The 72,089-nt window shown below is 43.8% G+C and overlaps 2 protein-coding genes across 2 annotated transcripts; both read left to right on the top strand.

Annotated features, from left to right (window-relative positions):
• Nucleotides 1-6,117: 6,117 nt before the first annotated feature.
• sparc (secreted protein, acidic, cysteine-rich (osteonectin)) lies at nt 6,118-22,931 on the top strand. The gene is made up of 9 exons (XM_084331235.1): nt 6,118-6,178; nt 6,743-6,904; nt 10,236-10,332; nt 11,814-11,935; nt 12,381-12,501; nt 15,672-15,805; nt 17,777-17,925; nt 20,396-20,544; nt 22,055-22,931. The coding sequence occupies exons 1-9, from the start codon at nt 6,122-6,124 to the stop codon at nt 22,081-22,083; spliced, it is 1,020 nt and encodes a 339-aa protein (XP_084187361.1). The 5' UTR covers nt 6,118-6,121; the 3' UTR covers nt 22,084-22,931.
• A 15,884-nt stretch (nt 22,932-38,815) lies between these two features.
• On the top strand, nt 38,816-68,535 carry g3bp1 (GTPase activating protein (SH3 domain) binding protein 1). Its single transcript, XM_084331233.1, has 12 exons — nt 38,816-38,957; nt 48,360-48,475; nt 51,741-51,822; nt 52,671-52,844; nt 56,315-56,405; nt 57,739-57,832; nt 58,396-58,666; nt 60,771-60,875; nt 64,988-65,114; nt 65,344-65,469; nt 66,173-66,282; nt 66,595-68,535. The coding sequence occupies exons 2-12, from the start codon at nt 48,381-48,383 to the stop codon at nt 66,868-66,870; spliced, it is 1,551 nt and encodes a 516-aa protein (XP_084187359.1). The 5' UTR covers nt 38,816-38,957; nt 48,360-48,380; the 3' UTR covers nt 66,871-68,535.
• Nucleotides 68,536-72,089: the final 3,554 nt, after the last annotated feature.

Below are 72,089 nucleotides of genomic sequence, written 5' to 3'. Positions count from 1 at the left end.
TAAAAAGAAAATCACAGAAATGAGGGGAGATGATAATGATAGCAAAAGCTTTGATCTTGTTCAGTCTGGGATTCAGCAGACACGCACAGATAGGATCATGTTATAAACCCCTTTATACTTTACTGCTCCTTTGATCTCTGAGGGATAAGCACTGCTTCTACACGTCAGGGTAGAGTCTGTCTTGATAGGGAGAGAGAGAGAGAGAGAGAGAGAGAGAGAGAGAGAGAGAGAGAGAGAGAGAGAGAGAGGGGGGGGGGAGAGAGGGAGAGGGAGGGAGAGAGAGAGAAGGGAGAGAGAGAGAGAGAGAGGGGAGAGAGAGAGAGGGAGGGAGGGAGATGGAGAGAGATATGGAGGGAGAGAGAGAGGGAGGGAGAGCCAGAGAGGAAGGGAGAGAGAGAGATAGGGAGGGAGAGAGAGGGAGAGAGAGAGCAAGAGAGAGAGACAGAGAGGGAGGGAGAGAGAGAGAGAGCAAGAGGGAGGGAGGGAGGGTGGGAGGAGAGAGAGAGAGAGCAAGAGAGAGAGACAGAGAGGGAGGGAGGGAGAGAGAGCACAATGTGGGGGGGGGGGTCCAATGCTGTGAAACAAAAGGGCCCTTATTTTGTTTTTGAGATGAGACGGGATGAGGGGAGAGATGGGGGGAGAGAATAACGGATATCATATCATTGATTCAACCCAACAATGACCACAGTGAAGTGGGCAGAGGGGGAGAGAGTTATCAGTCTGTGATAGAGGAGTAGAGATACTCTCTAATCTAGGTCAGTCCTCTCTCTGTAGGAAATCCCAACTTTACTTTTGCCGTTTTACTCACATGCTGTCAGTCTATAGCCGCCACAGACTTAGAGGCTTAAAGCGGGAGAACAGATGAGGTTCATGAAGATGTTGAGTTGCCTTTGGGTTTGTTTGTTTTGATGGATTCATACCAAAGATTTGGATCAACGAACACTGTATGGCAACATAATAAGCTACAGGCTACTCTTTGTAAGCTTGATTATTCTTGTTTAATTTTACTTTGACAAAAGTAAAAAATAAACTGTTTAATACCTTGCATACTTGAATGAATGAATAAATGAATTAATGAATTATGTTTATTTCGAGCCATTTAGCATGTACAAAAAAACACACAAATCAAATCAAATTACAAGTTGGCCGAAAAAGGTTAGGGCTGAACTGAAGCTACAAGCTTGTAAAGGCCCTAACCCAGTGCATTATCTCAAATGTATCTGTGATCTTCGTTATCAACCAAAAAAAAACAAAAACATAATAATCATTAACACTTTGATTGCCAGCGTGGCGTGCACTATTTATCGTTGGATGCCACAAGCCACTTCAATGATAGCGCTCTAAACACATAATCTCTGTCTGAAATTATGGCTATGTGTCTAATCTGCCCGTCGTTTATCAATGACTTGTTTGCAGTCAACATTGTCGAGACGGATTGTTTTTTAATCGGTTAATTTCCGTTTTATAGCATTTTGAAAAGCCTTCGTTTTTCAGGAAATATATAGATTCCGTGATAATCACCCTTTACTGGAATATTCTGGCATACACAAAAAACTTGGTAATTTTTCGGCCTATTTATGAATCATTTTCAAATAAACGCTAGATTATCTATAGTATATGTGTACTTATGCACGCTATAGAAGCGGGCTGAAAAATATATTCTCTCATTTCCTGATCAGCGTGCACTGCACACACAGACACACCCATAGGGCACACGTTGATATATATAGGTCAAAATAGATCCGATTACCCCAAGACTGGTAAAATAAATTGCTTACCTCAGATCAGATGTTATCCAATTCCTGATCGCCATTCCAAATATCGATCGCGTTTATTGATTCAGCGTTGGGTACTGGAAATACATAATCCATGCTGTTCTGAGGGTCGGCGATCAACTTGGGTCTCTTCAGATGCCTCGCCGGAAAAGTAACATGAGGAGGCTGGACCGCCCCCCCCCCCCCCCCCCCCCCCCCCCCCCCCCCCCATCAGTCTAAACCAATGGGGTGCAGTTACACAGGGAGAGACGATAGGGGGCGGTATTTTCCCAATTGAGCTCAGAGAGAGTCTGCAACACTAGAGTGAGGCTCGATTGATGAAATATGAATTCAAATCGCTAATAAAAAAAAATACGACGAACAAACGCTATATGTCGTTGGTGGCACTCAACTGGCGGCATGAACTAATGACAGATCGCGTCCCTGGCACTCAAAGTGTTAACAACAATCAGCAATAAAAAATCTGAATAATTGATCTAATCAATTTGATTCAAAATCACATGGTTAACCGTACTTAGTTTGGATGTACGTGTTTGGATGCATTTATTTAAGTATTCATTCATTCACTCATACATTATTAATGGGACTTCTCAAGACAGTGAATTCTGTGCCATGGCAGGAAGTGTGATTGTTGTTGATTTGTGAAACAGGCCTAATGGCAGAATACATTACAGTACCTCGAGGCCCCTGGCCCTGGAAAACCACCCTGCTGTTTTGTTACGCTGCTGGGCGCCTGCACAACGGTAGCTGATTAGAGGCAGCATGTTCCTACAGCAGAGTGGAGGTAAAAAGCTGCACAGTACAGTCTTGGAGCAAAACCTCATTAGGTGTAATGGGCTGCTAGCACGCTGCCCGGGAGGCCTTTGATGTATCACTCAGAGACTGTAGCAAAGTAACTTTTAGAGAGTGAAACGGGTGTTCCTTTCCATGCAGTAGACGTATATGATAGTAATAAATCTTTTACTGTAGTTTCTAAGTAAACCTAGCTTAGCAACAACATGTGCTGTGCAAGAGAAGTAGAAGTCGAATTTTAATCTCTTTCTGGACCAAGTACATTTCTTTTTGGCAGGAGTATATGTACCACACAACATGCATGTCTTTTTATGGTATTGTGAGAACTATGGTGTGCGTTCAGAGTGACAAAAGCATATTATAGTGACTATGGTGTGCGTTCAGAGTGACAAAAGCATATTCTAGTAGTGAGTGAAATGACAGGCTGTTCAGCTGGGTTGGTTTTTCGACCAAAAAACCACAGGCGACCGGAACGAATCTCGACGTGTCCCCACTGTAAACGAGCCAGACAACGAGGGTTTTGTTCGGAGAACTGGAAGCCGTCCATTCTCCATTGTGAGTCTTGGAAAAAAATTCTGCACGCCGCGTCTGATGTCTCCATGACCGTCTAGCCAAAGTCTAGTGTCAAAACTCTCTGGCTCTCTTTTTCTGCGCTGTTTAGAAGAGCTTATTATTGGGTTCATTGCCCATAGAGTACTGTAGACAATGCTTGCTGGTTTCGATCGAGTAAATTCATTTTCAAGCTCCAACCATCAAGGGTGTGGCTGGTTAGTGTAGAGGTCTAAGCACTGGAGTGGCTGGGTAGTGTAGAGGTCTAACCACTGGAGCGGCTGGGTAGTGTAGAGGTCTAAGTAACCACTGGAGCGGCTGGGTAGTGTAGAGGTCTAAGTAACCACTGGAGCGGCTGGGTAGTGTAGAGGTCTAAGCACTGGAGCGGCTGGGTAGTGTAGAGGTCTAAGCACTGGAGCATCTGGGTAGTGTAGAGGTCTAAGCACTGGAGCGGCTGGGTAGTGTAGAGGTCTAAGCACTGGAGCGGCTGGGTAGTGTAGAGGTCTAAGCACTGGAGTGGCTGGGTAGTGTAGAGGTCTAAGTAACCACTGGAGCGGCTGGGTAGTGTAGAGGTCTAAGTAACCACTGGAGCGGCTGGGTAGTGTAGAGGTCTAAGCACTGGAGCGGCTGGGTAATGTAGAGGTCTAAGTAACCACTGGAGCGGCTGGGTAGTGTAGAGGTCTAAGCACTGGAGCAGCTGGGTAGTGTAGAGGTCTAAGTAACCACTGGAGCAGCTGGTTAGTGTAGAGGTCTAAACACTGGAGTGGCTGGGTAGTGTAGAGGTCTAAGCACTGGAGCGGCTGGGTAGTGTAGAGGTCTAAGCACTGGAGCGGCTGGGTAGTGTAGAGGTCTAAGCACTGGAGCGGCTGGGTAGTGTAGAGGTCTAAGCACTGGAGAGGCTGGGTAGTGTAGAGGTCTAAGCACTGGAGTGGCTGGGTAGTGTAGAGGTCTAAGCACTGGAGAGGCTGGGTAGTGTAGAGGTCTAAGCACTGGAGTGACTGGGTAGTGTAGAGGTCTAAGCACTGGAGCGGCTGGGTAGTGTAGAGGTCTAAGCACTGGAGAGGCTGGGTAGTGTAGAGGTCTAAGCACTGGAGCGGCTGGGTAGTGTAGAGGTCTAAGTAACCACTGGAGCAGCTGGTTAGTGTAGAGGTCTAAGTAACCACTGGAGCAGCTGGTTAGTGTAGAGGTCTAAGCACTGGAGCGGCTGGGTAGTGTAGAGGTCTAAGCACTGGAGAGGCTGGGTAGTGTAGAGGTCTAAGCACTGGAGCGGCTGGTTAGTGTAGAGGTCTAAGCACTGGAGCGGCTGGTTAGTGTAGAGGTCTAACCACTAGGAGCGGCTGGGTAGTGTAGAGGTCTAAGTACTGGAGCGGCTGGGTAGTGTAGAGGTCTAAGTACTGGAGCGGCTGGGTAGTGTAGAGGTCTAAGCACTGGAGCGGCTGGTTAGTGTAGAGGTCTAAGCACTGGAGCGGCTGGGTTGTGTAGAGGTCTAAGCACGGTACCACCGGCTTGGTCAGTCATCCCCACAAACTCAATTGGCAGTGTTCACGGGTGGGAAGAGGGTATCCTGGTCGGTCAGTTGAGCAGGGAGGGGATCTGGAGGAGATAGGGTGAACCTCTGAACTCTAGTTGTCAGGTGGAAAGAAGCGGAGCGGTGACTATCGGAGAAGGCATGTGGTAGTCTACACCCTCCCCAGACTGACAGAGGAGGCATGTGTGGTAGTCTACACCCTCCCCAGACTGACAGAGGAGGCATGTGGTAGTCTACACCCTCCCCAGACTGACAGAGGAGGCATGTGGTAGTCTACACCCTCCCCAGACTGACAGAGGAGGCATATGGTAGTCTACACCCTCCCCAGACTGACAGAGGAGGCATGTGGTAGTCTACACCCTCCCCAGACTGACAGAGGAGGCATGTGGTAGTCTACACCCTCCCCAGACTGACAGAGGAGGCATGTGGTAGTCTACACCCTCCCCAGACTGACAGAAGAGGCATATGGTAGTCTACACCCTCCCCAGACTGACAGAGGAGGCATATGGTAGTCTACACCCTCCCCAGACTGACAGAGGAGGCATGTGGTAGTTCTACACCCTCCCCAGACTGACAGAGGAGGCATGTGGTAGTCTACACCCTCCCCAGACTGACAGTATGGCAGCACAATGACCAGGAAGGGGATTGGCTTAACAACTAAATTGGGGTGATAGGTGCAAAATACTAATTAAATTAAAAAGAAAATGCTATCAACACACTGTTGATATCAACTCTAGGGATATTTCACTGTTATTATGTTTTTCCTGTAACAAAGTAATGAAAAGCATCACTGCTCCAATTCCTGTGATCACATTACAGTGAAGACGTTGCCTTGCATGGAATGTTTGTGTAGCTCTCTTTCTTCCAACATGGCTGCCTGTAACCATTAAAAAGTAAAAGAAAAAATTTCTCCGCAGCGTGAAACCTTCGAAAAGCACAATATTACTCTTCCACTGTAACCTGTTTATAAGATCCAGTAATACACACAGATATATGTATTACATCTTTGTGGATATATTTCTCATATATCAACACATAGCAAGTTAGCAACCGTTCTTTTGCACATAGCAACCGTAGTCTCTTCCGACATGGGGGGAAACATTCCAAACATTCTGCGAAAGGCCTCAATTATATTGATATATTATGTCAAGTGCTTTATCTTGGGCCTTCCTTGTCCTACAATGGGACAGAAGGATAGAAAGGGACATTCCTAGCGTCTAGGGTGTTGCTGGACTCAAAACCGTTGAAACATTCAACATCACAGCAACGGGAATGTTCATGATGAAATGATAAATGATAAAACATTCTATGATTCTATGAGCGTAGCAGCCACATTGCCTTCCAAGAATGTAAGATTTGAACGGGAATAGCCTTTCTATCAATTCTAGTTTCTACGATGCAAGACGGAGAATGTCTATTGTGTCGGTGTGCTGCTTGGGACTAACGTGTGTTTCCTCTGTTCCTCTGCAGACTGAAGATGAGGGTGTGGATTGTATTCATGCTCTGCCTGGCTGGCCACGCCATGGCTGCTCCTGTAAGTCGCTCTATACTGTGTGTGTGCATGTGTGTGTGCGTGTGTGTGAGTGCATGCATGTGTTTGTGTGTGCATGCGCGCATGTGTGTGTGTGTACTCATCTGCCTCTGTGGTATCAGTGATCTTAACCATAATAAAAGGGCAATAGATAGGACTGTCTGGCTTGCGTGTGTGTGTGTGTGTGTGTGTGTGTGTGTGTGTGTGTGTGTGTGTGTGTGTGTGTGTGTGTGTGTGTGTGTGTGTGTGTGTGTGTGTGTGTGTGTGTGTGTGTGTGTGTGTGTGTGTGTGTGTGTGTGTGTGTGTGTGTGTGTGTGTGTGTGTGTGTGTGTGTGTGTGTGTGTGTGTGTGTGTGTGTGTGTGTGTGGCCTCTCGTGTGTTCTGCTCCATATGTCTGTGTGTGTTCTTTCCTGTGTGCTTTCCTGTGGGGGTCTCCAAGTGGGTGGGGGCGGGGGTGTTCACGTGTGAGTGTGTTAAAGTCTTGACGTGTGTGTGTTTGTGTGTGTGTGTGTTTGTGTGTGTGTGTGTGTGTGTGTGTGTGTGTGTGTGTGTGTGTGTGGTGTCCAGACGACGGAGGAAGAGGCCTACGTAGAAGAGCCCATTGTGGAAGAGTCCATCGTGGAAGAGCCCATCATGGATGAGGCCATCGTGGAAGAGCCTATCATGGATGAGGCCATCATGGAAGAGCCCATGGATGAGGAGATGGTGACAGAGGAGCCTATTGAGGAGGTCAGTCCACGTGTTAGTATTAATGGTCTCATTCTCCAACGGACTTACGACAAAAAGGGCTTTCTCTTAGGGCCATTTGAGACCTTTTCGGGCAAGACATGAATATAGACAATATATTATAATATAATATTAATTATATATGTTTTATTGGGACGGTTGGTGAATCCCAAAATCGTCCCGAAAAGGTCTCAAATGGCCCTAAGAGAAAGCCCTTTTTGTCGTAAGTCCTTGGAGAATGAGACCCGACATACATGGATTGCAGCTCAAAGTGCTTCACAGCAAATAGCATAAAAAGAACATAGGCATAAAATTAGCATACAGTTGACAGAATAAAAGCAATGCATAAAGTGCAGACATAGGAATAGGTATAAAAAGACAATAAAAGTAGTGCAATGCATAAAGTGCAGACATAAGAATAGGTATAAAAATAGTGCAATGTATACTGTGATATCGGCATCATGGTTTAAATTAGATTATACCACGGTATTATTTAAAGGGTCGTTTTTTGGGGTGGAGAAACAAACCGCTGAACAGTCGGGGATTTGATTAGAAACTATATTATATTATAGTATGTAGATTATTATCTATATTCAAGCATTTGTAACTAGTTATTGTAGAGGTAATTTCTTCTTCTCAAAACTAGCCGGTGCAGCTTTAAGTACATATTTGGTACCATGGTGATACATTAATTACTGGTACCATGGTGATAATTATATTAAAACCTACTGGAAACATTTTAATAGCTTTTTGTTATTAAAATCTATGAAAATATATATATATATATATTTAAAGGATTGTAATAGATTTACGTCATTAAAATCTATTAAAAAAATATTGTAATATATTTCTTATTTCTGACATTAAGATATATAAAAGATAAAAGCCAATGTATAAAGTACAGACATAGAATGAGATAGACATAATAAGAGCAGTGCAAAAAGAGTAGACAGAATAAAAGGCAGTGCAATAAAATAGCTATAATTTACATAAAGTTGCATAACATTGACAGAGTAAAATAGTGCAGTGCAATAGAATAGTTCTCATCTACAGTACAACAATCACAGTCCGGATGCAATGAGTCTTCCTCTTTACCACCGGGAGACCATTAGGACCAAACGTAGCATCATCTCCCAGCGCTGGACCCCTTCCCTAAGAACATCTGGGCTGTGTCTCATCCTCATCACGTCATTCTAGCTTTAGCTTCCAAAACTCAATGCTCACTAGCCAACCCATGTCGACTGCCAAATGCAGGGGTGGAAGTTAATTGATTTGGCCTTCAGAAGGTACTGTTTGAGGCGCACAGCTGGTCAAAGAGACGATGGCCTGTGGGCTTTTACACTGTTTTCAAATGAAAACAATAACACTGTTTATCCGTTTTCTATCAAATCATCCAGTGTAGTTTTGGATGTATCGTTTGTCCTGGGAGCAAAGGGATTCAGTAGAAACTCGCAACATGGTCTCATCATTTACATTTAGTCATTTAGCTGACGCTTTTATCCAAAGAGACTTACAAGTTCTGTACGACAAGTCATCAGGAAGGGCACAATCAGAAAACATAAGTCAAGTACTAATCGACCACAGGAAAAAAGGTACATAATGTATGTTATCTTATAGCCATATAGTAATATATTATACGTATTGTATTGAAAAAAATCCAAAAGAAATGTCTTGTGTCGGCAAAAGTCCAAAACAAACGCTGCAACCAGGAACTGAACCAACAATCATTGCAGTTGCGGCCAAGAGCTCTCACCACTCAACTCAAATGTAAATTCAAAATAGGCTTTATTGGCATGAAATATTAAAGTACTTGCCAAAGCAAGTTCAACATACAAACAATAACATATAAAAGCATGATTATAGTTAGAGTTAAGGTTAGTTTTAACATTCACTTAACGGTTATGGTTAAGACATGAAGTTAGGGTTACGGTTCGATCCCCAATAAAGGATGTTTTCTGAAAACGTCAAAAGTTAAACATTTTTGAATATGTAATATATGTACTTATTTGTAATATTTTTACAAATATATACATATAGTTATGGCTATAACATAACATACATTATGTACCTTTTTTCCTGTGGTAGATTAGTACTTTATTTACATATTTTAAGTGAGATCGGGCTGAAACACACCAACAAAATAAGTGCCAAAGTTGTTTGGGTTTTGCTAACTATATTTGTCCAGCCCACAAAAGACTAAAAAAACTGCTTTTAACATACAGTAAAGTGTTAAAGGTAGCTTTCTGAGCTCGCCTACTCGCTTAATCAAACCAAACTAAATAATTTTACCTTGACACTCAACCGAATATTCACCATTTTAAGACCATCTATAAAATGAAGTTCAGGCATCAAAATAATTTTGAATATTCCCTCCTTTCACAGAAGTGTTAGAGTAAACTTCCATGTGAACGTTAAAGCGTTTCCTGTGCCTCCGAGGTCCAGTGGGACCAAAGATCCCACAGTCCTGAAATATAGCCAGCTGTTAGTCCAGCGAGCAGAGAGCCAGGAAGCCATTACCTTCTTCATGCTTCACCACATGTAGACTGTAGACCAGCTGCTTGTTGTTGTTAGATGTTATGTTCCATCCACTCCCCCTCTCTCTCTCCTCTCTCTCTCTCTCTCTCTCTCCTCGTCTCTCTCTTGTCTCTCTCTCCTCTGTCCCTTCTCTCTCTCTTCTCTCTCCTCTCTCCCTTCACTCTCTCTCCTCTCCTTTCTCTCTCCCCTCCCTCACCCTTCTCTTTTCTCTCTCTCTCTTTTCTCTCTTCCCCCCCTCTCAATCTATCTCTCTTCTCTTTCCCCTCTCTCTTCTCTCTCTCCCCTGTCTCTCCTCTCTCACCCCCCCCCCTCTCTCTCTCACCCCCCACCCCCCCCCCCCCCCCCCCCTCCATCCCCCCCCCCCCCCCCCCCCCCACCTCTCCTCTCTCACCCCAACCCCAACCCCCCCCCCCCCCCACCCCCCCTCTCTCCAGGCTGTATTTGCCATTGAGGGAGGAGCCCCTCCTTGGACCTCTTTAGTGGTGCCATTTTGTTTTTTTTAGGAAGCCATGGATGATTAAGTGGTCAGGTTTAAATGGGCTTGAATTTAGAAAGGGGGCAGAAAATAGTCTGGTGGACTGAAGCGTTTCTTTAGATCGGAGGTGCACTGTATAAAACACGCTTTCACACATTCCCAAAATGTCCTTTCTCGTGTTATTATGTGTTAAATCTTGCATTCAGTGACTCTTGCTAGCATCTTTTTTTCCCTAGCTCAGATAGCTTTGGCTTTGTCTAGACGTGTTGTGTCTGTGAAGAATAGACTGCATAGTTTGACCCCTGACCCCTGTCTTTGACCCAGGAGGTAGAGGTGGAGGTGGAGGTGGGAGCCAACCCAGTGCAGGTTGAGACTGGAGATTTTGACGAGGCCATCGACATTGAGGAGGATGTTACTGAGAGTAAGTTATAAACAATACTATTTCAACTCACTCACAGATACCTCATACCACCACACACACGCACACACACGCACACACACACACACATACACACACATCTTGATTGTACATCTTGATTACACTACTCTTGTCATAAGAATTGTTGTTCTGTTAGCCTACACATCACTTAGCTACATTGATGTATAAAGTACATCTTGATTACACTACTCTTGACACGTGTTATGCTGTTAGTGTCCATGTAAACACATTTTGACAGCATTCTAGTCATCTGTATCTCACCCCCTGTGTCCTGTAAGCGGGGGTGTTGCGGGCCACAGCTAGGCTCACAGTACAGATGTCCTTGACTCGCGAGGCGAACAGCCATAATGATAGGCTGCCTCTGTTTCCGTGGAGCAGGCTGTAATTAGGTGTTCCGCCCGGCTATAAGAGCCAGCTCAGCCCAGTCCTTAAGTGGCACATAGGCACAGCCACAGGCTCCCTCTGAGGAACGCCAGCTCCGGGAATATACAGACATGGTCAGGGCTGGTACACCACTTTGCACAAAACTGAGAGAAGTGGCACATTTTTGTTCTTATGGGATGGGGATGGGGAGGGGGGGGGGAGGAGAGGAGAGGAGATGAGAGGAGAGGAGAGGAGAGGAGAGGAGAGGAGAGGGGAGGAGAGGAGATGTGAGGAGAGGAGAGGAGAGGAGATGAGATGAGATGAGATGAGAGGAGAGGAGAAGAGAGGAGAGGAGAGGAGAGGGAGAGGAGAGGAGAGGAGAGCAGAGGAGAAGAGAGGAGAGCAGAGGAGAGGAGAGCAGAGGAGAGGAGAGGAGAGCAGAGGAGAAGATAGGAGAGCAGAGGAGAAGATAGGAGAGGAGAGGAGAGGAGAGCAGAGGAGAAGATAGGAGAGCAGAGGAGAAGATAGGAGAGGAGAGCAGAGGAGAGGAGAGGAGATGAGAGGAGAGCAGAGGAGAAGATAGGACAGCAGAGGAGAGCAGAGGAGAGCAGAGGAGAGCAGAGGAGAAGAGAGGAGAGCAGAGGAGAGCAGAGGAGAAGAGAGGAGAGCAGAGGAGAGCAGAGGAGAGGAGAGCAGAGGAGAAGAGAGGAGAGCAGAGGAGAAGAGAGGAGAGCAGAGGAGAGCAGAGGAGAGCAGAGGAGAGCAGAGGAGAAGAGAGGAGAGCAGAGGAGAGGAGAGCAGAGGAGAAGAGAGGAGAGCAGAGGAGAACAGAGGAGAGCAGAGGAGAGGAGAGAATAGAATAGAATAGAAGAGATAAATTATATCTGCTAGGTGTGTTCAGGTGCAACTAAGTAGGTGTACCTACCTACCCCCAAAATTGTATCTCTCTCTAGTAGTTCCCCCTGTGTTAAACTGTACATAAAGCAACACTTTTCAACACATCTTTGTGTTTGATTGTTGTCCTGTACTTTAGTGAAAACGCTTTAGTGCCAATAGAACTCATTTTGCTTTTCTGTTTATGTGTTTCTTCTGTTCTCCAGACCCCTGTCTGTACCACCACTGCAAGAAGGGCAAGGTGTGCGAGGTCGACGACAGCAACACCCCCATGTGCGTGTGCCAGGACCCCACCAGCTGCCCCGAGGCCACTGGAGAGTTCGAGCACGTGAGTTCAATACCCATGTAATTGTTCAATACCATCAGTAGGAAGGCTGCTAAATACATTCTATCTGGGTTCAATAAACCACAGTAATACCAGACATCTGACGACATTAGATGAGGAATATGGGTGAAATTGCCTATACCACTGTGAATACATGCATTTTAGGTATGGTTAGCTGGTGGGGTTAGTAGCATACTATAGGCCTGGGCGATAAACCGACACTATGAATTTCTTACTGACCAATCGGAATGTTAGGTAAATGCATTCATCCAATGTTGTGCTGTTTAATTGTGTGCTTGTTTAATCCAACTGCATGTACAACAACTGGTCACATGCTGACAGACAAACATGTTGACAGACAAACATTACAAACATTAGAACACGATGGAGAACGCAGTATTTGTTCCCTTCAGAACCTATAACTGACCCGCCTCCTCCGCTCTCCCAGGTTTGCGGCACCGACAACAAGACCTACGACTCCTCTTGCCACTTCTTCGCCACCAAGTGCGCGCTGGAGGGAACCAAGAAGGGACACAAGCTGCACCTGGACTACATCGGACCCTGCAAATGTGAGCTCATGTCCCACACCTCAGGACAGCGGTAGTCATTGTACCTAGAGACTCGTTAGTTCCCTCTAACGTCTTGTTTAGCTATTTTACTTTCCGTCACCATGTCGGTTCATCCCCAGCCGAGACCGAGAGGCGTGGGCTCGTAAAAAAGAACAAGGACACAGTGATGTAGACATGAAGCGCTCTCGCATAGATTGAACCGGTCGTACACAAAGTGCTGTGCGTGTGGGCCTCCACTAGGGGGCAGAGCGGCTAACTGTGAGTGAGTGAGTGAGTGAGTGAGTGAGTGAGTGAGTGAGTGAGTGAGTGAGTGAGTGAGTGAGTGAGTGAGTTACTGTAATGATGTATGAGGTGCTTTCCATCTAGAAATGCAGTGGTGTCCATTGACCATATTCACACGGTGGCCATTTTGGAAAGGAATCCCAACCTGAGTACGACATAAGAGCAAAATGGCCTCCGTGTGAATATGGTGTGAATATGGTCGATTGTAGTAGTACTCCTACTTACAGTCAGGGGTGTAAAAAGTACCCAGAAATTATACTTAAGTGAAAGTATGGGTACCGTCTCAAAATCATACTCAAGTAAAAGTCAGATAATCTGGCTAAAAACACACTTGAGTAAAAGTCAAAAGGTTTCTACTTTTAAATGTACTTAAGTACTAAAAAGTTAAAGTAAAAACCTTTTTTATGACTGTCTATTCTTCTGATAGCAGTTTTTAAATAAAGTGCGGCCGCAGGATTAATAACGTTAACGTTAGTTCGGCCAGAGAAACAAATATACTAATTAAAATAGTTGGACCTATATAGTATAGTATACAAACCGAATAATACTCGAGTAAAGTACAAATCCCCCAAAACAGTACTTAAGTATTGTAACTAAGTACAATTACTCAAGTACTTTACACCCCTGCTTACAGTACATCTGTCCTGCATAAGCGCTACACTGTAAGACTTTCCAAACGATCCGCTTGTGTCATGGCGGCCATGTTATGGCATGTTAAACTGACACAACAACCAACCTCCATCTTGGATGATGTGCATCTCTGGACATCTGTCTTCAATAAATAACATACTGCACTAGGAGCCGTTGCACAAGTCCTATTTTATATATGCTTGGCTGTACTGTTGCTCTACATCTGCTGAGGTAGGATAGAGGTAGGGTTGTCATATAGATTGTAGGATAGATTGTAGATTGTAGGATAGAGGTAGGGTTGTCATAGATTGTAGGATAGAGGTAGGGTTGGGGGTCATCTGTGATGGCTAATTTAATTTATTAGATAGTTATGTGGAAAGATATGGGAGGGAGAGAGAGAGAGAGATACAGGGGAACATGCAGAACTCAAGATCATGACCTGGATCATGACAAATGTAGTTCCTTGCACAACCTGCCTCAAGTTCTGGGTTGAAAATAATCCAATGCAAGAACAAACATAAACTGTGTCACACCGTGCTTCAAAACAACAACAGCAGAAACAAGATGAGACTTGCCTAGTTGGACACAAAAGATGCTCCACCGGCCAAATCTGTTCTGGGACTGTCAAAATGCTGACTCGGTCTGTCAGTCAGTCAGTCAGTCTGTCACTCAGTCACTCAGTCACTCACTCAGTCACTCACTCACTCACTCACTCACTCACTCACTCACTCACTCACTCACTCACTCACTCACTCACTCACTCACTCACTCACTCACTCACTCACTCACTCACTCACTCACTCACTCACTCACTCACTCACTCACTCACTCACTCACTCACTCACTCACTCAGTTCTTACCCTTTGGGTTGACTCGGTCGAGCAAGAACAGGGGCACCACAAGGCCCCCAGACCACAGTAGCTCTGAACAGGCTGTTAGCACACAGCCTTGAAAGACTTCCCCGACACTTGCCAGCCCAGTGACTGACGGCTGGGGGCCTCAGCCAGAACGCCCCGCCTGACAGGCCTCAGTTTCAGCCAGAACGCCCTGCCTGCCTGACAGGCCTCGACACAGAGACCAGAGGACAGGTCTCAGCATGCAGGTCACATTTCCCCCTCTGTTCACCGACTCCCGGGCTAAGCTCCGCGTTCGTCATAAAAGTCCCATCCATCTCTGAGTGGATAAGATGAGCCAGAGGACTGAAGGGCTCAAACGGAGACCAAGGTGGCGTTCTATAAATGCCGCGATGAAAAAGATTGAATTAGCGGCTTCTTCCGAGAGAGTGAAATTAAAGATAGTGTTTAAAGATAAGAATGATATTGGTGCTATTATTTTTCACTTAGACTGCTGAGTAGGCTGAGACGTGGCTGGAATGTTAGATGGAATTCATTGCAAATTCAGTGGATGGGATTTTAGATTAAATGGTGGCAAAAGTACAGAGTCCTGGATAGACCGCTTCATGGCCGTTGTTGTGTAGTTCAGTGTGTATTTCTTATTCTAACTTACTTCTCTTTGTTGTTATTGTCCTTGAACCTTCATACATCCTCCTGTCATACATGGATAGTTATACCATGAAATCTAGTGTGTACAGTAAATAGTAACGTACACATGTCTTGTCTAGGGATGAACAGATGCTGCTTTTTCACAATGCAATCTTTAGGTATTGGCCAATAAGGAGTAGCGATCTGATCCATTACTTTTACAGGACAGTAAAGACTTTGTTTGGGGTCATTGGGCCAATAATGATCGAGACGTAATTCATTTATTTCCGTTAGAGAGATCTAACGTGCTTACATGTGCCAGAAACGCAGAAGAGCCAGTCCCTTGGCTTTGATGTCTGGCATATTATTATGTTATTCTTGGTATCAGGTTTTAGTATTGGCGAGATTCTCCTGATACCAATAGCCTCTTTTAACCTGGTACCAGTGTCAGTCAGTATCGGTGCATCCCGTGGTATTTTCATACAAAGACATCTGTCCTGCTGGTTCAGGGAATGCACTCTAATCTTCAATCAATATCTGAAATGAAAAACAAAACAAAACTCGTCCTACTCTACTAATTACCGGTATGTCTTTGCTACTATGCACTCAACACTGCAGCGCCCACGTTTCAGCACTGTTTGATGAACATTGTTACTCAGAGTTGTACCCTTCCTGCTGACTTGCCGTACAGAACTTGGATAAAAGCGTCAGCTAAACTACTAAACTGTAATGTCTCCATCCGTCCTAACGGCTGTGTGTGTGTCTCTCTCTCTGCAGTCCTCGAGCCCTGCGAGGACAGCGAGCTGAGCGAGTTCCCCCTGCGCATGAGAGACTGGCTGAAGAACGTCATGGTCACCCTGTACGAGCGTGACGAGGAGAACAACCTGCTCACCGAGAAGCAGAAGCTCAGAGTGAGTGGACGCCGCACTAGACACTCTGAATGTTGTTCAATTAAATAGATTTTGTCACCTAAAAGGATACAAATGTGCTTCATGAGGTGATAACAAGTTCCAGATTGAAAGGCAGTTGTTGTGTGCTCCGGGGATAGACACGTACAGCCTGAAAGCTACAGCCAACTGCGGTGCTGTCTACACTCACTGTAAATAAAACAAGTTCCATATTGAAAGGCAGTTGTTGTCAAGTCAAAGTCAAGTCATCTTTATTGCTATAGCACATTTACAAATGACTAAAGCCAAACCAAAGTGCTTTACAGGTACATGATAAAAACACATACACTAGAGTAATAAGTAAAAGAATACACCAGAATTACAGAAAAGGTACTGTACAATTAAGAAAAAAAACAAGAACAAGGTGCAATATAAAAGAGACAGGACATTTTATGAAAAGTCCAGAGTATCAGCAAAAGTGTTGTGTGCTCCGGGGATATAAGCGTACAGCCTGAAAACTACAGCCAACTGCGGTGCTGTCTGCTTCACCTCTACACTGTAAATAAAATAAAAACTGTAAATGTCTGTTAGCAGTACTCTGTCTGGAGGAGGGATATACCAGACCTGGAAAATGACTTTGATTGGCAAGGAGCCTGGGCAAATGTCCGACTTACATCAAGGAACCCGGATCATCAACAAATCAATCTTAACTATATTCACAGGACATACTTGACTCCTATAAGACTGTGCCGAATGGGGCTCAAACAAGATTCCAAATGCACCCAATGTACAAATGGGGACGAAGGGACATTTATGCACATGTATTGGGACTGCTCACCAGTTAAGGCATTCTGGAAAGATGTGACCCAACAAATATCAAAACTCGTATCTTGGAATATACCTGTACACCCCTCGGTATTGCTGTTGAATGATGTTTTTGAGTTTGCAGTGAATCCACAGCTAAAGAGATTGGTTTTATCGGGTATCACAGTAGCCAAAAAGCTGATCGCATCACGCTGGTTTCAACCGGAAAAAATGTGCCGTAAAGTTTGGTTTCTTACATATCTCGATGTAATTTACCATGAAATATCTACAGCAAGAATTCTGGGTCTCAATGAATCCAAAATGTCAATGTGGTTAGAAGTGGTGGAGAGAATAAAAGCTAGCTTATAATGGTAGTGTCTGGTTAGGTGCGAGGGATAGTGGAGGTACTTCTCAAGGTGGGGTCCGGGAGGGGGGGGTTCGAGCTGAGCATATGTATGTAGGTTTTTTTTTTAGATAACAGGTATTATGGGTATATCTTATATAAAACAACTAACCAAAAGGTGATCACATTGGATGTGCCCTGACAATTAATGCTTGTATATCTTATCGTGTGTTTTCATGTTTGTTTATATGTTTGTTTAAAAAAGAATAAAAAAATAAAATACAAAAAATGTCTGTTAGCAACAGTTGCCAAATACTTACTGTGAAATTACAGTAAAATACCCCAATTAAAAAGTGGAAAAGCAATTCATTTACAGAAATATGTGTTTATTTGAGGTGTTTTTACATATAATTCAATGTAGTTTAACATTCAAGACAATGGAATAATCCTTAAAAAAATATATATAATTTCTTATTAAATCAATTTACAGATTACAACCTTTATTTACAGATAACAACCTTTATTTAATGGTTAAAACAAAAGTAATTTACTGTATTTTTATGGCATTTACACTTTTTTTTTACAGTGTATGTGTGTGTGTGATGTTGTTCAGCTGAAGCACAAGAGGAATCCATGAAACATGCAGGATATCAGATTGTAAAAGTCTAACCATCTGTCTATTAAAGGAACACGCCAACATTATGGGAAACACGTTTACCGTCTTTTCCAGAGTCAGACAAGGAGACAGATAGATACCAATTTCCAATGATGTTGGCTTGTTCCTCCAAGAGTCTAAACATGGGCTGCATGTTAATAACGCGTGGAACGTGTTCTCTTGACTCCTGCAGGTGAAGAAGATCTTCGAGAACGAGAAGAGGCTGACGGCCGGAGAGCACTCCCTGGACCTGCTGGCCCACGACTTCGCCAAGAACTACAACATGTACATCTTCCCCGTCCACTGGCAGTTCGGACAGCTGGACCAGCACCCCGCTGACGGGTATGTTGTTCCTCAAGGGTGGAGCGAACTTCCCACCACAGTCAGGACATGCAGCCGAATCCCCACCGGTCTTTCGCTGTCGACTAAAAACACACTTCTTCAATCAATATCTGAAATAAAAAAAATACATTTAAAAAACACTAACCTTCTTTTTACTGTCCTATACTACCATGCACTCCTCTTACTATACTAATAATGTCTTGTGTCTATGCACTCAATACGGCAGCACCCAAGTTTCAGCACTGTTTGATCATTGTAAGATAAGATAAGATAAGATAATCCTTTATTGATCCCCTTGGGGAAATTCGGGTGTCAAAGCAGCATGGGGGGGGGAGGGGGGGATACAGGGTGGGGGATGCATAGCTTCACAGTACAAATACAATATAGTAATATAAAAAGTACAAACTCAGCTGTTGTTACTCAGCTGTAAGAGTTGTACCCTTCCTGCTGACTTGTCGTACAGAACTTGTAAGTCACTTTGGATAAGCGTCAGCTACTGTAAATTACTAAATGTAAATGTAAATGTTGGTGGAAAGAACCGTTACAGAGTCATGCTGTGTGTGCAGACAGAGAGCAAATCTCTCGTCAATCGCTCACGAGGGTCTGTTGATCTGTTCCCTTTCGATCAAGCCGATTTCTTCGCTTCCTTGTTCCTCTACCGCTGTGCCAACAGTGTGTTAAAATGGCTCGGACGATGTGTCTCGTAGTTCTCACCAAAATGATTTAGTCTTGTTATCATTCTCACCAAAATGGAAGAGAAGTCGGCAACAGCCAATCATAGATCCCCCCACATACAAGGAATGTATTACATCCTGTCTCGTCTCGTTCTGTTTGTATGATCTTCTGTGTGTGTGTCCACCGAGACGTCTTCGCGACTGTAAGATAGAGCGGACAGACAAAATATTTGCCAGAAATGAATCGCTGACCCTTCACCCAGACAGACTCAGGAACTAACGGGCAGGTGGGATATCGTCGTCCTCTGACTGACTCGTCTGTTTCTACAGCTACCTGACCCGCTCTGACTGACTCGTCTGTTTCTACCCCCAGCTACCTGACCCGCTCTGACTGACTCGTCTGTTTCTACCCCCAGCTACCTGACCCGCTCTGACTGACTCGTCTGTTTCTACCCCCAGCTCCCTGACCCGCTCTGACTGACTCGTCTGTTTCTACCCCCAGCTACCTGACCCGCTCTGACTGACTCGTCTGTTTCTACCCCCAGCTACCTGACCCACTCTGACTGACTCGTCTGTTTCTACCCCCAGCTACCTGACCCACTCTGACTGACTCCTCTGTTTCTACAGCTACCTGACCCACTCTGACTGACCCGTCTGTTTCTACCCCCAGCTCCCTGACCCGCTCTGACTGACTCCTCTGTTTCTACTCCCAGCTACCTGACCCACTCTGACTGACCCGTCTGTTTATACAGCTCCCTGACCCACTCTGACTGACCCGTCTGTTTCTACCCCCAGCTACCTGACCCACTCTGACTGACCCGTCTGTTTCTACCCCCAGCTACCTGACCCACTCTGACTGACCCGTCTGTTTCTACCCCCAGCTACCTGACCCACTCTGACTGACTCCTCTGTTTCTACCCCCAGCTCCCTGACCCACTCTGACTGACCCACTCTGACTGACTCGTCTGTTTCTACCCCCAGCTCCCTGACCCACTCTGACTGACCCACTCTGACTGACTCGTCTGTTTCTACCCCCAGCTCCCTGACCCACTCTGACTGACCCACTCTGACTGACTCGTCTGTTTCTACAGCTACCTGACCCACTCTGACTGACCCACTCTGACTCCTCTGTTTCTACAGCTACCTGACCCACTCTGACTGACCCACTCTGACTGACTCGTCTGTTTCTACAGCTACCTGACCCACTCTGACTGACCCACTCTGACTGACTCGTCTGTTTCTACAGCTACCTGACCCACTCTGACTGACCCACTCTGACTCCTCTGTTTCTACAGCTACCTGACCCACTCTGACTGACCCACTCTGACTCCTCTGTTTCTACAGCTCCCTGACCCACTCTGACTCGTCTGTTTCTACAGCTACCTGACCCACTCTGACTGACCCACTCTGACTCCTCTGTTTCTACAGCTCCCTGACCCACTCTGACTCGTCTGTTTCTACAGCTACCTGACCCACTCTGACTGACCCACTCTGACTCCTCTGTTTCTACAGCTACCTGACCCACTCTGACTGACCCACTCTGACTGACTCGTCTGTTTCTACAGCTACCTGACCCACTCTGACTGACCCACTCTGACTCCTCTGTTTCTACAGCTACCTGACCCACTCTGACTGACCCACTCTGACTCCTCTGTTTCTACAGCTACCTGACCCACTCTGACTGACCCACTCTGACTCCTCTGTTTCTACAGCTCCCTGACCCACTCTGACTCGTCTGTTTCTACAGCTACCTGACCCACTCTGACTGACCCACTCTGACTCCTCTGTTTCTACAGCTACCTGACCCACTCTGAGTTGGCTCCCCTGCGTGCCCCTCTCATCCCCATGGAGCACTGCACCACCCGCTTCTTCGACGAGTGCGACGCCGACAGCGACAAGTACATCGCCCTGGAGGAGTGGGCCGCGTGCTTCGGCATCAACGAGCGTGAGTATTTCGATCGATGTTATAATAACGGCCGCTTACAGTGGCTGAACGCGTAAACGTATTGAAGAGGTGTTTGCTGCAGCCAAAACATGTGGCTGCACACTCCAAACCCCCGTGCTAAAGTGGGGTTTTTGGGGGGACATTTTCGTTTCAACAGGCAAAGCTGTCTTTGTGTGTTCATCTTGAATGCCTAACACATGTTATACAGACATGCAGGAATGGAGCTTAATGATTTGGTGCTGTAGTTTTGGATGGTCATTTGGTTGCCATTTTCATATCATTCCCATGAATCCCATGAATTAAATTCTGGTGAGTGTGAATCATTCTGCACTTGTAGCCTGAGAAGTACTGGCCACAGGCTAACATTCTGGTAAGAATGTCCCTTTACTTTCAAACCTTTATTTATTCTCGAAAGGACAATTGAGATCAGATCACCCTCATTTTCAATGTCGTCAAGACTTTACAGACATTTCAATGCATAATTTATTTCTTTACAATATAATAATATTGCCCCACAGCAACTAGTATAAAATGAACATGGGCATAACATCAGCACACAATTGACAGAATAAAAACAATGCATAAATTGCAGACATAAGAATAGGTATAAAAGACAATAAAGGTAGTGCAACGTAAACGTGCACACATAAGAATAGGCATAAAATAAGTACAATAAGTACTTGTTGCCATGTGTTCAATATTAGCCAATATTTAATTCCAGGTAGGTTACTAAAAATAAAGGTCCAGTATTAAAACTCAACACTTGTCATTATAGATGTGGTATAGCCACATACAGTTACGAATGATTTCATTCTTGTTGTCTACTCCCCGTGTCCATGCATCTGAACTGCTCTGGTGGAGCTGCTCAGTGACCAACAGGGTTGCTGGGCTGTGCAGCTGCCAGCTGGGAATGTGTGTAACTGTGTCTGTGTGACTGTGTACCGGGTGTTGCTGGAAAGATCAACCTTCCCTGGGGTTAAATAAACGGCTGAGTTGTACCTTAGTTGCTTCAGTTTTATTCTCCACCCATCTATCATCCATAGCAACACTATATTGTTCCCCCCTCTGAGGGAATTCATAGAAATCCCGTGTATTTACACTGCATTTATTTGTAGTGTCCATTAATATGCTCTGTCCCGTCTAAATAAACAAATAATAATAATATTATCACCGACATCCAAGTTGGGGGATCCCTTTGAACAGCTCATCTGAGGTTTCTCTCCTCCACGTCGCCTGTTGTGCTTTTTTCCCTTCCTATTGCTAGGTTTTTAGTGAGTTGTTCCTCATCTTCATTGGGGAATGTCTGGAGTGTCTATTTGGATTTTATCCCCTAAAAATGTGTTCATTTTTTGTGATGTTTCTTCTTGATTTGTTCAAGAAGACTTGTACAGCCTGTAATGGGGGCATTACCTTGTGGTTTTCGGGCTCCACAAATACATTTGATTTGATTTGATTTGATTTGAGAAATGATACCTGCTCACGGTTGTTTTTCCATCTTTTGTGTTTCCAGAGGATGTGGACAAGGACCTGGTCATCTAAACTCACTGTGCAGAAGCAACAGCAGTGTGACTCCCAGTCACTAGTAGGAGGTGCTGATCCCTAAATTTAAAGAAATCACAGTAACGGTGCTAATTGTAATTTTTTACAAACGACCTTTCCTACCTATACCACTAAAAAGATTAAAAAAAAGAAAATATGTGCACAGTCTGTACTAACCATCACCATTTGTGATCATGCAACTTCCAATCTTCTTGTTTGTGGAACAACATTAAGATTTTTTTTTTTTTTTTTTTGTACAACCTGATAGATTTAGAAGGAACTAAAGGACCTTTTTACGGAAGATGTAAATGTATTCTGTTTCATGGAAGGGGTTGAAATGATTGGTTGTTGTTGTTGTTGTCGACAATGAGATTTTTTTTTATTGACTTGGATCAGGGCTTGAATTGGAAATCGATTGGAAAACTACTTTCAGGAGACGAAATTGTAAAATAAAATAAAGTTTCTAAATAAATTATCCCTCTGTTTGCTTTTTAAGAAACATGCTAGTTTTGTTTTTGCACTCTCTTGGTGGCGGACTCATTTTTATTTTTTTGGTCTTTTGTTTTGTATTTTGTTTTAGTACATTGATCGTTTTTTTTGACGACTGCTTTCAATTTGATATGTTTGTTTTTTATTGCCCCTACGGATTCCATGTCAAAAGCAGGGACATAAGTGTGTTGATATTTGAAACAATTAAAAAAGAAAAGGTATTATTGTTTGAAAATCAGATGAGGAGAGAATCTCGCGGGCTGAGAGTTTTTCTCACGTATATGTTTGACTGACGTTCTTTGTGCACCAGTGAGAGCACAATGGAACTCTTTCCGTGAATAAAAGTCTATGAAAATATGCCCAAATCTCCTGCATGCATTCATATCTGCATTCTTTTCTTTCGATAAGGAACTCGCATGCTCACAGAAACGGCGAACGAGGATAGTCATGTCAACACTAGTCTCGTATAGCCAGACCTCTCTCCACACTATGTCAGCGCCGTGCCAGCACCTGAGAGAGTCTGGCTGAACCTATTATCATTCCGGTATAGAAGGGAAAAAACACTCTGGCTTGTTTGTATTTCTTTAACCCTTTCACTACCAAATGGTTAACCCTTTCACTGCGACAATACAGAAGGTTAACCCTTTCACTGCCACATGACAAAGGGTTAACCCTTTCACTACCCCACTACAGAATGGTTAACCTTTCACTACCACACTACAGACGGTTAACCCTTTCACTACCACAATACATAAGGTTAACCCTCTCACTGTACCGTATTGTGGTAGTGAAAGGTTAACCTTCTGTAGTGTGGTAGTGAAAGGGTTAACCAATCACAATCATCCTGGGCGGCGCTAATGGGAGGATGCAGTGACAGTGCCCTTGCAAAACAGTGTCATAGATAGCAGAAGGGGAGGAGAATTCCGACTGAAACAGTCGACCAATGGCATGCTTATACCCACCGTCTCCATCCTGTGAGTCAGACTATATCAACATTAAGTACCAGCCACTGATCAGTGTGTTTGAAACTCACTGGCGATCGCACGGTATATCGTCAAATATGACGGGGATAGTTTCGAGTTTGCTTCAGTCGGCTTGTACGGGCGGGAGCTCGACCCCATTGACTTTGCATTAGCTTGTGGCTAACTAGCCGGAGCTAGCATGCAGGAACGGCATGGATTGTGCTGAGAAAGGACTCCTATCATCACTCAACGTCATCCTTGGTAAGGATCGGTAGGAACTAGGGCCGGGTTGTCAGAAGAATCAGTGGCGCCGATGTGGAGACACGCGCGCACCGATCTCGTGTCACAAGGCATTCGCCCACTTAACGGGTTCCCACCATGTCGCACGGAGGCTCAGAAAGTAAGCGCTGCGTGATACAGTCCGTCCTTGTGCTCTGAAGTGTCACAAGACGGCCCTTCATAAGACATCAAGTGTCTTGAGCGCAAAATATGCAGCCGCAGTACAGCGAGACAAGCGTTTCACATGCAATCTACATGCCATATAACAGGTCAAACGTCTCTAAATCAGATTTCACACTGAATCTGTGCAATGTCTTAGAACCCTGTCTTTATGCAGTAGCCTGTGTAATGTATCTGAACCCATATGGATCTATTTTAAGACTTCAAAACAGACTATTTTTTTTCTTTTTCAGTGCTTCCAGGCTTGCATTCACAGTACATACTATATATATAGTATTGCATTCACAGTACATCATAAATGTATAGATGTAGCAGTACTGTCTAACTGTATGTCGTGTGTGTCATATATGTTATGATGAATTGAAAATGGGGGACCCTGATGTAAACAAGACGAAAGTCTTTCTCTGGTCTGCATCCCCTTAACAATTGTATGTATTGAGCTGTACTGTACCCATTCTGCAATCTGTTAATAAACTTTTCAATCAATCAATCAATACAGTATATATTTGTTATAGTATTGCATTTACAGTACATACTATATAGTATTGCATTCACAGTACATACTATATATAGTATTGTATGGCTTTTCCACCAATGTTCTATTTTACAAGTATTTTTTCCCATTGCAAAGAACTTGAACTATGAGAATGAAAGAGGTATCGTCCACACACAGGATCTCTCCATTTCTTTGGTGGTTTATTCAGCAACATTTCTAGCCAAAGCAGGGCCACCAGACACACCATTCCGTGCCAGATGTGTTTTTTTTTGTTTTTGCATTGTCCTGCCGTTTACTCAAATCAATCACCCGGTCAGGTTTTTGGATTTGCACGCAACACCACTTCCTGTCTGTTACTATTCACTGGCTTGCCTCACTCCGAGTTGTTCGTGGAGGAAAGGATCGGTCCCAAGGGAAAGTGGAGAAGGAGAGAGAGAGAGAGACCCTGGGAGCACCCAGTTACCATCTCTACCCGTTCAGCCCGTACACCAGCATCAGGAATTTGGAACAACTGCAGAGCTCGCTGCCGGAGCCTCGTCCACAAAGGGAGTGAACCACCCCTCCCCCACCCTCCCTCATACCCACCCACTCTCCACCAGGGGAAAACACTTCTAGACTTCCTTCTGTACTCTCTCACCACCACTCACTGTAGTGGTAACGAAGAGAGACTGGAGTGTGTGTGTGTGTGTGTGTGTTTGTTTGTAATGAGATTATAGTCTGTGAGAGAGTAGGCCTACACATACTTTCACATGAACTCATGTGGAGTTCATGAAACTTTGACGCTGAAATTTATTTTCATTAACAGTTATTTAACCAGGTTAGACCCATTGAGATTAACATTTAATTTTCCAAGAGCGACCTGGTCAAGAATGGCAGCAGTACAACAGTTCCATACAGTACACACACACACACACACACACACACACACACACACACACACACACCAAGTAATCCTATTTCAATTAAAACAATTACAAACATCAATAGAGTCTGTTTATAGCTTTCATCATGCCTTTAAATTCATTAAGAGTGACTCGATCCTGGAGTTTAAGTTAATTTAGCAGACTATTCCATACAGATGGTGCAGAAAACATAAAGGCCTTCTTTCCTAATTCAGTCTGAACTATAGGAACAGTCATAAGTATAGTGTCCTGAGACCGTAACCCATATTTGCCCTGTTTTCTGGTTAGCAAGACAGATAAATAACAGCCAGTCTACCCAGAATGGCTTTATAGATAAAAACATACTGTGTTTTTACGACTAAGCCGACATTAAAGCAAAGATAATGTTTGCTTTTACCAACATACAGACAATGCTGTCAGTCAGTCCAACAATCAATCAATCAGGTTTTATAAGTAGGCAAACTTACTTCCTAATTTGTGTCTAACCACTGATTTAGTGTGGCAATTATGTATTGGTTTACTTGTACAGTATAAGGATATACAATGGAATGAAATTGAGTTGCGTCAGTAACAGTATTGAACTAATTCTAGCTAGTTCTCAAGGCCCATGGTCCATCCTTTATACAAATATGGCGGTGAAGTATTCCTGCTTGGGTCCTTTGGCAGTCAATGTGCTGGGAGTCGAACCAGCAACCCTACACCTGCCAGACAGCTTTACCTAACCTGCCAGATAGCTTTACTTACTGTAACCCGCCAACCTGCTCCCCTGGAATAGGAAGGCCTATGAACTCAGAATCAGTGGCCAGCAAGAAAAGCAACAATAAGAAAACATTGCTGAATCCCAGGTAAGAACAAAATAAGAGGAAATGCTAGTTAAGAACGAAATCTGTTCTTATATCGCTTCATGAATGAGGCCCATTGACTGAAGTAAAGAAGACATTTTGAACTCGGAGAGAGATGACAGATCCGGTATTTCCGAACCTATAGGTTTGGAAATACCGGATCTGTCACCTGTCATCTCTCTCTGAAAGGTCCCCGTGGCCCAAAACCCAGAGTGCGCTCAGAACTTGTAGGTGTGGAGCAGAGAAGAGAGGAGAGGAGAGGAGAGGAGAGGAGAGGAGAGGAGAGGTTATAAATATGCGTTCTATGCGTACGGCCTGGGCAGCCAGCATCTAACTGTTCTAACAGCAATATATAATCCATTTCAGAAGTAGAATACACGCAATAAGTTATAATAATAATAATTATTATTGAAAAGTTCTGGGTTTATAAAGTCGTATTTGGGGGCAATTGACCAATGGTTTGCTAAGTTTCAACCCATGAACTCCTTCCTCTCTCACCTTTTTATATATATTTTTTTTATTTGATCTACTAAAACTGTATTGTATTATATTGTTTGTTTTGTAAAGTGTCTTTGAGGATTAGAAAAAGCGCTAGATATAGCGGCTGGGTGGCGTAGCGGAGATTGCGCTCGTCACCAATGCAAGAGACTCCGGTATCGAATCCCAGTCTCAGCATTGCCTTTGGCTTGGGCTGGCCGTCGTACTGGCTCATTTGGCAGAGTCAGCGGGTGGAAGTCGATGGGTGGGGTGGGGATTGGACGTTGTGGACAGCGACCCCTACAGGTCGGTTGGGAGATGCCGGCACATCAGAGACAGGAAGTGGTGAGGGTAGTGTGAGCCTCCCATGCGTTACACCTCACCAATGAGAGTCCGCACTGGCAGGCGAAAAGAGGTGACAGGCTGCCTCCTCGTGTGCCGGAGGGCACACGTGATGCAAGGCTTCTATCCTCTCTACAACCGACCAGTGGTGGGCATAGTCGAGCAACATTCAAGACAGGGGAGGGGAGAATTTGATACACGAAATTGGGATGGGAGAAAAATAAGGAGAAAAGTGGATAAAAAAAAAAAAGCGCTATATAAATCTGATGTATTATTATGAATGGTAGGCCTTTTTAAATATTTCTCATCTGGGTAAGGGTTTTTTATCTGGGTACTCTCAACCACTCTTAGAATGTGGTCTTGCCTGAGAGAAAAGCAACAATAAGAAAACATTGCTGAATCCCAGGTGAGAACAAAATAAGAGGAATGCTAGTTAAGAACTAAATCTGTTCTTATATCGCTTCATGAATGAGGCCCATTGACTGTGAAGTAAAGAAGACATTTTGAACTCAGAGGGTTGTACTGGATGGATGGATGGATGGATGGATGGATGGATGGATGGATGGATGGATGGATAGATACAGTAGTCAAGTTCAAGTTTGCTTTTATTTGTCACGTATAAAGTACATTACAGTGATATGCTTGGTTCTGTATGAGCCCCTGAGAATGTGCTTCATACAGTAAAAAAAAGTAAAGAGGAATAAAGTCCCAACACTATACAAATATACAAACTAAAGTACAACCTAAGTACAATGAAAGTGCAATGAAGTAAAAATGCAGACAATGAGGTACAAAAACCTTCTTTTTTTTTTTTAAAGCAAAATGCAAAAATTTGGTATGGATGTATTGCAAATCTCTTTAATAAATAGATCAAATATGGTGTAGTGTTTAAAATGTCTAAAGTTGTTACGATTCCTGGAGCGTTGCGCTAGCATGTCGATGGTAGAGAGGAGTAGAACCCGGTATGCAGATTTAACACGAGGAGAGGTAGTGCAGGATGAAAATAGATGAAGCACAAGTCTTGGATGAAAGTAATAAGCAGTTTACTTTAACGTGGCAAACAATACAAAACTGACTCACTGATAAAAACAGAGAAACAAAAGGTTGACAGCACACAGGACGAGGGTAACATGAACAATGATCGAGCACAGGAGGGCAGGGCAAACAACACTAATATACACAGACTAATTGACACATGAGGGTGATTGGAAACAAGACCCAGCTGTGTGGGAAAGACTGAGGCCATGTCCTCACGTATCTGGATCTTTTGCCAAACGGATATTCTCAGGCTCTGTTTAAAATAAAATTCGCGTCCACACCACAGTGTTAAAAAAAAAAATCCATCCAGACACAAACACATAAACGCATATGAATTGCTCCAACAAGCATGCGGGCCAGCAGGTGGCGATAAGCGATGTACGAGTGGTCAGGACGACTGAGAAACGATAGGAATTGTCCATTGGTTCACCCAGCCCACTTGACCATTCCTAGCATTTCCATTGGCTATATTGACATACAAGATGATAAATAGATAGATATAGCGGAGGATTATGCAGTCCAGAGGAAACAACCAATCTAGATATGTCACGATTCAATGCTTTACTTCTGCATACTGGGCGACGGAGAGATACAATGTCAATGTTGAGATCACAATCTCCTAGATGCACCGAGTGAATCCACAGTCACTTGCTCCTCAATAGGAAACCAACCTAGATTTACCATGAAGGACTGGTTCTAACAGTACCGTTCGTTATACAAGTATCACAGAGACGTTTCAAAGGTACTCACAGTTGCACGAGGGTTTCGGACAGACATACGGGATGGTTTGAAATCTCGGCGTTGCTAATAAAAAAGGTTGATTTCCTATTGAGGAGCAAGTGACTGTGGATTCACTCGGTGCATCACAGTCACGAAAGGGGCTAACAATCTCCGGATTCTGAAACTAAATGGCGAGTCCTTATCACAAAGCAAACTATATATATACTAATTACAACAAGACATTCATTAATTGCATTGTACTGTTCACGTGTGGTGCCGTCGTCGCATAAGTAAGGATAGTTTGAATGACATTTCAGCACCAAGTCCACCGAAGTTATTATTACTTCAAAGCGCTACTGCCTATATGGATAAAACAAGGTGTAATAAGGATGTTTTAGGTGGTGGTAGTTTCTCTGTAAGGACATTATAGCTGAAATATATAGCCTAGCTAGTCTATAGTCGGTCTGATATATATTAGAGAAATAGTAAAGTAATATTCGCCAAACAATCTGACGGGCCAGATATTATTACGGCCCGCCACAGTCTGAGCATGCGTAGTGAGCTGTGGCGTCATCGTTTATGCGTTTACAGTGGCTGCACGGATCCACTGAACGGATATTTTGGAAAATCTTCACTTTAAAATGCGTTTGAGAAAATCTCCGTTTATGTCTCTGAAAACACCCTTTACGTGTGGATGAAAGGCCCAATCGTGGAATAAAATGTGTGTTTGGCAAAAGATCCAGATACGTGGGGACATGGCCTGAAACAGCCTGGGGTAACAATGAACATACTGAAACATGAGATAACACAGATACAGAAACAGGGGGAGAATACACTAGACTAGACAATGGGGCACAACAGATACACAGACAACAAACAAGTGAGCACCACAGATAACAAATTAATAAACATAGATAAACACAAATGCAGTGGTGTAATGTTCATGAGTGGTGCTGCAAGTCCAATGACCGGTCCATTAGGACCGGGGGGGGGTGACAAAAGTGAGTGTTAAGGTGAGTGTTTGTTTAAAGTGAGTGTGTGCATGTGCACGTGTGTGCAATGAGTGTAGATGGATGGGTTGGTGTTAGAGTCATTGAGCATCCTGATGGCCTGGGGATAGAAGCTCCTGTCTGAGTATGAGACAAACCCTGCATTATATTAGTCTACTACAGCAATAGCCACTATGGCCCTTTGATTGATTGATTGAAAAGTTTATTAACAGATTGCAGAATGGGTACAGTACAGTACAGCTCAAAACATACAATTGTTAAGAGGATGCAGACCTGAGAAAGACTTTCGTCTTGTTTCCATCAGGGTCCCCCATTTTCAATTCATCATATGACACACATGACATACAGATAGACAGTACTGCTACATCTATACATTTATGACATACCAGATTTTCAAATACAGTACTGTTTGTGATACTAAAAAAATCCAGAAGAAGAGTATATACATTTGACATAGAAACTGTGCATTGGGGGAGGTTGGGTAGGTGGGGTGGGGCTGTACATTGGAGGTGGGGGGGGGGGGGGGGGTTTAGGGGGGGGGGACACTGTACATTGGAATACTGACATACATTTGACATGGAAACTGTACATTGGAGGAGGTTGGGTAGGTGGGGTGGGGTTGGGTGGGACTGTACATTGGAATACTGACAAAGCCATGCTTGGTCTTTATTGTACAACTGGGTTAGGACATTTGTAGGGGCCAGTTTTGAATTGCAGTCTCCCGTAGGTGTTCTTTGAGAGTGTTTTTGAAGGTGGGTAGTGATTTACATTCCTTTACAGCTTTGGGTAGGGCGTTCCACATTGTTGTGGCATAATTGCGGAACGTGTTTAGTCCCTTGTTTGAGCCAAATCTGGGTTTTACATGATTTGTGGAGCTCCCTCTGGTGTTGTGATCGTGGTATTCCCTGACCTTTGGGAAGTATTTTGACATGTACATGGGTACCTTGGTCGTGTAGTGTATCTTGTAGACCAGGCCCATTGCAAGTTGCTGTACTCTGTCGTCTACTCTAAGCCATCCTAGGTTGGCAAAGTGTGCAGGGGTGAGGTGGGTTCTAGGAGTCAGGTCAAGCAGTAGTCTGACTAGTTTGTTTTGAGATGTTTGTAATTTGGTTTTTAGTGCCTTTGAGGTGCTTTGGTACCATGAGGTGCAAGCATAGTCGTAGTACCCTTGAATGAGTGCTCCTGCCAGAGTCTTCAGGGTATTCTTGTTTACCAGGGAGGAGATCCGGTACAAGAATCGAGTTCGTTGATTGAGTTTTTTTATTACATTGGATGCCATTTTGTCACAGGAAAGATTAGCCTCTAGGATGGAACCCAGGTAGGTAATTTCATCTTTCCTTGTGACAATATTGTCACCCACTGTAACTGAGAAGCCGTCTGTTTTGCTGAGTTTGTTATTTGAACCGAAGAGAATGGACTCTGTTTTGCCCATGTGTAATGATAGTTTGTTGTCGGCGAGCCATATGCAGATTTTGCCTAGTTCCGAGCTGAGGGTTTTTTCAACCTGTAACTTGTTCTTGTCAGAGACCAGCAGGGCTGAGTCGTCCGCAAACAGGAACAAGTTGCAGTCACAAGCTGACGACATGTCATTTGCATAAATTAGGAACAGTAGTGGTCCTAGTATGCTTCCTTGTGGAACACCACAGTTCACTGTGAGGGGGGGGGATAGGGTACCGTTTACCTCCACCATCTGTTCTCTCCCCTCCAGGTAGGATTGTATCCAGCTCACTGATAAACTATCAAAACCAATTGCTTTTAGCTTGTCAATCAGAATGGTGTGATTGACAGTGTCGAAGGCCTTTTGTAGGTCTAGCATGACCATGCCGCAGTATTTGCCCGCTTGCTTGATGTGGTCGTTCAAATAGAGAAGGCATGTGTCAGTGGAGTGGGATGTTCTGAAGCCAGATTGGAATTCGTAGATTAGATTTTTATCCGTAAGGTACTTTTCGACCTGTTCGTATACAATTTTTTCCATGACTTTCGAGATGGATGTAAGGATAGAAACAGGGCGGTAGTTGCCTGGGTCTAATTTGCTGCCCTTTTTGTGCAGGGGTGTTACTCTCGCTATTTTGAAGTCCTTGGGGACGTGTCCCTGTTTTATGGAGAGGTTTATTATGTGTGTGATGACTGGGGTGATGGCGGCTGCTGAGTCTCTGAGGAATTTGGAGGGGATGTTGTCATGGCCAGTGGCCTTGTTCGGTTGGAGGGCGCTCAGTTTATTGAGTACCTCATCTGTAGTTACCATTTCCAGTTTGAAATCGTCTTTGTGGAAGCCTAGGTTCTTGTAGTATGCTACTATGTGTTCTACCCCATACTGCCCTGAGTGGGAGGGTAGTTTGTTTACCAGTGTTGTGGCTATGTTTGTGAAGAAAGTGTTTAAGTAATTGGCTACATCCAGTTTGTCTGTGATGAGCGTGTTGTCCGTCTTTATGTTTATGTTTGAGAACCTGGTTTTAAGTTTTTTACTGCAGCCTAGTTGATTATTGAGTAATTTCCAAAGTTCCCGTGGTTTATTTTTGTTTTCCTCAGTTTTGTCATTGATGAAATTTTTTTTTGCAGTTTTTATCATGGAGTTTACGTCATTTCTTAGTCTGTTTCTTTCTAGTTTGAGTTCAGTCACGTGGGCTTGGAGTTCACTGCTCGTGCTTTTGGTAAGCTTTGACTGACTTTTATGAAATTCAGAGCATTTTTTGTCTCTGGCTTTCATAGCGGTCAGTATTTCAGTGTGCATCCACGGCTCAGCGCGATTTTTTACCCTGGTGGTTCTTAGGGGGGCCATGTTGTTTAGTATTGTTGAGAATTTGGTTTTGAAGCCAAGCCAGGTTTCTTCAACCAGTGTACCATTGAGTTCATCTGACCAGTCCAGGCTCTTCAGTTCAAGGTTAAAGGCCTCGCTAGAGTACGTTTTGAGGTCTCTAGATGTGACCATTTTGTGACAGCCAGCCTTTTGCTTTGGCTTTTTGCGGGAACAGAATATCATATAATGATCACTTAACCCGCATGCTATCACCCCTTTATTGGAGATCATGGACTTGTCGGAGGTCAGGATGAGGTCAATGGTAGTCTGGGTTGATTCACACACCCTTGTGGGTTGGGTGATTAGCTGGCTGAAACCGTGCAGATCAGAAAATCTACTGAAGGCCTTGAAGACGGGTGCTGCTTTACGTAGCATGTCCGTGTTCCAGTCCCCAATAAGGATTTTTTCTACGCCCTCCACCCCAGTTAAGCACCCATCAAGTGTGTCATAAAAGCCACTCTGTTCTGGTGGTCTATAGATTGTGCCTATTAGTACTGATTTTGCCCTTTCAAATAAGATTTCAATCCATACAGTTTCAATCTCGTCATGGTTAAGGTCAGTACGGTTGCTGAATTTGGTATCTTTGTGTATATACACACAGACACCACCTCCATACTGGTTCCTATCCCTCCTGATGATTGAATAGTCCTCGATTTCTATCTCTGGATCCTGAACAGATGAGTCAAGTTTTGTTTCTGTGAAACATAATATATTAGCCTTACCGTTTAAAAACAAATGTCTGATTTCAGCCAATTTCGGTTTCAAGCTGTTTATGTTTAAGTGAAATATGTTTCAAGTTTCTTTAATAGTTGTCATACAGAAGTACAGAATACTTTTATACAAAATGCTTCTTACTGTTGCGCTCCAGAGACTGTGCAAGACAAGATAAGTATGAAATAAAATAACATAGTAAAATTAGAAGTAAAAAAAATGAGGTCACAGTGTTCAGTTTAGACATATGTACAATGTTCGATGCAGAATAGACGTAGTTACCATACAATATACAATACTGTGCAGTGTACTAATATACAATACTATATAGTGCAAGGCAGAAATGGAGAAATGGGACGAGGTGCAATTTAGGTACAATTCACAGTAGGTGTACGAGTTGTAGTGCAAATCCTTTATCAATAAATATAAAGTGTAAGTGTGTTTGTGTGATCTAAAGTGTGGAGAGTGGGTGCTGCAGTGTGTTGTTTGTTTGAGTGAGTGTGTGCGTGTGGGTGTGTGTGCTGTGTGCATTTGATGGTTGTTGCATAGTGATTATTGTTCGTTTAGCAGCCTGATGGCCTGGGGATAGAAGCTTCTTCTGAGTCTTTCTGTGCTCGCCTTAAGACTCCGGTATCGCTTGCCTGACCGCAGCAGTTCAAAGAGGCAGTTGTTCGGGTGGCTCGAGTCCTTAATAATTCTCTTAGCCTTCCCCTTGCACCGCTTGTTGTAAATGTTCTGGAGGGTGGGAAGCCCCCCTCCAATTGTGCGTTCGGCTGAACGTGTCACTCTTTGTAGTCTGCTACGGTCTTGTGCAGTGCTATTCCCAAACCAGGAGGTGATGTTGCCGGTCAGGATGCTCTCTATTGTACATGAGTAGAAGTTCCTAAGGGTCTTCTGACTGACTTGGAACTTCCTTAGGCGCCTGAGGAAGTAGAGGCGTTGTCGTGCCTTCTTCACAACACTGTCAATGTGTGTGGTCCATGTCAAGTCCTCGGATATGTGGGCTCCGAGGTACTTGAAACTGTTCACTCTCTCAACCGGTGCCCCGTCGATGCTGAGGGGGCTGTAGTCCTTGACCCCCGACCTCCTGAAGTCCACAATCATCTCTTTTGTTTTGCTGACGTTCAGGGAGAGGCAGTTCTCCTGACACCACTGTGACAGGTTCTCTACCTCTTCCAGGTAGGCCCTTTCGTCGTTGGCAGAGATCAGGCCCACCACTACTGTGTCATCAGCAAATTTGATGATGGTGTTGTTGTTCCGCTGTGCTACGCAGTCATGTGTGTACAGGGAGTAGAGGAGGGGGCTCAGAACACAGCCCTGGAGAAGTCCATTTGAGTTTGTTATTTCATTAATGTCGTCAAGTTCAAATTGTTTTTCCACTGTGGTGTGTGGTTGATCTTGTGGCGGTAGGTGGGGAGGGGGGGATGGGGTCCTGTGTTCATTGATGTTAGGAGGGGGGGTGGGGATGATCCTTTGTCCTCTGCTGGTGTATTTGGTCGGTGTGAAAGCCCGCGACGTGGGGGGGGGGGGGGGCTGGTTGCTGTTCTCTCTCAGTTCTCAAAGAACAAGGTGTTACTTGGGACAAGAAGCAGTAAAATACCAAATTAGCATAATTATTGTTTTTTATTCCGTTGAACATAAGATTGTATTCTCTGGTCCAGTGCTTCTTAGGTTTTCTGGACTCAGGCAAAAAAAAAGTGATTCCTATCTAGGACCCAGGTTCCTTAAAACACGCTTCTGCTCATGTCACAAGAGACACAAAAGCTAAACTCTTGGCTCCTCAACCCCCCCAAAAAAGAAATTGCAATAATGGGTGTGGACAGAAAATTGGCATCTCACACCTAAAGTGATGAGTCATCTACTATTGCTTTAGAAACCAAATTAACCAAAGTGAGTATTTTATGAAGGTGGATCATGACGCCCCCAAGCGGACGATATGCTCAAGTGCACCCTTCTGGACGAGCGAGCTGGGCTAAACCTGTGCGGACTGGATGACTCCACCAAGCGCACCCTCCTCGACCAACATCCTCGTGGAACGATTGGTCTACGGCAGAACAACAGGTAAAAAGCATAGTCCCCCGCCACTGGCTGGTATCTGGGGCTGTTATGGTAGCGGCAGGTGATTGGTTGGGATTTGACTGAACTGTGAAATGATTGGCTCGTGGAAGGCGGGTTGAACTCAAGTTTGGTTGTTCTCGTCCTCGGAGCTGATGGTGCGTTCGGACGGTCCTCGTTAACTCGTAAAGTCGGACATTTCCAAGTTTAACCACCAGAAAGTTGCACTCGAACTGCCGACCAAATGATAAATGTCGTTGGTTGCACTGACCTGACCCCTTCACATTCTGTGGTGCTAACATACTTTATTATGAACATGGAGTATCATGAGACATCATCAGAAATATGCTGTTGTTGTGACCTGCTGGGATTCCTACAAATGACTCAAATCACCTGTGTCAAGAAAAAAAGGTTGAATAATCTGTCTGAATTTTCTGCCTTGCATCTGAATGGTCCTGACTTTATGTCCAACTATAGCGCTATCACCTCTGTTTACCATTTGGCCAGATGTAGTCGTGTGAACCCGGCTCTGTGCCACAGGATACATACAGAGTCTGGAACCGGTTCACCCAAAAAATGGGCACTTATCTATTCAAATCTTCCCCAAAAACTCACCACGGACAGCCCAAAGCCCCCTCTCCTGAAAAAAAAAGTTTGTTCACCAGCTCCGCGTTTTCATGACCACACGCTTCTGATGAACTTGGCGCACATGGACTATGATTAATTAATGTCCTACACCTGGCAGCTATGATGAAATAATGTCCTACACCTGGCAGCTATGATGAAATAATGGCCTACACCTGGCAGCTATGATGAAATAATGTCCTACACCTGGCAACTATGATGAAATAATGGCCTACACCTGGCAGCTATGATGAAATAATGTCCTACACCTGGCAACTATGATGAAATAATGGCCTACACCTGGCAGCTATGATGAAATAATGTCCTACACCTGGCAACTACGGTGAAATAATGTCCTACACCTGGCAGCTATGATGAAATAATGTCCTACACCTGGCAGCTATGATGAAATAATGTCCTACACCTGGCAACTATGATGAAATAATGGCCTACACCTGGCAGCTATGATGAAATAATGTCCTACACCTGGCAACTACGATGAAATAATGTCCTACACCTGGCAGCTATGATGAAATAATGACCTACACCTGGCAGCTATGATGAAATAATGTCCTACACCTGGCAGCTATGATGAAATAATGTCCTACACCTGGCAACTATGTAAGGGATAATGTCCTACACCTGGCAACTATGTAAGGGATAATGTATAGCTACGAGGTCATTGTTGCAAAATAATTGACCGACACAGAGTTTAGTTCTAAACGTAGTGAAGGTCAATTATTTTGCAACAATGACCTCGTAGCTATACATTATCCCGCTTATTACATGGCTAACTTACTAACAATATACCTAATTCATTTTACACCATCGACAAGACGAGATCAAATGCAGACGCAGTTGTTCTGTGGCTCTGTCAGCCCAAATAAAGTTATTATTATCGCAGGCAGGTGTGTCTGATTGCACTGATGCAGTGTGTCAGTGGGCTTGATTGCTTCAGCTGCGAAAAGCAATAATCACCGGTGATTATTGCGCGTTGCCCATGGCAGCGGTCAGTTATCGAAAAATAATTCACCGCTGTTAGGGGCTATTGACCAATCACAATCAAGCATTTCGGCGAATGTGAAAACGCCATGTAATATGATGAAATAATGTCCTACACCTGGCAACTACGATGAAATAATGTCCTACACCTGGCAACTACGATGAAATAATGTCCTACACCTGGCAACTACGATGAAATAATGTCCTACATCTGGCAACTATGATGAAATAATGTCCTACACCTGGCAAAATCAGTTAAACGACCCAGGTCTTGGGCATGATTTCACCGTAGTGCATGTCTGTGCCAAGTTTAGTTATTTTGCAATAAGAAGCGTGTGGTCACGAAGACGCCATGCTGGTGAACACACAATTCATTATGGACCAAAAACGTGACTATTTGGGGAGAAAGGGGGCTTTGGACTGTCCGTGGTGAGTTTCTGGAGAAGATTGGAATTGATTAAGAGCCTCCAGGCGGGTTGCTATTTATAACAGACAAATTCTGCGGAAGGCTCAGACGATCTTGGACAGCTCTGACCATCCTCTCTTGGAGGAGTTTGTCCCCCTCCCCTCTGGCAGGAGATATAGGCTCCCCAGGCTAAAGAGCAACAGATTAAAATTTTCGTACATCCCCAGGGCACTAAATGCACTTAACTTCCTTTAAAATAACAGTAATGCATTTACATTTTCCTTTTCTTTTTCCTGGTTGGATTCTGTAAGATGTGATGTTTTTTTTTTTTATCCACTTTTTCTCCTCTTCTATTTTTCTCCCATCCCAATTCCAATGTGCCAATTCTTCCCTCCCCTGTCTTGAACGTTGCTCGCATATGCCCCCCACTGGCCGGTTGTAGGGAGGATAGACTAGAGGCCTTGCATCACGTGTCCCCTCCGCGTCTATTCGTTTACTAACGCATTTATGCTTCCGCGTTCGCGTTTTGCGCTCTGATTGGCCACTGATGTTTCTGGTCGCACCAATCGTGTGACGGCAAGTTCTTTCGCCGGTTAAGCTTAGGCACTCTTTCGAAGTTGGTTAAGGTTAGAGTTTGTCTTAGAGCAGGGCGATAGAACACCAGCCCTGATTCCAAACTCTAACCTTAACCAACTTCGAAAGAGTCGCCTAAGCTTAACCAGTGATAAACTAGGCGTTAGGTAGTTTGCTGCTGGTCGAGGCGGAAATGGGCGCACATGTCACATGACCAGAAACGTCAGTGGCCAATCAGATCGCACCAGAAACGGCAGTGGTCAATCAGATTCGCAAAACGCGAACGCGGAAGCATAAATGCTTTAGGAAACAAAAATAGACGCGTCCCCTCCGGTACACGAGGCAGCCTGTCACATCTTTTCACCTGCCAGCGTGGACTCTCATTGGCGAGGTGTAACGTGTGGGAGGCTCACACTACCCCCGCAACTTCCTGTCTCTGCTGTGCAGGCGTCCCCAACCGACCTGTAGGAGTCGCTGTCCACAACGTCCAGATTACCACCCATCGACTTCCACCCGCTGACTCTGCCGGCTGGCCCAAGCCGGAGGCAGCACCGACAGCCGGAGTCGAACCCGGTGTCTCTTGTGTTGGTGACGAGCGCAATGTCCGCTGCGCCACCCAGCCCAGATGTGATGTTTCTTGTGTTGTGTTATTTGTTGTTGTTGTTGTTGTCTCTACCACTGCTGCACAGAAAATGTCCCCTTGAGGGACAACAAAGTCTCAACTGAACTGTCTTTGAGAGTGAACCGCTTTCCGACTCTGTCCTGGTTCACGCGGCTAGGTCACACGTTACATTTCCGACTTGGCGAGGACCGTCCGAACGCAGCATCCCAGCGGCAGAGCCAGGCAGCAGCAGCAGCAGCACGTTGTGAGCCGCCGCTAGTACCTCTGGCACAAACCCGCCCGGTGATTCCAAAAGTAATCACTTTATTTCCAAATCATCAATTTTTTTTTGATAATTCACCCCCCTGGTAAGTCAGACGCCTGATGATGTGTGTCGCTGATGTTGTTGTGTCAAGCTGAGCGGTTTGGAGGGTGAATGTGGTTCTAGCTGTTAGCTTTCTTTAGCTCTAACTGTAGTGTGGTGTTAGCTTTAGCTCTAACTAGTGTGGTGTTGGCTGTTAGCTTTAGCTCTCTAACTGTAGTGTGGTGTTAGCTGTTAGCTTTAGCTCCAACTGTAGTGTGGTGTTAGCTGTTAGCTCTCTAGCTGTAGTGTGGTGTTAGCTGTTAGCTGTAGCTCTAACTGTAGTGTGGTGTTAGCTGTTAGCTTTAGCTCTCTAACTGTAGTGTGGGGTTAGCTGTTAGCTTTAGCTCTAACTGTGGTCTGGTTTGGTTTTAGCTGTTAGCTTTAGCTCTCTAACTAGTGTGGTTTTAGCTTTTGCTCTCTAACTGCAGTGTGGTTTGGTTTTAGCTGTTAGCTTTAGCTCTCTTAACTAGTGTGGTTTTAGCTTTAGCTCTAACTGTAGTGTTCTAGCTGTTAGCTTTAGCTCTAACTGTAGTGTTCTAGCTGTTAGCTTTAGCTCCATAACCGGGTGTCTCAGTCTATTTCCTGCAGCTACTATGTTAAGCCTCACCGCTACCAGCTCTGTTCCTCTGGCATGTGGTTGGTAGTTTTGGTCTTGCCGCATTATGACTCGGATCGGTGCAATCATTTAGCACTTCCATGTCAAACTGAAACTTGTAATCGGTAGTAAGTCTGTTAGGATACGCATGTCTTAAGTTTTTTTTATTTTTATTATGCACATGGCGTGGTTGTTGGTTGTTTCACTCTCGGATCCAGGGAATACACCCGTCCTCTCCCGGGGTCCTCCATTCAAATCGTGATCGCCTTGCTAGCTGGTGTTTTAGCTAGTTTTTTTTCTTGTGATTCTGACATGCACTAGTTCATTTAATTCTTCACGGATTGTCTCAATAGTAGGTGGCTTTTGAAAAGTCAGTTGGGGTTGTTTTATCGACGGATTCCCCCAGGAATGTGTGTGTTGAGAGAGAGACTTTAGAGACACGTGCTGCTCGTGGGCTGCTCTTCAATACACATCTTTTCAACACAAACGTTAACGTTACTTGGGAAGACATCTTATTAAGATTTCTCTCTCTTCGGACCTAATTTGCCCTGTTAATAAAACCGACTGTAAATATGAAAAATCCAACATCAGAATCTTAGCCCACAATAAGGGAGAGTTCCCGAGAAATGGGTGCTGGCAGCTACTAGTCATAAATCGGACCTGTCTGCCCACACTAATCTCGAATCGGATCTTTGTGTCCACTAGTCTCGAATAGCATCCGTCTGTTCACTAGTCTTAAATCGGATCTGTCTGTCCACTAGTCTTCAACCAGATCTGTCTGTTTAGTCTTCAACTAGCCCCTTGCGTGACTGCGATCTGCAAGCCAGGGGCTTTTGTAACTTTGGCTTGCAGATCGCAGTCACGTAAGGGGCTAGTCTTCAACCAGATCTGTCTTTTCACTAGTCTTCAACCAGATCTGTCTGTTCACTAGTCTTCAACCAGATCTGTCTGTTCACTAGTCTTCAACCAGATCTGTCTGTTCACTAGTCTTCAACCAGATCTGTCTGTTCACTAGTCTTCAACCAGATCTGTCTGTTTACTAGTCTTCAACCAGATCTGTCTGTTCACTAGTCTTCAACCAGATCTGTCCATTCACTAGTCTTCAACCAGATCTGTCCGTTTAGTCTTCAACCAGATCTGTCCGTTTAGTCTTCAACCAGATCTGTCTGTTCACTAGTCTTCAACCGGATCTGTCTGTTCACTAGTCTTCAACCAGATCCGTCTGTTCACTAGTCTTCAACCGGATCTGTCTGTCCACTAGTCTTCAACCAGATCTGTCTGTTCACTAGTCTTCAACCGGATCTGTCTGTTCACTAGTCTTCAACCAGATCTGTCTGTTCACTAGTCTTCAACCGGATCTGTCTGACCATTCGTCTTCAATCCGATCCGCCCGTCCCAGTCTGGGCGATCCATCTATATCGCTGCCTGCACGTTATAGCAGGCTTAGTTGGTGGGGCTATTTCAGTTCATAGCGTCGGCAGGCAAAGGGAATATAATATAATTGTATTTCCACTGTGCAATGTAAGTGGCATGTCGAGGGAGAAAAAAGAAGAAAAAAAAACTGGGCTGGATGGAGAATGGTTGATCTGGTGAAATGCCACCATCCCCAGTGTGGGCATGGCGTGGCCTTTTGTCCCTCCATGCCATGCCTGTCTTCCCCGTAGTAGGCTGCATTCTGACATGGCTGCTGGGATTAGTACTGTTTGCCCCATTAGCCTCGCCTTCCTTCATACATTCAAAATGGCCATGGCTAGCTATAGTCATCAAATTAAATACATCTGGGGGTTCGTGCTTTTTAATTGACTTGTTAAATTAGCTGGTCTCTGTAGCTCTCATCCCCGTTACTTACAGCTCGGTAGCTTGCTTCCAATTTCATAACGGTCATCATGTCAGAATATTAGGAAAGATTAACAATTAAAGGGGTTGAAAGTTAAAACATGACAAGACCTGTCCCCAGTCAACCAGGTTCATGTCCCACACTGCAGTTCCCAAGCGTGCCTCGCCCTAACCGCCTGTCCTAAACGATTGGCTTAGCTTGGTGATATGTTGTCAGGAAGCTGGCTTGTTGTGTGTGTGCCAGTGTGGCAGATGGCCCCAGGTTGGATGAACAGGTGTGGCTAATTAGTTCATTACCCGGCCAGGGGAAGCACTTCCTCCGGCGGTTTGGTCCCATATCCCAGAATGTTCTTCCCAGGGTCCATATTGAGTAAATGCATTATGTAGTAGGACAAAAGTTCATTAAAACGAGTCTGGTTCACGTTGTTCTGTGGGAAACAGAAAAAGGGTCTGTGACCCGTTATTAATCCAGACTGCAGTGACTTGGGTAGCTGATTAATTTTTTTTCTTCTTTAATGAAAACTCCTCTGCAGGAGAGGTGTGAGAGACACTGGTTTGATCCCAGCTTTGACAGGAGGGTGTATTTCAGCAGTGAGCTAGTAGCAACTGTATGTTTGCTGCTAATATATCTATGGTGTCGATCTCTGAAACGCATGCAGGTGTGTATTAGATAAACTTGGAGGAATATGTGGAAAGACTCATTTCAATAGCTTTATTTCTTAGTGTCGATTCCTTGTCGTCGCTACACGACATGCGGTCTGGCTCAGGGACCGCATTCCTGATTTTGAATCCATTTGCTTTGGACTTGGAGATGAACCGGTATGGACATTTCATATCACAATTATAGTGACCCAATTATCACACTTTTCTGTATTATCACCGTATTGTTATCAATGTGTATTGAAAGCCAAATGCCAAAGGGAATACCAAATGTAGTATTGATGGCATGATGTTGGTCACAAATGGGTGATTGTAATCAAACCAGTAGGTGATTATCATTTATGACAACCATGGCCAATGAGATGTGGCATTGTGCCATATCGTATAGCAAAAGACATCAGGAGAATAATGTGAATTATTAACATTATTAGTGTCTTCTGTGCATTGCATTAGAGCAATGAGCCGATGCACAATACATTTACATAAACACGGATGAGTCTAGAGAAGAGTAGACTGATATACCACTAGTGTTTATTCTGTTGGAACCCTTTTACAACCAATTTGATGAGCGCTTGATTTTAAATGAACTAAATCTATTGGTCGATCTTCTTTCTGAGTGCTTCTGCAGACAGGGTGGCTATCCTCCATGAACCTCGCCCCTCTTTAATGAAAATTAAAACAGCCACAACTAGAGCTGCCGCGGTATCGGTATTACCGCGGTATCGCTGTTACATCATGCCCACCGCAGCGTTGGGCTGAATACCGGCATCACCGCTGTTTTTTATTATATTATTATTATTATTACGCTCTCGTTGGGCTTGCGGCTCTGCAGATATACCCTACTTCTCTGTCGAGATTCCAAGCGACCCTATTGGGTACCAGAAAAGTCACATGAAACACTGCAGACCACTGATTGGTCAGAAGAGATACGCGTCACATGCTTGGAGCATCTTGCAGTGCTTTTACTTCCTGAATCTCAGCCATCACAACACGGCTAATAGTACGTTAGCTCCCACCGGAGAACGGAGTGGATTACCGACGCCGTCGCTCCTCAGGGAACGAGGCATAATGATTTTACTGCAACGAAATGTTATAATAAAAGCCCTTCGTTCTATACACTTGTCTGATTGAAAACTTTATTAACAGACCGCAGAATGGGTACAACTCGGCACGCTCTGAGCAAAGAAAGGAACTTAGATATTAATTGAGTAACGCTTGCCTTGCTATGTGGTCCGGTAAATACGAACGTGTAACTATACTAACGTTTAGTGATGCACGATATATCGGCCGCCGATATAATATCGGCCGATATGGCCGTTTTTTTACACATCGGTATCGGTCCGATATCAAGATAGGGCCGATATAAAACAAAAAAAAACATTTTCTTTTAATTTTTTTTTTTTTTTTTTTTTATCTTTTTTTTCTTCTTTTTACATGTTTTGGCCTTAAATAGTTTCAAAATATCAGTCATTTCTGAAAATAAGTTACAAAAGTAAAAGAAAATTATGCGTTTTGGAAAATAGCTCTATTTGATTATCATAAAAAAGTGTTTTCTATACAGAGATATCGACATCGGTAAATATCGGTATCGGCCAGAACAGCAATATTAATATCGGTTATCGGTATCGGCCACAATTTTCACATCGGTGCATCACTACTAACGTTAATGCCACAAATCGAATGCCTTTGTAATCATAAGTAGTAACGTTATAATAAGAAGAAGAAGAAGAAAGGGTCGGGGGGGTAACCGGCGGGCGCGACACCGAGGGGACACTTCGAATCCGTGTTTCACTTTTAATAACGAATGCGTGCATGCCGAATCCCAAACAATATTCATGCTGCAAAGTCATCCTCTAAAGATAGACATTTAGACTAGAGGCAGGCTATATGCTATATAAAGAGTAGACTACAAAAAAAATGCATTCAAACTTTTTTTTGTGTGTGTGTGCGGTTATTACCGCGGCGGTAGGAAATATTTTGCAAATGTGTGCGGTAAGGAAAACATCAATACCGCGGCAGCTCTAGCCACAACACAACTATACTTCAGACAAAGTCCTCGAAGGCTGAAAAAAGACCTGGAGCGTTGTCACTGTTACGCCACAGTTGTGTTGAAGCACAACAACAAACACGTTGTGTGCTGCACGCCTGCGTCTCTCGCATCGAAGACTGCAGTGTTTGCCGAGCTTTTGGTTGATGCCGAACGGCACTTACCACACAAACCGTTTTTTCAAAGCGGTGGTCATGATGATTTAGAATTTTTTTAAACTAACACTAACCGCCTGGAACCGTGGTTTACAGTAGAGCCGTTTCATCCCCAGACCTCATACTTGGAGAGGAATTTAGTGCAACTTGAGACTTGCACGGAAAAGCCCACCTCATGAATATTTGAGTAGATGTTGGAATAGTGGAAAACGGTACCTTAACTCTAAAGAAAAAGAGGGAAGGTTAATGATTTAGACATTTCAGACGGGAGCTTAGGTTATTGCTAACATTTTATTTTTTTCTTATTTTTCTAGTCGATCCGGCACTTTGTATAAACACCTATGGGGCAAAAGTGTAGCCTACATGTCTAATGGGTTTGGTTTCGTCATGCCAGAGGACAGGAAGACCAGAGACGGGTCATTGACGTCACTGGATCCACTGGCCTTTCTCTCCCTTCTGATGGGAGGGAGGACGGGTGATGTGAAATTCTTTGCCAAATGATTAATTCTTCCCCTGAATGTTGGAGCCTGAAAGTTGCATGGATTCCCTCCTGGCTTTGTGGATGGCAGGGTCGATGGATGCGCACTAAAAGCCTTTTAGAATCGTTCCATAGGCCTATTTTGGCAATTAAAAGAACCGTTGTACACTAGGCTTGGGCGGTAATACGGTATTAAGGTATACCAGGGTATTTAGAAATACCTACGGTATTGATTTTCAATACCGTCCGTCACCGTCAAAATCACAGATGCGCTTCAGTTTCTATAACAGTGAAACAGAGTTTTGAGTGTAGTGCACACACTGAGTGTAGTGCACTGCACACACGCGCCAGCAGAGGGCGAGACCGCTCTAGTGGAGCGAGTGGGTCACAACGGTGTTCACGTTTTACGGTAATGTTGCGACAGTGCTGTGAAAATACCGTAAAGCGTTGTGACGAGAGCAGTGTGTTGTGGAGCAATCTGTCTCTTATTATATGTGAACTAAAGAGTAGAGATGTTCCGATACCATTTTTCCCTTTCCGATCCGATTCCGATACCTAAGCTTTGGGTATCGGCCGATACCGATATTTATCCGATACCAGTGGCAGTGCATAAAAAAAAAAATAAAAAAAAAAATTATATAAATTATACTTTTTTTTTTTTTTTTTTTTTTTTTTTTTTTTTTTATTACAGATACTGTTATACTGTTTTTTTAGTAATAACTAGAACGTAATGGAATTTATTCAACAACAGGTGATTGTATAGATTTGTATTAGTATCATTAATCAATGAGTATGGGCTGCAGCACTGCAGATATACCCTACTCCAATGATCCACACGGACATTAAACGGTGTTGCACTCGCTACTCAGTGGCTCTGCAGATATACCCTATTCAGTCTGTAAACTAGTGGCAGATAGAACGTTCATGTTGTGATTTTTGATGCAAAATAAATATTCAACATTCTCTTTTGAAACTCCGCCTCAGACTCTTATCCTTTGGCACTTGCTGTACTTTGCTTGCAGGTCTGCAGCCATTATTGCTGGATTATCAATAGCACCAACTTTAGACACGGTAACGTTATCAAGCTAAGCTAACTGACCTAGCTCGACTTCCCGCATTGACATTTGATAACGTTAGTAATAGTCAGCTAACGCTAGTCCGTAGCTACTTAACTTAAATACAATTCACCGTGGGTGCATTATTGTTGATAGACGGTCACGGACAGTGTTAGGTCCTGGAGAAAGGATCATCTGATTTGATGTAACGTTAAAGCGGATGTTGTTCCAACTAGCTATCTTTCCAGCTAATGCTATCATAACACCAGCCAAACACATCCCGATTCCCGTCCGAGCTCCCAGTCACACCGCACTGTCGGGGACAATGGAATTTAAGAAAGTGTATCTGCTGTTAAAATGACACAGCATCACACTTTAAAACATGTTCATTTTATAATCCTCACTCTCCGCAGGACTCGGCAGGAGATAAATTACATCATGGGATCGGAGGCTAGAATTTACGTGTACTCGCCGATACCAGCATTTTAGGCAGTATCGGCGGCATTTCCGATACTGGTATCGGTATCGGAACAACTCTACTAAAGAGTACAAGGTTTACACAACAGCCCCCACCCGCCTTTTTATTGTATTTGTACCGTCCTGTACTATCCGCTGTCAGCTGTTTATCTCTCTCTGTGAGCTACTGAGCTTGAATAACTAGCGTTAGCTCACGTTAAGTAGCGTTAGCTCTGGGGCTAATCTTAGATTACCCTGAACTAAATCAATGACTAGGTTATAAAGCATTCGAGTAGTTTTCACTGCACATAGAAGTAGCCAAACAACGGGAGCATTTTGGGAGCATATGACCAAAACCCAGGCAATTTCCAGCCCTTGAGGAATCAAATAGTCTGCCATGGCTAGGCTACATGTTAACGGTGCGGGCTTCTGGCTACCATTATGAGACTGAGAGCTAACGATGATTTGTTTACTTGGTAACACGTAGTCTCATAATGGTAGCCAGAAGCCCGCACCGTTAACATGTAGCCTAGCCATGGCAGACTATTTGATTCCTCAAGGGCTCGAAATTGCCTGGGTTTTGGTCATATGCTCCCAAAATGCTCGCGCTGTTTGGCTACTTCTATGTGCAGTGAAAACTACTCGAATGCTTTATAACCTAGTCATTGATTTAGTTCAGGGTAATCTAAGATTAGCCGCAGAGCTAACGCTAGTTAACGTGAGCTAACGCTAGCTAATCAAGCTCACAGAGAGAGATAAACAGCTGACAGCGGATACTACAGGACGGTACAAATACAATAAAAAAGCGGGTGGGGGCTGTTGTGTAAACCTTGTACTCTTTAGTTCACATATAATAAGAGACGGATTATTTGCTTGCTCCACTAGTGCACCACAACAACACACACCAACTCTCGTCACAACGCTTTACGGTATTTTCACAGCACTGTCGCAACATTACCGTAAAACGTGAACACCGTTGTGACCCACTCGCTCCACTAGTAAGGACTGGTCTCGCCCTCTGCTGGCGCGTGTGTGCACTACACTCAAAACTCAGTTTCACTGTAAAAGAAACTGAAGCGCATCTGTGATTTTGACGGTGACGGAAGGTATTGATTTTCAATACCGTCGGGATTTCTAAATACCCTGGTATACCGTCATACCGCCCAAGCCTAATATACATACACACTGTATATATTACTTGGTTTGGCGTCAGAAAAATACAAAGTGTGTCTGACTGTGCATGCATAGTGTACCCTTACCTCCCCCCTCTTCTGCGCTGGTAGTATGCCCAGTTTAGATGAGGAATGGGAGGAATGAGAGACCTAGGGAAGAGAAGGAGACATGTCGATACTGTTTTTAAATTCCAATACACTGTTTGGATTCTGATCGTTGCACTCATAGCATTTATGCTATTGATTTTAAAACGACAACCTATCGCTGTTATGCACGCGTCGTATCGTTGTTAAAATAGTTGGTTAAACTCACTTCACTCGTTTTATTCAAGAGCACAGTTTTGAATTAGTAATGTGGCCCACGTGTCCTTTAGAATTTACATTTTAGCTGACGATTTTATCCAAAGCCTTAAGCCACTTACAAATTGTGTACAACAAGTCAGCAGGAAGGGCACACCTCTGGCAGCTAAGGGTAAGTGGTATTGTTAGTCTAGCAGTGCCGGATTTGAGTGGCTTTTGTCGAGGCACAGTGCTTGTTGGTCCAGTAGTGGCCTACACAGAGATTAACATATTGTCTTTGCTGGTAGCTGAGTGGTAGCTGTAACTAGGGATTGCTGGATACTAACTGGCTAGGCTACTGCTAAAAGCTGATGACATGAATGAACCATGAGTTGCATGTCGGAACACAAGGGGAAACCATTTGATTATCTGCATTATTGACTTGTAGAAGGATGTTGGAGGTCTCTAGTGGAAAAAGGTGGATTAGGCTATATGTCTCTAGTGGAAAAAGGTGGATTAGGCTATATGTCTCTAGTGGAGAAAGGTGGATTAGGCTATATGTCTCTAGTGGAGAGTGTGTATCGTTGAATAAAACCTTTGGGAATCATAATAATCTAAGTGTTTCTCGGGGCCTCCCTTCCTGTAATGCTCCATCTTGTCTTTGTCTCTGCAGAACAACCAGCTGACCAAAGACATGGTGATGGAGAAGCCAAGTGCCCAGCTGGTCGGGCGAGAGTTTGTCCGACAGTACTACACACTCCTCAACCAGGCCCCAGACTACCTGCACAGGTCAGAGGAGCATGATGCACAACACATTTTTACAAAATCACAACCTCTTAACAGGTGGGCAGAAAAGTGCCAATTATTTTTTACTTGGAACTTCAGGAGGACTACATACTTTATTTGCAAAGCTTATCTTTATACGTTGTGCTTATAGCACATACATAAGCCTGGTCTCTTTTTAAAGATAACATTCTGAAGTTACCAATACAAAAAAGGAAAATCACTTTCAGTGCTAATGAAATGAACTTGAGTTGAACATTTTTCTGTAGTGTTTGCAATATCCCCTGAAGTCTTATGCGGATATGCAAGGAGGACAGCTGCTGGAGAGGTTGAAAAAGAGAAAGATGGAGTTGTGCGGGCATGTTCTGAGAGGATCCAGCGGGGAGATGTTCAAGAAGGTGGTGATGGGGAAGGTGGATGGAAAGAGAGGAAGTGGAAGACCAAGAAGAGGCTGGGTAGACGACGTCTGTGATTGGAGCGGAGTGAGAGGCGGAGTCACAGAGTTGGAGAGAAGAAGTGGGGACAGAATGGGTTGGAGAGTGATAGGCAACCTTCGGAACGAAGAAGCCACCTGATGATGATGATGTAGTACAGGTCCAAATTTAATAAAAATCTGTTCAGAAATGGGTCTTTGAAAGAGATCCGGGTAAACCGTGTGCCAAAAAAAACCCTTCCAAATCAATTTTCACTCGTCAACTTTCACCTAGATCCCTTATTCGCACCCCCCCCTCCACGTGGGGTAGGGCTGGGCGATATGGCCAAAAACGTTATCGCGATAAAATAATTTTCATATCACTCGATATCGATAATTATCGTCGATATACATGAAATAATCATTTCTGTCAAGTTTAATCAACTTCTTATGCCTTGCACCGGCGGGCTATTAATAGATAGACTCACCTTTTTTGCTGCGGTAGAACGAAGACGTCACTACGAGACGAGTTGGAGAGCCGTCGCGTGTCGAGCCAACCCTTTGAGAAGCTTTGTGGTCCCGGCTTGAATTCTCCATGAATGTGTCCATATAAATCCATTTTGTTAGATCCAACTGTACTGTCTGAATGAATGTTTCTTGTGATTTCCGACCGCCAAAACAACTGAATGTCTCGTCTCGAGTTGATGTCGTCATCAGTCCGCGCACCTTCTTCTAACGCAGTAACCGCCCAGTGCATAGATTATTATATTCCACCAGGGGGCAACCTACCGCCACTGGATCATATGCATTATAAGAATGGAACTAACTAGGGGTGGGACAATACATCGATCCAGATCGATATATCGATCTATTATCAATAATCAAATAGGATCGACGCAACGTAAAAAGATCGATTCATATTGCGATACTCTTATTTTGAAAATCCCTGCGAGTCATATCCGCCGGCGCCCAGTATTGTGAAACTCCGTGTACACATTACAGCAGTGTTTGCGTCTGCTGTAAAGCACTACAGAGCGTCTATTTTGCGAGCAGATATAAGTCTGTGCAGTTTTTTCCCCGCAACGGGTCAAATGCATATAACAGGCGTTGCATCGTCGCCATTCCTTTATGCCAACGTCGCGTTAAATATCTAAATGAACGTCGCGTTGGCTGCTTGAAAGCTAAGCAGCTAACCGTGAGAGAGAACAGGAGAGTGAAGAGGGGACTTGGAAGGAGGAGGGGTGGGGGCTGTGGGGGACTGCGTGTGTGTGTGTGTGTGTGTGTCTGTGTGTGTCTGTGTGTGTGTTAAAGCTCAATATATAAAAACAAAAGTGAACAGGAGGTCTATTTGTATTAAAAACAATAGATTGTTTTTCATTTAAATGTCTGGAAGAGCTCAAAAATAAATACATCAATTGATATTTCCGTAGCCTTTTTTTAGTTGATCTAAATGTGACTGATTGTGTTAAATGGGCACATAATATCGCCTCATATCGATCGCAGGCACCTGAATTGAATCGTATCGTATCGTATCGTGGCAGACTTTGTGATATCGGCAAATATCGTATCGTTGTCCAAAGAATCGATATCGTATCGTATCGTGATGAAGCTGATGATTCCCACCCCTAGAACTAACACAGTTAGCCAGAGCAAGCGGTGTATCCCACGACAATGTACTAACTATCACCCTAAAATACTCCGTTCCGCCCCAATACATTGCAACGACGTCCACCGCATACCCCACACTACTCTAACCGTTACCCTCAGAATTCACGCCACACACCCATCCTAGCCAGCCTTGTTTCCTACCCAGAGGTGCACCGCGGGTCTCCTTCACTGGAATTTTTATGCATTTTCATAACTAAAGTTGCTAAACTAATCTCCTCGGAAATCGAAACCAAAACAGTAGCACATCTGGAGCTGTGGTGCGTAAGCGCGTCATCACGTAACGTAGCTCTATTCCTGATTGGTTGTTAGTGCGTGTGCTGATATCCAAGCTTCGAAAATCGATATATCGAAACTTTGCGACCACGTTTCATGTTTATTTCGAGGAAATAATTTATCGCGATAATTATCGTTTTATCGCCCAGCCCTAACGTGGGGTATCGTTGGAAAGCTACATTCAACGCTGACCAATCATTTTTGCCATCGGCGGATGATTTGCAGTTCTGGAACGTCGGAAGTCCGGGGTGGTAATCTTTACGCGCTCGCCTGACATATCGCCATGTAACTCGATAACCCAGGCACGAATTTGGTCGAGTGAGGTGGCGTTCGAACGGCAACAAATATATCTTTAATTCGGTAATTTATACGTTTGGCGAAAAATGCAGCCCGAGCCGCTAGAAGCAAAGTGCCGTGAATTTGTGCATTCCGCTGGTGCACGTTAAGAGGTTAATGGGTTAGTGGGGAAAGTTCTGACTATTATTTGACTAAGTAAGAATCTCTTCAGTCAAAGATGGAAAGCCCCACATGTTAGATAATCAAATTGAGAAGATGATGTGATGAAATCCATTGCATATCCAAGACGTGCCAGAAGGGCTGTTGGCACATCTAGACTCCGTTGGCACATTTGCCAGTTTCACAGATGGTGATTAAACCTAGTCCTAGATCAGGACTCTTTCCCCAGTGGAGATGTCCATTGACAGCCCATGTTAAATCTGGGATTAGGATTAATCTAGTGACTGTGTGACTTGCTCTTGTGAGGATCAAATCCCTTGTGCTATGAACTTCAGATACAGGATGGAGGTATAGGGAGAATATCAACTATTGTTGGACCAAAAAAAGCCTTTCATCTTTCTATCTCTTGTCTGTTATCTCTCTATCCTCTAATCTAATCGTCCCTGTGTCTCTTCTGTTTAGGTTTTATGGCAAGAACTCGTCCTACGTGCACGGAGGTCTGGACAACAACGGCAAGCCGGTGGAGGCGGTGTACGGACAGTCTGTAAGTGGTTCAATATTATCAAACCCTGAGTAGAAGCCCGTTCTGCACGGATGGCATTTAGGAGCACTGTGGATTTATTGGCCTATTATCTTTCTTCAGGTTATTTCTGGCTACTTACGATGCCCATTTCTACTGGATGTTTCTGTGTGCGTCGTTTCAGACATCTTTACTTTTCTCTGACTACTTACCTATTTTGTTTTATTTCTTAATTCACGGCACTATCTCCTACATAACAACACAATATTTGCAAAGAGGAATACACCACACGTATGGTTGGTCCTCAAATGAAGGCCGTTGGCCGGTGACATTTTCAAGTAAAAACATTTGAGGTTTTCAGTTTCTCATCAAATGTCTCTTTGCACTCCTGTTTTCTGGAAATGTGGTTTTCTTGATAAGAACTTGATGCTATTGTGCTCTGTGGTATTCTAGAACAGTCGATGAAAGTTTCTTAAGCTTGTTCGGTTCTGGTAACCCAAATTCAACGAATTAACACTCAACCAGGGTCCCAAGTCTGTGAGACTTAACAATTGTCTTCTGTGAGGCTATTCATCTACTAGTTTCTAGTAGTTACTAGTGATTGTTCTGTGATATAGAGCAGGGCTGCCCAAAGTAGGGATCCTGGCCACAACACTATTATATTTGGTCTATTTATATGTAAAATACTAAATAAGTGATGTCTCAGTTTATTAAACCCCTTTCATTCTCTTATCCTCTAGAAATGCTTGTTTTAGAAGTCCAAACTTTTCCATAACATTCTGTCCAAACTCCATTCCATGAGATCCATTGCACTGGATTCGGTAACATTCTAGAACACCGTTTCTCTCTTCTCTCTCTCTCGTCCGTCCCAGGAGATCCATAAGAAAGTGATGGCCCTGAGCTTCCGCGACTGCCACACCAAGATCCGCCACGTGGACGCCCACGCCACCCTGAACGAGGGCGTGGTGGTACAGGTGATGGGCGAGCTGTCCAACAACATGCAGCCCATGAGGAAGTTCATGCAGACCTTCGTGCTGGCACCCGAGGTGGGCGCTCACCGCTGACTTTAGGGAGAATTAATAGCTTGTGAAATGTTGAATAGGTTACGTTTTGAAACGGTCCAGTTTTTGTAAATGTTGACAATGCTCCCGTTGAGATCAGGCTTGCTTGTAGGGCTTGTCGATATACAGAATATTAAGGTATACCGGCGTGATTCCAAAGGTATGGATTTTTACTATACCATCGTCAACTATGTATGTATAGTCGAATAGCATAATGATGCATGTATTTTTTTTTTGTCAATCTAAAAATAGTTTCTTGCAGCAGTATTATAAAGATTTTGGGATAAACCTTGGGTTCAAATATACACTTTTGAATGAAAAAGAGCCATGGCAATTATATTACAAAGAATATGTCAAATCACTGTCATTTGCACTGGAAAAATATCAACTATTTATTGTTATACCGTCGAAAATAAGATAATGTGATATATTTTGACCATATTGCCCTAGTTGAATGCAGTCATGCCAGTTTATTATTCCAGTCAAGTGATTAAACTGATGAGGAAAGCGACTGAATGTATTGTTTCAATGAAGTGATTAAATTGATGAGGAAAGAGACAAAATTTCATTCTGTTGTGGCTGAATGTATGGTGAGGCCTTATCCACACTTACGCTATAATACATATTCGGGAACACTTTTCAGTCCCGGAGGTGGTCAAATCCACACTCGTATGGTTTGCAAATGTTCTACCTAATTTTGGAAATGACAAAAGCATTTTCAAAGTGATATCCTCTCCATACTTTAGCGAGCCGGCGTTCCATCAACACCATCTCAAGCCCCGTCCTCTTTTCTTGATCCTCCAATCGCAACAATTTCTTCTGATTGATTTGTCAAAGTACTCACATTAGTCCTCCTACAAAGGCGCACTTGCATTGGTCTGCTTGCCTGTGCGTAAGAACTGGAGGTACACTGAACTGAATGTTTTATTTTCTGTCTGCATTTGCAGCGGAACCCTCATCATTCAGACATTGTTATGGCGGATTATTCAGTACTTTGAGGTGTCTTTTTACTGATGTTCTCTAGAGATTAAATTAAATACAATATTTGGCGGCTACGTGGCGTAGTGGGCAAGGCGCTCGCCATGAAATCTGGAGACGCTGGGCTCGCCTGTTCGAGCCCAGCGCTCCACATTTGCTTTCAGTTTAGCTGGTCGTCCGTACTAATACACATTGGCCGTATTAGGGGGTGGGAAACTGATGGGTGGGGATCGGGCGTTGTGGACAGCGACTCCTACAGGTCGGTTGGTGCACCTGCGCAGTAGAATCAGGAAGTGTCGGGGGCAGCGTGAGCCTCCCACGCGTTATTCCTCGCCACTGAGAGATCGAGCTGCGCAGGTGAAAAGATGCAACTGTTGTTACCTCACGTACCGGAGGGGACTTGTGCTATGTATGACTTAGTCCACATTGCAGCCGGCTTGTGGGAGGCAAGAAACAGCGTTCGTGACAGGGGAGGGTTGAATTGGATGATACGAAATTGGGATGGGAGAAAATATAGAAAATGGGAGAAAAAGTGGATTAAAAAAAAAAAAAATTGTTGTTCAGATGAGCTCGCTGTTCCTAGGCTGGTTATCATTTGAAAATGTTCAAATACCGGTGTCGATACTGTTGTTACCTAGGATTCAATACCAACACAATACTTACTGAGTTATGTGCGTTGCATGTGCCGAGGGGGCCAGTCGGAGGCTTGGTTACATTTTGGATGATTTTGGACTTTAAATATGATGCAGCATTGTTTTGATACTCTATAGCAGCGTTTCTCAAACTACGGGTCGTGACCCAAAGTGGGGTCGTGGGTAGGTGGGTCGCGCATTGGCAAGTAAAACTTTTTAATTAAATTATTTTTTATGTTCTGGCAACATATTTTGGCAAAATATGCCTCGTTTTATTAATATGTATTGATAACATAGTGCTGTAATAAAGTGTGGGGTCACCAAAGAAAAATCCTAAATAAAATTGGGTCGTGGTATAAAAACGTTTGAGAACCCCTGCTCTATAGCATTGAAGCAATGCAATCGATACCATTATTTATACATGTTTTTGTGCGTGAGATTATGTGCAAAAAAAAAACGCCACGATCATTACAATCCCACTTTACCACATATTAAAGGGGCATTTCACAGAAAAACAAGGCCATCATAACCGGCCCTGAGAGGAACATGTTGAAGGTTTGTGTAACCTATTTGACCAAACCAGTTCAAGATCAGACCTGCTTCAGGTGTGAGCCACATCATTACGAAGACGACGGCCAAATCTGTCACAGTATTTACAAACTACATTGACATCTTATTCCATAGTCCCATCAGTTAAATTTATTATATTATCCATCTACACAATTGCCCAATTAGCAAACTGCATGCTTTAAAAAATTATTACCGGTATGTAGCATGACTTAAAAGTAGTGTTAGTAGGAATTTTGCAGACTGCGTTAGCAGCAAGTTCACCATTATAAGCAGCTGCATTTCATTGGCTCCACCCAACAAAAAAAGAGTTATAAAGTAATCGCATCAAGAAGAATAAAAATATTAGGGGTGGGAATCGCCAGAGACCTCACGATACCATACTATCGCGATACTTGCGTCACAATACGATAGTATCGCGATACGCTGAGTATTGTGAATTTCTTTTATATTTTTTTCCCTTTTTTAACTGCAAAGTAAAACTGTCAACATGTTTTATCTAATCAAATAAAGTTCAGTCTGTTCATCTCACTTCAATCATTTTTATTGCAGAACATGGTATTTTCTCAAGCAGACAGATGTAAACACTGTAATCTGTGTTGCATGTACCTGACAAACTGAACTGTTGTATTAGTCATATTCCAACTTAACTGAATGCACATGTGTGTGTGGACTACTGTACTATTACAGGTATTGAAATGAACAATGCAACTTTCTTATACAAAAAAAATCGTTTATATTTTTTATGAATAATTAAATATCGATACTTGGCGTCCCTGTATCGATACAGTATCGCCACGCAGAGTATCGCGATACTACTACGTATCGATTCCCCCCCCCCCCCCCCCCCACCCCTACAAAATATGAGATGCCCTTTCTCTGACGAGTTCCACTCTTGGTCTGTGTTGGACAGAGGTTGACCTTTCAAGGAACACAACAGTGATGAATGTTTTCGGAAACATTTCTTTCTTGCACCACGTGATGAATGCTCTTTTCTTTCTTGTGTATTTTTCAGTCTCTCTGGGTACTTAATATCATTCAGACATTCGGGTTAGTTGGACATTGCGAGTTGAGGTTTAAAAATTTAGAAACACAAAACACGAGGAGCGATGAATGCTCTCTCCCCTGTGTCTTTAAAGTGTGCATGCAATCGTTTTCTATTTATTAAAAAAAAAAAGAAAAAAACACCTTAGGTCGTTTTGTGGACTTTTCTGTATGACTTGGTGTGAATGTTATTAGTATTTCTTCTTTGTGATTGTCCCTCTGTGTTCCTCGCAGGGCACCGTAGCGAACAAGTTCTATGTGCACAACGACGTGTTCCGCTACCAGGACGAGGTGTTCGGAGACTCGGACTCAGAGCCCCCAGAAGGTGAGCTCTGCCCCTCCCACCACGAGCCCCGTTCACCTTCTCTGCTCTGTAGACTGTGCATGTTCTTTTGACATTCAATGTAGCACACTATCTGCCCTGGCATGGGCAGTATGTTGGCTGATCCAATAGAATAGGAAGTATGATTCATAATGAAACTTTGACACTCAGAATGTTTCAGAAATCATTTCTTGGAATATTTTTACTTTTGTCATCAACACTTTGTCAACACTTTGACCTATCTCAACGTTAGGTCAAAGTTGACTCTTTTCTTGATTCTCCAATCGCAACCATTTCTTCTGATTTGTCAAAGTACTCACATTAGTCCTCCTACAAAGGCGCACTTGCATTGGTCTGCTTGCTTGTGCGTAAGAAATGGAGGTACACTGAACTGAATGTTGTTGTTTATTTTCTGGCTGCATTTGCAGCGGAACCCTCATCATTCAGACATTGTTACGACGATTATTCAGTACTTTGAGGTGTCTTTTTACCGATGTTCTCTAGAGACTAAATTAAATACAGTATTTTTTGTTGTTCAGATGAGGTCGCTGTTCCTAGGCTGGTTATCATTTGAAAATGTTCAAATACCCGTGTCGATACTGTTACCTAGGATTCAATACCAACACCATACCTTTTTCCGCCTTACTGAGTTATGTGCTGAGTGAGCAAGGTGTTAGTTGGACAATTCCTAAGCTAACCGGCACTGTCTACTTCCATTCATTGTGCTAAGCTAGGCTAACGTGCAGCCAACTCGTTATGAAGCTGAGGTTTCCCTCACTTACAGCAACAACAAGTTTACAATCGACAGAAAAGACTAATGAATAAACACAATCAAAATGAAAAATAATTCTGTTAACGGTCACAAGTTGACACACTGTGATCGGAAATCATTCTCTTAAATTCTGTAAACGTTGGAAGAACTTCCAACTTTAGAGCGAGTTGAAGGTCATTCCAAGTGTTGGGTGATCAGATCAATAGAAAAGGCTGATCTTCCAAGTTCAGAGCTCATGATGGAGGGACCCTAAGAACCAGACACTAGAACGAGTCGAATACGTACCAAAATTCCATTCTAACAACATTGAAATATTAGGGGCTAACTTACCAATAAGAGCTTTAAAGATAAACAAATACCAATGATCGTTGCGATTGTCTGAAAAGAGAAGGCCAACCTACCTTTTATAAAGGACACAATGGTGAATATCATATCTGTCCCGACTCCCCAGTGATCAATCTGAGAGCAGAGTTATAGAGCGGGTCCATGGTACCTCATGGAGGTAGGTATGCGATGCAGGGGCGCGGTTTCCTAATGTCGGCCATGTTTTTGTGTTATGCGCAGAGTCCGAGGACGAGGTGGAGGAGATGGAGGAGCGAGTGCCGTCCCCCGAGGTGGTCCAGGAGGAGTCTGCGGCCTTCTACGAACAGACACCCTGGTAGGAACACAACACACAGACACCCTGGTAGGGACACAACACATAGACACCCTGGTAGGAACACACTACACTTTTTTCTTGATCCTCCAATCGCAACCGTTTCTTCTCATTGATTTGTCAAAGTACTCGCATTAGTCCTCCTACAAAGGCGCACTTGCATTGGTCTGCTTGCCTGTGCGTAAGAACTGGAGGTAAATTGAACTGAATGTTGTTGTTTGTTTTTCTGGCTGCATTTGCAGTGGAACCCTCATCATTCAGACATTGTTACGACGATTATTCAGTACTTTGAGGTGTCTTTTTACTGATGTTGTTCTCTAGAGACTAAATTAAATACAGTATTTTTTGTTGTTCAGATTAGCTTGCTGTTCTTAGGCTGGTTATCATTTGAAAATGTTCAAATACCGGTGTCAATACCGTTACCTAGGATTCAATACCAACTCGCCTTACTGAGTTAAGTTCAGGACAACAATACAGAAGGTTGACTTTCACTGCCACACGACAAAGGGTTAACCCTTTCACGACCACACCACAGCCTCATCAACATCTCTCCATATCCGTTCCAGTTCAGAGCCGGTGGCTCCAGAGGAAGAGGAGGAGGAGGAAGAGGAGGAGGAAGTGTCGCCGTTGACCCCTGAACCCGAGCCGGAGTCTGAGAAGGAGGCGGAGCCTCCCGTGGTGGAGCTGAAACAGGAAGCTCTGCTGGAAACGCAACCAGAAACACAGACCTCCGAGGAGCCGAGCGAGAAGAGCCCCACGCCCGTCCCCGCCGCCGCAGAGACCACCCCCGCCTCAGAGCCCGCCCCCGCGGCCCCCGCCGCGCCAGAGGAGAACAGGGTAGGCTTTACTGTAGGGATGGCCAGGGGGACTGTTTTAGATTGTCACTGGTTAGTGGTTAGCATCCTGCTGTGATATGCCTCCACAAGGAGATAATGATATTCTTACACTTGATTTCTATTCATAGCTGTTGCCACAGCTGCTCTGCAGAGAGCCAAGCCATAGTGCCTTTAGGTACACGGTGGATATCCCAACATGTCAGCAACCAGCCTTTAAATAAAGCGCTCCTCTCTGGTGAGTGCTAGAGTTAAAATGATCATCTCTGGTGAGTGCTAGAGTTAAAATGATCATCTCTGGTAAACACTAGAGTTAAAATGATCATCTCTGGTGAGTGCTAGATTTAAAATGATCATCTCTGGTAAACACTAGATTTAAAATGATCTCTGGTGAGTGCTAGAGTTAAAATGATCATCCCTGGTAAACACTAGAGTTAAAATGATCATCTCTGGTAAACACTAGAGTTAAAATGATCATCTCTGGTAAACACTAGAGTTAAAATGATCATCTCTGGTAAACACTAGAGTTAAAATTATCATCTCTGGTAAACACCTGGTAAACACTAGAGTTAAAATGATCATCTCTGGTAAACACTAGATTTAAAATGATCATCTCTGGTGAGTGCTAGAGTTAAAATGATCATCTCTGGTGAGTGCTAGAGTTAAAACGATCATCTCTGGTGAGTGCTAGAGTTAAATGATCATCTCTGGTAAACACTAGAGTTAAAATGATCATCTCTGGTAAACACTAGAGTTAAAATGATCATCTCTGGTAAACACCTGGTAAACACTAGAGTTAAAAGGATCATCTCTGGTCACAGCACTAGAGTTAAAATGATCATCTCTGGTAAACACTAGAGTTAAAATGATCATCTCTGGTAAACACTAGAGTTAAAATGATCATCTCTGGTAAACTAGAGTTAAAATTATCATCTCTGGTAAACTAGAGTTAAAATGATCATCTCTGGTAAACACTAGATTTAAAATGATCATCTCTGGTAAACACTAGATTTAAAATGATCATCTCTGGTAAACACTAGATTTAAAATTATCATCTCTGGTAAACACTAGATTTAAAATTATCATCTCTGGTAAACACTAGATTTAAAATGATCATCTCTGGTCACAGCACTAGAGTTAAAATGATCATCTCTGGTCACAGCACTAGAGTTAAAATGATCATCTCTGGTCACAGCACTAGAGTTAAAATGATCATCTCTGGTCACAGCACTAGATTTAAAATGATCATCTCTGGTAAACACTAGAGTTAAAATGATCATCTCTGGTAAACACTAGAGTTAAAATGATCATCTCTGGTAAACACCTGGTAAACACTAGAGTTAAAATGATCATCTCTGGTAAACACTAGAGTTAAAATGATCATCTCTGGTAAACACTAGAGTTAAAATGATCATCTCTGGTAAACTAGAGTTAAAATGATCATCTCTGGTAAACTAGAGTTAAAATGATCATCTCTGGTAAACACTAGATTTAAAATGATCATCTCTGGTAAACACTAGATTTAAAATTATCATCTCTGGTAAACACTAGATTTAAAATTATCATCTCTGGTAAACACTAGATTTAAAATGATCATCTCTGGTCACAGCACTAGAGTTAAAATTATCATCTCTGGTCACAGCACTAGAGTTCAAATTATCATCTCTGGTCACAGCACTAGAGTTAAAATTATCATCTCTGGTCACAGCACTAGAGTTAAAATGATCATCTCTGGTAAGGACTAGAGTTAAAATTATCATCTCTGGTAAACTAGAGTTAAAACGATGAGCACCAGATTGAAAAGGGGTCCTTCTGTATTGAATGTGTAAACTCATATTTTACAGATTTACAATCAAGTTATTGTATAATCGATAAAAGACCATTAGTGGACTAAGAACTTCTAGGATAGCCCTACGCAGAATTATTTAGTTGATCCACAATCTCTCCCAGCCCTTCTTACACAGAAAACACACACAATGTGAATATGAAACTTTAGAAAATGTGTTCCGTTGCATAGAAACAAAAGCTACAATAGATGATTCTCTCTCTCCATCTCTCCTAATTCTTTCCCCCCCCCACACTCTTTCTTTATCTCTCGTCTCCTCCAGCCATTCTCCTGGGCGTCGGTCACCAGTAAAAACCTCCCTCCCAGTGGGGCCGTCCCTGTGTCAGGGATCTCCCCTCACGTCATCAAAGTAGCGCCGTCGGCACCGGTAAGTCTGCTACAGCTTATAAGACTCAGTAGCTTCAGGTCTGCTACAGCCTATAAGACACATAGTAGCTTCAGGTCTGTTACAGCTTATAAGACACATAGTAGCTTCAGGTCTGCTACAGCTTATAAGACACATAGCACCTTCAGGTCTGCTACAGCTTATAAGACACATAGTAGCTTCAGGTCTGTTACAGCTTATAAGACACATAGTAGCTTCAGGTCTGCTACAGCTTATAAGACTCATAGCAGCTTCAGGTCTGCTACAGCTTATAAGACTCATAGCAGCTTCAGGTCTGTTACAGCTTATAAGACACATAGTAGCTTCAGGTCTGTTACAGCTTATAAGACACATAGCAGCTTCAGGTCTGTTACAGCTTATAAGACACATAACAGCTTCAGGTCTGTTACATCTTATAAGACACATAACAGCTTCAGGTCTGCTACAGCTTATAAGACTCATAGCAGCTTCAGGTCTGTTACAGCTTATAAGACTCAGTAGCTTCAGGTCTGTTACAGCTTATAAGACACATAGTAGCTTCAGGTCTGTTACAGCTTATAAGACACATAGTAGCTTCAGGTCTGCTACAGCTTATAAGACACATAGTAGCTTCAGGTCTGTTACAGCTTATAAGACACATAGTAGCTTCAGGTCTGTTACAGCTTATAAGACACATAGCGGCTTCAGGTCTGTTTACAGCTTATAAGACACATAGTAGCTTCAGGTCTGTTACAGCTTATAAGACACATAACAGCTTCAGGTCTGCTACAGCTTATAAGACTCATAGCAGCTTCAGGTCTGCTACAGTTTATAAGACTCAGTAGCTTCAGGTCTGTTACAGCTTATAAGACACATAGTAGCTTCAGGTCTGTTACAGCTTATAAGACACATAGTAGCTTCAGGTCTGTTACAGTTTATAAGACACATAGCACCTTCAGGTCTGTTACATCTTATAAGACTCATAGCACCTTCAGGTCTGTTACAGCTTATTAGACACATAGTAGCTTCAGGTCTGTTACAGCTTATAAGACACATAGTAGCTTCAGGTCTGTTACATCTTATAAGACTCATAGCACCTTCAGGTCTGTTACAGCTTATAAGACGCATAGCAGCTTCAGGTCTGTTACAGCTTATAAGACACATAGCAGCTTCAGGTCTGTTACAGCTTATAAGACACATAGTAGCTTCAGGTCTGCTACAGCTTATAAGACTCATAGTAGCTTCAGGTCTGTTACAGCTTATAAGACACATAGTAGTAGCTTCAGGTCTGTTACATCTTATAAGACGCATAGTAGCAGCTTCAGGTCTGTTACATCTTATAAGACGCATTGTAGCAGCTTCAGGTCTGTTACAGCTTATAAGACTCATAACAGCTTCAGGTCTGCTACAGTTTATAAGACTCAGTAGCTTCAGGTCTGTTACAGCTTATAAGACACATAGTAGCTTCAGGTCTGTTACAGCTTATAAGACTCATAGTAGCTTCAGGTCTGTTACAGCTTATAAGACGCATAGTAGCTCCAGGTCTGTTATAGCTTATAAGACACATAGCAGCTTCAGGTCTGCTACAGCTTATAAGACTCATAGCAGCTTCAGGTCTGCTACAGCTTATAAGACTCATAGCAGCTTCAGGTCTGCTACAGCTTATAAGACACATAGCAGCTTCAGGTCTGCTACAGCTTATAAGACTCACAGTAGCTTCAGGTCTGTTACAGCTTATAAGACACATAGTAGCTTCAGGTCTGTTACAGCTTATAAGACACATAGTAGCTTCAGGTCTGTTACAGTTTATAAGACACATAGCACCTTCAGGTCTGTTACATCTTATAAGACACATAGCACCTTCAGGTCTGTTACATCTTATAAGACTCACAGTAGCTTCAGGTCTGCTACAGCTTATAAGACTCACAGTAGCTTCAGGTCTGTTACAGCTTATAAGACACATAGTAGCTTCAGGTCTGTTACAGCTTATAAGACACATAGTAGCTTCAGGTCTGTTACAGTTTATAAGACTCATAGCAGCTTCAGGTCTGTTACAGCTTATAAGACTCACAGTAGCTTCAGGTCTGTTACAGCTTATAAGACACATAGTAGCTTCAGGTCTGTTACAGCTTATAAGACACATAGTAGCTTCAGGTCTGTTACAGTTTATAAGACACATAGCACCTTCAGGTCTGTTACATCTTATAAGACTCATAGCACCTTCAGGTCTGTTACAGCTTATAAGACACATAGTAGCTTCAGGTCTGTTACAGCTTATAAGACACATAGTAGCTTCAGGTCTGTTACAGCTTATAAGACACATATCAGCTTCAGGTCTGTTACAGCTTATAAGACACATAGCACCTTCAGGTCTGTTACAGTTTATAAGACACATAGCACCTTCAGGTCTGTTACAGCTTATAAGACACAGCACCTTCAGGTCTGCTACAGCTTATAAGACTCATAGTAGCTTCAGGTCTGTTACATCTTATAAGACTCATAGTAGCTTCAGGTCTGTTACAGTTTATAAGACCTTCAGGTCTGTTACAGCTTATAAGACACATAGTAGCTTCAGGTCTGTTACATCTTATAAGACTCATAGCACCTTCAGGTCTGTTACATCTTATAAGACTCATAGTAGCTTCAGGTCTGTTACAGCTTATAAGACTCATAGTAGCTTCAGGTCTGCTACAGCTTATAAGACACATAGCAGCTTCAGGTCTGCTACAGCTTATAAGACTCATAGCAGCTTCAGGTCTGTTACATCTTATAAGACTCATAGTAGCTTCAGGTCTGTTACAGTTTATAAGACTCATAGCAGCTTCAGGTCTGTTACAGCTTATAAGACACATAGTAGCTTCAGGTCTGCTACAGCTTATAAGACACATAGTAGCTTCGGGTCTGTTACAGTTTATAAGACTCATAGCACCTTCAGGTCTGTTACAGTTTATAAGACACATAGTAGCTTCAGGTCTGCTACAGCTTATAAGACGCATAGTAGCTTCAGGTCTGCTACAGCTTATAAGACACATAGTAGCTTCAGGTATGTTACATCTTATAAGACATAGTAGCTTCAGGTCTGTTACATCTTATAAGTCGCATAGTAGCTTCAGGTCTGTTACATCTTATAAGACTCATAGTAGCTTCAGGTCTGTTACAGCTTATAAGACACAGTAGTAGCTTCAGGTCTGTTACATCTTATAAGACGCATAGTAGCAGCTTCAGGTCTGTTACATCTTATAAGACGCATTGTAGCAGCTTCAGTTCTGTTACAGCTTATAAGAAGCATAGTAGCAGCTTCAGGTCTGTTACATCTTATAAGACGCATTGTAGCAGCTTCAGTTCTGTTACAGCTTATAAGACACAGCAGCTTCAGGTCTGTTACAGCTTATAAGACACATAGCACCTTCAGGTCTGTTACAGCTTATGACGCACGTTTTCTCAGATTTCTTTTGGACACCGCAGTCCTCTTCAGTACGTAGACGTTGGACTCTTGACTGGCTCTGGAAGAATGTGTTTTTATCTGGTGTCTAGGGAAGAAAAAGATTGATATTGTGCCAACCATTGTGTGTTTGTGGCCCAAAGATGAAAGGATTGCCTGTAAATTGCACTTATCCTGCATGCATACAGTCACACACACACACACACATACTGCTGGCGACACCAGTTTGATGAAGTCATTACATTTTCTTCTCTTTTTGCCTGGTCAGTCCTCAGAGCACAGACATATTGTGCACACAGAAAACTGCAATAATTACGCCAGACCCCCACCCCGCTAAACTTCAGCTAAGAGAGTGTGTTTACGTCGTGCCACGACCACATGTACAAACACGCCAAGGGAGATTGAGAACAGAGAACCGATGAATGTCATTCAGGCTCAACATGAAATCACATCATGAACATTACGCTCCTCGCTGGAAGTCATTTGCCAACTAGGAGATCAACCACAGCGTTTCCCCCTGTAGTCCTACATGGTGGTTTGTGTTGTATGCCGACGACTGTGTGCTCCCTGCCGCCGGCTGAAGATTTACATTCCATTAAAGTAATTTCCTCCAGCTTTGCCGTTGCATTTTAAGCGGCGCACCAGTGGAGCGCTCTGTTTTAAGTTGTGTTTGTGTCTTAACTGTGTATTGTAGCCCAGAGTGGAGGTGAAGGCTGAATCCCAGACCACCGCACAGAGAACACAGAGAGACCAGAGAGACCAGAGGCCAAGAGAACAGAGGCCTGGTGGACCACCGCCTGTACGAGGAGGACCCAGACCAGGTACACACACACACACACACACACACACACACCAGGTACAGCTCCTACATACCTGCTGTCCTCACTTAGTTCCTACATAAATCAACCGACCAAATAAAATTCCTTGTATGTGAAAACTACTTGGCAATAAAGACCTTTCTGATTGTGATACATGCAGTCCACACTCAGCTACTCCATACCCGCTTCAGTCTGGATGGTAACCAGTGTGTGTGTGTGTGTGTGTCTGCAGTGCGAGAGGGCGAGCAGGGGGAGCCTGAGGTGCGCAGGGTGGTCCGTTACCCCGACACCCACCAGCTGTTTGTAGGAAACGTGCCCCACGACGTGGACAAGGCGGAGCTCAAGGACTTCTTTGAACGTAAGTCACCTTCACTTCCCTTAATTCACCACAGCGCAGTCCTCCTGTACAGTGTGGTGCCGACCTCCCCATTCCTCTTGTGTCTCCACTTGCCACCGTGGCAGGTGAATTAAAACAATTGCAAAAATTTGCAATAGACGTGACCTAAAAATTTGTTTATAAACCTAACCCTTACCTTAACCCACACCTCGTCCCGTACTTTTACCCTTACTTTATCCGTCACCTTAACCCCCCCCCCCCCCCCAACTTTATCCCTTACCTTAACCCTCCCCTACACTATTTCTAGCTCTTTCTTTGGTGTTCTGATCTGCTTAAAACCGCTATGAATGATATTGCCAAAGAAATTGATGTTCATAAACCTGCCTGAAGTAGGTCACACCAAAGTGATTGCATGGTGCAAGCAAGTACCAGGGGCATTGGAGAGCATTCCTGCCTTTAAATCTGTTTTAATGCTAGCAAACAAATCACTAGATAACCTCACTCTTGCATAATTGCGCAAATGCGTGCAGTTAAGGAAATTACCCCCCCCCCCCCCCCCCCCCCCCCAGTGAATAGACGTGCGTACATAGAAATATATACAGACGTTTGATGTACCACAGGCATGACTGGGGATGTCGGCGCCGAATCACTGGTTTCTGATGACTTTGAATGTGGAGACCAACATGTGTGACGTGAGTGTGTGTCCCCCCCCCCCCCTCTGCAGAGTATGGTACGGTCCTGGAGCTGAGGATCAACAGTGGAGGGAAGCTACCAAACTTCGGCTTCGTGGTGTTTGACGACTCTGAGCCCGTGCAGAAGATCCTCAGCAACCGGGTGAGAAGAAATAACCCTTTCACTACCACACTACAGAAGGTTAACCCTTTACTATCACACTACAGCCGGTAGTGAAAGGGTTAACGCCACTAGCAAATAAATCCCTAGACGGCCGTACTCTTGTGCAAGACACTTAACCCATAATTGCTCCTGATGAGCAGGTTGTGGCACCTTGCATGCTCTGCCTCCGCTGCCGGTGAGTGAATGGATCAAATGTGAGGAACAAGCTGTAAAGCGCGTTGGATAAAGGAGATGTATAAAAGCGCCTTTTAACCATTTTATTTATCTTCCGTCCATCCTTCTCTCCTCCAGCCCATCAAGTTCCGCGGTGACGTGCGTCTGAACGTGGAGGAGAAGAAGACCCGCGAGGCCCGTGAGAGGCGGGACATCAGGCCCAGGGGCCCCGGCGGGCCCGGAGGTCCCAGAGAGAGGATAGGAGGCGGAGGCCCCCGGGGACCCCCCGCCCGCGGCGGCGGCGGTGGTGGTGGCAGAGGCGGCGAAGGCGGCGGCATGGCACAGAAGCCCAGCTTCGGCTCTGGACGGGGCAACGGGCCCAGCGAGGGCCGCTACTCGGGGCCACGGCAGTGAGGCGACGCTGGCTCTGGCTGGAGGCCCCTAGGAGCCCAAACCTGCGCTGAATCACTATCTGAAAATGCGTTCGGTTACTTTTATCTGGGGTAGATGATTATGTTTGTCTGGAACACTCTGGAACCATTACGCCTTGACCAAATAATTGACTTGAACGATATTTTGCACCTTAATGAGGTAGAAGGAAGCGGACGTCTGGGTTTAAAGGTCCTCCCGGCTGCGGTCGTGTTGTCTCCTCGTTCCTCCTCCATGTCCTGCGCTCCAGGAAACCTTTTAAAGGCGACTGCTTTTCTGGAGTCCAATGGTTTGGTTCAAAGTCCCGTTATTTTTATCTTTTTTTCTCGTTTGCTGCAGTGGGAACTTGTTCACGGTATTCTCACGATGTGTTGTAATACGGCGCAATGCCTACAGGTCATTGGCCACGGTTGTCATTTAATGATAATCGCCTGCTATTTGATTTGCAATCACCTGTTGTTTGCCGTCGAGACGTCTGCCGTGGAATACCGTGAAATAGGATCGACCCCAGAGAGAAAATAATCGGCCTAGCTCCCCCATCGCCCTCTTAGGTTCCAGTCGGGCTCAAGGATAACGATGCGATCGGTCAATATTGTGAGGTCTCCTGAGTCAGGAGGTGGTGTTGTCTCCAGCAGGGTTGGAACCCGGGGACAAGAGCAGGTGTTGTTAACACCACGGGCTATAAGGAACTAAGATATCGGGGGTAAATGTCCCTATCTACATTGACTCGAGATATTGCGAGTGCATCGTTTGCCTTGTGTTTTGAAATGGTTTCAGTTGTAATCTTGTATTCCAGACAAGTCTTAAAAAAACACCCCCCCCCCCCCAAAAAAAACTAGTATTAATAAAGTAATTGAAAGGGTTGGTAGTTGATCCAGGTTTTTGGTCCCAACGGCGCCTCCGACAGCATGGAGCCACGCCCGCTCCAGCTGATGTCACCAGCCAGTCTCCTCATTGTCTCCAAATCCCTCCTCCACCACCCCACTACCCTCTCCTCATTCGCTGCTTTTTGTTTCCTCTCCCAGGATTCTAGAATGTCACTCCTCTTCTCTCCCTTTCTCTCCCCCTCTTCTTCCTCTTCACCCACACACACATGTATGATCTGGCCTTTTTTTTCTTTTTCTTTTTTTCCTTCTCTCTTTTTGTCATTTGTTTTGTTTTTGTTTTTTCATGCTGAACTTGAATTTGTTTGTAAAGAAGAAACAAAACCTAAACACACGCTAACACGCACACATACACAAACGCATACATAAACACACACACACGCGCATAGAAAAGAAAAAAGGGTAAAAACTACTTGAATTGGGGCTTTAAAACCCACAGAGGTTAGGTTTTCGCGTTCTCTCTCCCTGTTTCTTAAAGGAACGTGTACTTTACTGCTTGGGCAATCCTGTGTATTGCTGCCACCGTTGTATCTGTCTCTTTTACCTCTTATCAGGTCAAGAAGCGAAACTCGTAGTGGTTTTTATTTGAACAATGTTGGCTTTATGGTGTGGAAATCATGGATGTGTTTGAATGGGTCCTAATGGAGCATGAAGCCCATGACGTTACAGATGCACTTCATCCTTATTCTCATGTGGAAAACAAACAAACAAACAAACTCACCCGCCGATGAGAGAACTAAATAAAAGACGTGATTTACTGTTTTAAGACGTTGCCTTGTGTTTTCTTGATGTTCATCGACTAGCATACAACTGAAGTTTATCTGTGAAAGGGAATCTGAAAGTTTTGTGGCTTGTTTGATAACAATTCTGTAAATGTACATGGCTAACTAGTTGGGACAATATATGGGAGTTAAAATATCTATATAAATTATAATATATAGGGTCTTACATTTTTATTTATGGAACCTTACATTTTAATATATGAGCTTAAATTATAATATTTGGTGGATAACTTTTATATATGGGACCTTACATTTTAATATATGCGACCTTACATTTTAATATATGGGAACCTTTTTCTGAATTTACATTTGAATATTTACATTTAGAAAAGATTTAACAAAGGCTGGGTGGCGCAGCGGAGATTGCGCTCGTCACCAATGCCAGAGACTCCGGGTGCATTGCCTCCGGCTTGGGCCTGCCGTCAGAGCCAGCGGCTGGAAGTCGATGGGTGGGGATTTGGATGTTGTGGACAGCGACTCCTACAGGTCGGTTGGGGGACGCCTGCACAGCAGAGACAGGAAGTAGCGGGGGTAGTGTGAGCCTCCCATGCGTTACACAGCTGGCAGGTGAACAGATGTGACAGGCTGCCTCGTGTACTGGAGGGGACACGTGATGCAAGGCTTATATCCTCCCTACAACCGACCAGTGGGGGGCATAGTCTAGAAACGTTCAAGACAGGGGAGGGGAGAATTGCAAACACGAAATTGGGATGGGAGAAAAATAGAAAATAAGAAAGTGGATTAAAAAAATAAAAGATATAACAAGCTTTTCTTTAACAACTTGCACGGAACACTATACCACTTATCTTTAATGAATGAAATGCATTTTTGGTTTCTTGGTTAAAAAAAGGCTGTTATATAACGTTAACATTTTTAATGAAAGATTGGTTGATTTTTATTTATCTCGAACCAACACATAGCTATTGCAACAAATTGATAAAAGCAAAAACAATATACATACATACATACATATATCTACATACGCACACAGAAACATACGTTTATACTCGAACACCCACACGTACAAATGAAAACATAGAATTTGGTTTGAGAAGGGGTAGAAAGAAGCAGTGCTTATAGATTAGATTTATAGAAAGCATTGACTTTCTTAAACGCAGCTTAAGAGATATGTAAGTGTTGATTCTTATCCTCCTTGCCCTGACATGGTACCCTACCCTGACACTTTATGAATCAGTGAATTTCATCATTGGTCTTCTTCGGCCACAGGGTGATTTGCAGTATGTCATGCCGGAGGCCTGTTACTGAGCAAACACTAGTGAACTAAACTGATCTCTCACTTCTACAGCTCCTCTAATCCACACTGCCAGCTGCCTTTCAGAGAACGTAGCCTTTGAGTCACTTAAAGATGTAGTCTGTAACGGTGCACTCTAGGCAGAAGAGCCACACTTCTACACTGCTCAAAAGAATAAAGGGAACACTTAAACAACACATCCTAGATCTCAATGAATTAAATATTCCAGTTGAAAATCTTTATTCATTACATAGTGGAACAAAATAACATGAGAACGATCAATGGAAATCAAAATAATTAACCCATGGCGGCGGTCTGGATTCAGAATCATACTCGAGATAAAAGTGGCAAAATCAGATCACAGGCTGATTCAACTTCTGTGGAAATTCCTCAAGACAATTCAAAATGATGCTCAGTCGTGTGTGTGGCCTCCACGTGCCTGTCTGCACTCCCTACAACGTCTGGGCATGCTCCTGATGAGGCTCCTGATGAGACGACGGATGATCTCCTGAGGGATCTCCTCCCAGACCTGGATCAGGGCATCAGTCAACTCCTGGACAGTCTGTGGTGCGACTTGGCGTCGGATGGAACGAGACATGATGTCCCAGAGGTGCTCGATTGAATTCAGGTCTGGGGAACGGGCAGGCCAGGCGATGGGATCAATGCCTTCGTCATGCAGGAACTGCTGACGCACTCCAGCCACATGAGGCCGAGCATCGTCACGCATGAGAAGGAACCCAGGGCCCACTGCACCAGCATATGGTCTGAGGATCTCAGTCATGGTACCTCTGGCTAGCACATGGAGGTCTGTGCGGCCCTCCAGGGATATGCCTCCCCAGACCATCACTGACCCACGGCGTCTCCAGACTCTTTGTCACGTCTGTCACATGTGCTCTGTGAACCTGCTCTCATCCGTGAAGAGCACAGGGAGACGATGGCAAATCTGCCAATCCTGGTGTTCTCTGGTAAATGCCAATCAGGCTGCACAGTGTTGGGCTGTGAGCACAGGCCCCACTTGTGGACGTCGGGCCCTCATACCAACCTCATGGAGTCTGCTTCTCACAGTTTGAGCAGAAACATGCACATTAGTAGCTTGCTGGAGGTGGTTTTGTAGGGCTCTGGCAGTGCTCCTCCTGTTCCTCTTTGCACAAAGGCCCAGAGAGCGGTCCTGCTGCTGGGTTGTTGTCCTCCTACGGCCCCCTCCACGTCTCCTGGTGTACTGGTCTGTCCTGGTATCTCCTCCATGCTCTTGACACTGTGCTGGGAGACACAGCAAACCTTCTTGCCACAGCGCACATTGATGTGCCATCCTGGATGAGTTGCACTACCTGAGCAGGTTGCAGACCTCATGCTACCTCTAGTGGTGAGGGCACTGGCAAAATGCAAACGTAACCAACATGTCTTTTAGCAGTGTATTACACTTTGTTTACTTTTGTTTTTTATTTGGTCAACACATTCTTCTCTAGTTGCTATAGTCTTTGGTTGGCGGTTGGTATCCGTCAGCCTGGGATCCATCCTGAGTGCTCATTACAGTTTTTCTCAATTGCTTTGGTGCATTTCTCTGATCAGAATTAAAGTTCTCATAACTGTTAGTTCAACCTCCACAACATTTTGTCATTTGTGCACATCATAGTAGCAGTTTCTCATTCCTCCGAACAAATTGCAAATACTTTTGGACATGCATCAATTGCTTTCATACAATTCTCTGCTGTTTTATAACATTATCATTTGCTTAGGTCATGTCAGTCAAAATTAACTATACTTATGACTGCTGAATAGTCATTCCCTATAACACTAATAGTCCTCATTTCATTGCTTGAGTCATTACATACAAATATGTTGAACTACAGTAGTTGTCAAAATCTGTCAAGCTAATTTTATACATTTCTTTATAATTCTTTCCCTGAAAATGTCTCCCTAAATTGAACAATTTATCTCAGGTGAACCTCAGCTTTCACTGATGAGGAAGAGTGTGTGAAGCATTAGTTGTAACCAATGATAAGCCACTTCTCCACAGTCACTCAGAGCTGAATCCCATGAACCCTCAGTTGACAAGCATATATGAACCGAGCAGGACATAGTTTCAAGTTCAAGTTTCAAGTTTCTTTAATAGTTGTCATACAGAAGTACAGAATACTTTTATACAAAATGCTTCTTACTGTTACGCTCCAGAGACTGTGCAAGACAAGATAAGTATGAATAAAATAACATAGTATAGCATGTAAATTCGAAGTAAAAAAAATGAGGTCACAGTGTTCAGTATAGACATATGTACAATGTTCGATG

This window comes from Notolepis coatsorum (genome assembly GCF_963971535.1).
Source record: "Notolepis coatsorum genome assembly, chromosome: 16".
Taxonomy (NCBI): domain Eukaryota; kingdom Metazoa; phylum Chordata; class Actinopteri; order Aulopiformes; family Paralepididae; genus Notolepis; species Notolepis coatsorum.
The sequence above is the reverse complement of the archived record's forward strand: the minus strand, read 5'-3'. Positions and strand labels throughout refer to the sequence as shown.

Bases quoted from the DNA above. Each gene is read 5' to 3' on its own strand.
- sparc (XM_084331235.1), top strand. From the start codon at position 6,122: ATGAGGGTGTGGATTGTATTCATGCTCTGCCTGGCTGGCCACGCCATG. The intron at 6,905-10,235 runs GTCAGTCCACGT...TCTTTGACCCAG, and splicing joins CAGAGGAGCCTATTGAGGAG to GAGGTAGAGGTGGAGGTGGA. The intron at 20,545-22,054 runs GTGAGTATTTCG...TTGTGTTTCCAG, and splicing joins GTGCTTCGGCATCAACGAGC to AGGATGTGGACAAGGACCTG.
- g3bp1 (XM_084331233.1), top strand. From the start codon at position 48,381: ATGGTGATGGAGAAGCCAAGTGCCCAGCTGGTCGGGCGAGAGTTTGTC. The intron at 52,845-56,314 runs GTGGGCGCTCAC...TGTTCCTCGCAG, and splicing joins CCTTCGTGCTGGCACCCGAG to GGCACCGTAGCGAACAAGTT. The intron at 65,115-65,343 runs GTACACACACAC...GTGTGTCTGCAG, and splicing joins ACGAGGAGGACCCAGACCAG to TGCGAGAGGGCGAGCAGGGG.